Source organism: Schistocerca nitens, chromosome 2 (assembly GCF_023898315.1).
Source record: "Schistocerca nitens isolate TAMUIC-IGC-003100 chromosome 2, iqSchNite1.1, whole genome shotgun sequence".
NCBI lineage: Eukaryota > Metazoa > Arthropoda > Insecta > Orthoptera > Acrididae > Schistocerca > Schistocerca nitens.
This window is the reverse complement of record NC_064615.1, coordinates 372,947,712-373,019,800: the sequence shown is the minus strand read 5'-3', so window position 1 is coordinate 373,019,800 and position 72,089 is coordinate 372,947,712. Positions and strand designations below refer to the sequence as shown.

The following is a 72,089-nucleotide window of genomic DNA, read 5'->3' as shown; positions in this document are numbered from 1 at the left end:
CCCGAGGCCTTGTTTCAGCTTAGGTATTTCAGTGCTCTGTCAAACTATTCACGCAGTATCATATCTCCCATTTCATCTTCATCTACATCCTCTTCCATTTCCATAATATTGTCCTCAAGTACGAGGTGCATTCAAGTTCTAAGTCCTCCGATTTTTTTTTTCTCCGGACTGGAAAGAGATAGAAACATGCGCATTGTTTTAAAATGAGGCCGTGTTCATTGTCAGTATGTCCCAGAGATGGCAGCACCATACGGCAGATGGAATTTTACCGCCAGTAGTGAGAATGAGAACTGTTTTAAATACTTAAAATGGCGACGTTTTCCTTACTTGAACAGCGTGCAATCATTCGTTTTCTGAATTTGCGTGGTGTGAAACCAATTGAAATTCATCGACAGTTGAAGGAGACATGTGGTGATGGAGTTATGGATGTGTCGAAAGTGCGTTCATGGGTGCGACAGTTTAATGAAGGCAGAACATCGTGTGACAACAAACCGAAACAACCTTGGGCTCGCACAAGCCGGTCTGACGACATGATCGAGAAAGTGGAGAGAATTGTTTTGGGGGATCGCCGAATGACTGTTGAACAGATCGCCTCCAGAGTTGGCATTTCTGTGGGTTCTGTGCATACAGTCCTGCATGACGACCTGAAAATGCGAAAAGTGTCATCCAGGTGGGTGCCACAAATGCTGACGGACGACCACATGGCTGCCCGTGTGGCATGTTGCCAAGCAATGTTGACGCGCAACGACAGCATGAATGGGACTTTCTTTTCGTCGGTTGTGACAATGGATGAGACGTGGATGCCATTTTTCAATCCAGAAACAAAGCGCCAGTCAGCTCAATGGAAGCACACAGATTCACCACCACCAAAAAAATTTCGGGTAACCGCCAGTGCTGAAAAAATGTTGGTGTCCATGTTCTGGGACAGCGAGGGCGTAATCCTTACCCATTGCGTTCCAGAGGGCACTACGGTAACAGGTGCATCCTACGAAAATGTTTTGAAGAACAAATTCCTTCCTGCACTGCAACAAAAGTGTCCGGGAAGGGCTGCGCGTGTGCTGTTTCACCAAGACAACGCACCCGCACATCGAGCTAACGTTACGCAACAGTTTCTTCGTGATAACAACTTTGAAGTGATTCCTCATGCTCCCTACTCACCTGACCTGGCTCCTAGTGACTTTTGGCTTTTTCCAACAATGAAAGACACTCTCTGTGGCCGCACATTCACCAGCCGTGCTGCTATTGCCTCAGCGATTTTCCAGTGGTCAAAACATACTCCTAAAGAAGCCTTCGCCGCTGCCATGGAATCATGGCGTCAGCGTTGTGAAAAATGTGTACGTCTGCAGGGCGATTACGTCGAGAAGTAACGCCAGTTTCATCGATTTTGGGTGAGTAGTTAATTAGAAAAAAAATCTGAGGCCTTAGAACTTGAATGCACCTCGTACATCGGCCTTGTATAGACCCTCTATATACTCCTTCCACCTTTCTGCTTTCCCTTCTTTGCTTAGAATTGGGTTTCCTTCTGAGCTCTTGATATTCATACAAGTGGTTCTCTTTTCTCCAAAGGTCTCTTTAATTTTCCTGTAGACAGCATCTATCTTATCCCTAGTGACATAAGCCTCTACATCCTTACACTTGTCCTCTAGCCATCCCTGCTTAGCCATTTTGCACTTCCTGTCGATCTCATTTTTGAGACGTTTGTATTCCTTTTTGCCTGCTTCATTTACAGCATTTTTATATTTTCTTCTTTCATCAATTAAATTCAATATTTCTTCTGTTACCCAAGGATTTCTACTAGCCCTCGTCTTTTTACCTACTTGATCCTCTGCTGCCTTCACTACTTCATCCCTCAGAGCTACCCATTCTTCTTCTACTGTATTTCTTTCCCCCATTCCTGTTAATTGTTCCCTTATTCCCTCCCTGAAACTCTGTACAACCTCTTGTTTAGTCAGTTTATCCAGGTCTCATCTCGTTAAATTCCCACCACTTAGATGCAATCCAGACTGTCCGCCTCTGTACACCCAGCAGTGGACAAATACACATCTACATCTACATTATACCCCCAAGACAACTAATAGTGTGTGGCGGAGGGTACTTTTTGTGCCACTAGCTGAGCCCTCGAATCCTGTTGTCCTAGCGAATAGCGTGTAGCAAGAATGACTGTCGATAAGCCTCCGTATTAGCTCTAATTTCTCAAATTTTCTTCTCATGGTCATTAAGTGTGATGTTGGTGGGGGGAATGTTCTCCGACTCTTCTCGAAAAGCGCTATCTCGAAATTTCAATAGTAAATCTATCCATGATGCACGACATCTCTCATGTAACGTCCGCCAATGCAGACCGTTAACGTTCTCGCACTGGCTAAACGATCCCGAAACGAAACGTGCCGGTCTTAATTGGATCTTCTCTATCTCCTCTATATGTTCTACCTGTTATGGATCCCAGATAGATGAACAGTACTCAAGAATTGGTCGAACAAGCGCCTTATAAGCCACTCTTTTCGTGGATCAGCTACATTTCCTTAAGATTCTTACTGTGAAGCTGAGTCGGGAAACTGCTTTCCCATTATTTGTTTAATGTGGTCATTCCAATTAAAGTCGTTCTGGATAGTTATTCCTAGATATTTTACGTTAGGTACAGTTTCCAGCAGTTTGTCATAAATAGTGTACAGTAGTGTATTACTTTTCCTATGTATGCTCAATATGTTACATTTATTTACGTTCAAAGTCAACTGCCAGAGCCTGCACCATTATCAATTCTCTGGAGGTTATGCTGCAAATCGTTAGTATCTTCAGGTCTCGCTATTTTGTCATAGACAACCGCATCATCTGCGAACAGCCTTAAAGAGAATGGCAGCCCATCCTTAATGGAGTCCAGCACTGAGGACATGTATCGATGTCGGTCGGTGAGGCCGGGCACGAAGTCTGTGTTCCAAAACATCCCAAAGATGTTCTGTAGGATTCAGGTCAGGACTCTGTGCAGGCCAGTCCATTACAGGGATGTTATTGTCGTGTAACCACTCCACCACAGGCCGTGCATTGTGAACAGGTGCTCGATCGTGCTGATATATGCAATCGCCATCCCCGAATTGCTCTTCAACAGTGGGAATCAAGAAGGTGTTTAAAACATCAATTTAGGCCTGTGCTGTGATAGTGCCACGCAAAACAACAAGGGGTGCAAACCCCCTTCATGAAGGACACGACCACACCGTGACACCACCGCCTCCGAATTTTACTGTTGGCACTACACACGCTGGCAGATGACGTTCACCGGGCATTCGCCATACCCACACCCTGCCATCGGATCACCACATTGTGCACCGTGATTCGTCACTCCAGACAACGTTTACCCACTGTTCGATCGTCCAATGTTTACGCTCCTTACACCAAGCGAGGCGTCGTTTGCCATTTAACGGCGTGATGCGTTCATGAAATTCAAGTTTCCACACCTCCCGGCTAACTGTCATAGTACTTGCAGTGGATCCTTATGCAGTTGGGAATTCCTGTATGATGGTCTAGATAGTTGTCTGACAATTACAAATTACGACCCTCTTCAACTGTCGGCGATCTCCGTCAGTCAACAGATGACATCGGCCTGTACACTTTTGTGCTGTACATGTCCCTTCACGTGTCACATCACTATCACACTGGAAACAGAATTCCGTGTAGCGCCCCATTCTGCTCTCTCACGAATTCTAATGGCTACTGAAGTCGCTTGAGTCGTGGTAAAAATTGCTGTTTTGAAGAGCGCGCTGCAGCGCGTAGTGTGAAGCAGTCGCCCTCCGTTTCTGGCGGTGGCGCCACTGTGGCAATCGCAGCTTTGGTGTCTCCTTCTAATGGGAAAGGGGAAAGGTTGCCTGTTCACGTGCATTTAAGGGGCGCTATGAGCTCGCAAGTGGGTCAGTCTGGGTCAGTCTCTCGTCCCCAGCTTGCTAGTCTGTCTCTCGTCCGCATTTGTTAGGTAGTTAGTGTCTGCCTATCGTTCGGGTTGCTAGTATGTCTGTCGTTCGGATCAACCTTTAAAGCCGGCAAAATGAGAGTCTTTCCACTCCGCCAGTAAGAGAACTCAACGAGTGGTCGCCCGGTCGGAGCTTAGTTCCTGCATCTCAGTCTGCGCGTTAGGCCACCAGTCTGCTCGAGTTTGCTCAGGCAATGGTCATTGTCGGTTGGATCGATCGGTTGGTCGGTTGCGCACTGAGACACAAGATGACTTGTCGGTCTTGAGCGTCGGCGCATGTGATGTCGCCACGTGAGTCCAGTGGTCCGCGGCGTATAGCGAGTGGTAGTGACTTCGCGGGCGACACGAGAGCAACAGGAGTCAACCCATGACATCATCAGTCTGGCTGGTGCGAGCTGCGACGCCGTGAGACGGGAGATCGGCGCGCCTTCCTGCGTCCGTTGAAGAGGCTGGCAGCGGACGGTTCGGAATAGCGATTTGGAGGTACTGCGCCAGGTCTTCTCGAGAAATCGCAGTTTAATAAAAGTGATTGGTGACATGTTCTTTGATTTAGTCTTGTTAAATTCTACTTGTTTTCTTGGTGAGGTCACCAGCCGTTTTGCTTTGGGGTCGTCCCACCATTCTTCTCTGTTTGCCCACCCGCGGGAAGGTGGTTGTTTATAAATTGGGTGGTCCGTTTTTCCCTTGTGGAGTTGGGGCGGATTAGAGCAACCTGCAGTTCGGGTTGTTCGATAATCTCCCTATCAGTCTACCGTACATTAGTAGCTGCCTCTGTCATGTTTGTCGGATTTGGTGTGTTAACGAATTTATTGCTTGGAGTGTAACGGCCTAATACCTGAAATATGTTTTGATCTTTGGAAACTTTGATATTATTGCCTATGATCTTGAGAGGCGGGATCTGTGTACCGTAGAGCATCTTAACTATTGTTGGCCAACCTTGTAGAATTTTATGTAAGATTGCATTTCATGGGCTTTTATTTAAATGATCATTTTAGTATATAAAGTTGCCACCCTTTCACCGTAAGACTTTTCTTAGAAGTTAAAATCAAGTTGCACCTTCAGTGGCAAGGTTAATATTTTAATTGTTAGTGTTTTGTACTATTTCCACCCCTCCTACGTGGGGGTGCATAGTTTGTGTGCTTGAGTAAATTGTTAAAACTCTTAGTTTAAAGTTATCTGGTGTGTTGCAGATTTGCACCAGTGTAGTCTTTCAGAGGCTGTTGTGAGCGGTCATAACTACGGCCTTGTCAAAAGGGAGCAGCAAGGTTCTCTGCCCGAAAGCTCATACAGTCAAAACTTGTTTCTTTCTGCTTCTGAATAAATTGTAACTTTGATATTTAGAGGGTGGTTTCTGATTATAATTTTAAATCTGTTTCTTTTAAAAAATGCTTTTAGGCACTATTAAAGTGAATAAAATTCCCATTTGTTAAAAGGAATTTGGTTATGATTTTATCAGTTACTCCCTGGCAACTAATTCCATGCTTACATAGTGTGATTAAATGTGTTAAAGTTCTCGATGAATCCCTAGTAAATAAAATAAATTCTTAAGAATATTCTTTGAAAATAAATCACGGTTCATCGCTGATACGGAGTACCTGGCGGTAGGTGGCAGCACAATGTACCTAATACGAAAAACGTGTGTTTTTGGAGGTGTCCGGATACTTTTGATCACATAGTGTATTTGCCATAATACCTAGGTGTTTCTCTCGAGCAATTTTAATGATGATTACCTATTTCAGTATGGAATTATTCAGCATTATTATTTTACAACTGTTTTGAATGATGGTTTAATGCACAAATGCGTAGATCTAGAAAGTCTCTCGAGGTACATCATCCACGATTGCACCATCAACTAACTGATCCCTCTTAACGAAAATGTACTAACACAAATAGTGTTCCATATTAATCTTGCTCCCCCCCATGAACCATGGACCTTGCCGTTGGTGGGGAGGCTTGCGTGCCTCAGCGATACAGATGGCCGTACCGTAGGTGCAACCACAACGGAGGGGTATCTGTTGAGAGGCCAGACAAACATGTGGTTCCTGAAGAGGGGCAGCAGCCTTTTCAGTAGTTGCAGGGGCAACAGTCTGGATGATTGACTGATCTGGCCTTGTAACATTAACCAAAACGGCCTTGCTGTGCTGGTACTGCGAACAGCTGAAAGCAAGGGGAAACTACAGCCGTAATTTTTCCCGAGGACATGCAGCTCTACTGTATGATTAAATGATGATGGCGTCCTCTTGGGTAAAATATTCCGGAGGTAAAATAGTCCCCCATTCGGATCTCCGGGCGGGGACTACTCAAGAGGACGTCGTTATCAGGAGAAAGAAAACTGGCGTTCTACGGATCGGAGCGTGGAATGTCAGATCACTTAATCGGGCAGGTAGGTTAGAAAATTTGAAAAGGGAAATGGATAGGTTAAAGTTAGATATAGTGGGAATTAGTGAAGTTCGGTGGCAGGAGGAACAAGACTTTTGGTCTGGTGATTACAGGGTTATAAATACAAAATCAAATAGGGGTAATGCAGGAGTAGGTTTAATAATGAATAAAAAAATAGGAGTGCGGGTTAGCTACTACAAACAGCATAGTGAACGCATTATTGTGGCCAAGATAGACACAAAGCCCATGCCTACTACAGTAGTACAAGTTTATATGCCAACTAGCTCTGCAGATGATGAAGAAATTGATGAAATGTATGACGAGATAAAAGAAATTATTCAGGTAGTGAAGGGAGACGAAAATTTAATAGTCATGGGTGACTGGAATTCATCAGTAGGAAAAGGGAGAGAAGGAAACATAGTAGGTGAATATGGATTGGGGGGAAGGAATGAAAGAGGAAGCCGCCTTGTAGAATTTTGCACAGAGCATAGCTTAATCATAGCTAACACTTGGTTCAAGAATCATGAAAGGAGGCTGTATACATGGAAGAAGCCTGGAGATACTGACAGGTTTCAGATAGATTATATAGTGGTAAGACAGAGATTTAGGAACCAGGTTTTAAATTGTAAGACATTTCCAGGGGCAGATGTGGATTCTGACCACAATCTATTGGTTATGAACTGCAGATTGAAACTGAAGAAACTGCAAAAAGGTGGGAATTTAAGGAGATGGGACCTGGATAAACTGAAAGAACCAGAGGTTGTAGAGAGTTTCAGGGAGAGCATAAGGGAACAATTGACAGGAATGGGGGAAAGAAATACAGTAGAAGAAGAATGGGTAGCTCTGAGGGATGAAGTGGTGAAGGCAGCAGATGATCAAGTAGGTAAAAAGACGAGGGCTAATAGAAATCCTTGAGTAACAGAATAAATATTGAATTTAATTGATGAAAGGAGAAAATATAAAAATGCAGTAAATGAAGCAGGCAAAAAGGAATACAAACGTCTCAAAAATGAAATCGACAGGAAGTGTAAAATGGCTAAGCAGGGATGGCTAGAGGACAAATGTAAGGATGTAGAGGCTTGTCTCACTAGGGGTAAGATAGATACTGCCTACAGGAAAATTAAAGAGACCTTTGGAGAGAAGAGAACCACTTGTATGAATATCAAGAGCTCAGATGGCAACCCAGTTCTAAGCAAAGAAGGGAAGGCAGAAAGGTGGAAGGAGTATATAGAGGGTTTATACAAGGGCGATGTACTTGAGGACAATATTATGGAAATGGAAGATGTAGATGAAGACGAAATGGGAGATATGATACTGCGTGAAGAGTTTGACAGAGCACTGAAAGACCTGAGTCGAAACAAGGCCCCGGGAGTAGACAACATTCCATTAGAACTACTGATAGCCTCGGGAGAGCCAGTCATGACAAAACTCTACCATCTGGTGAGCACGATGCATGAGACAGGCGAAATACCCTCAGACTTCAAGAAGAATATAATAATTCCAATCCCAAAGAAAGCAGGTGTTGACAGATGTGAAAATTACCGAACTATCAGTTTAATAAGTCACAGCTGCAAAATACTAACGCGAATTCTTTACAGACGAATGGAAAAACTGGTAGAAGCTGACCTCGGGGAAGATCAGTTTGGATTCCGTAGAAATGTTGGAACACGTGAGGCAATACTGACCTTACGACTTATCTTGGAAGAAAGATTAAGAAAAGGCAAACCTACGTTTCTAGCATTTGTAGACTTAGAGAAAGCTTTTGACAATGTTGACTGGAATACTCTCTTTCAAATTCTGAAGGTGGCAGGGGTAAAATACAGGGAGCGAAAGGCTATTTACAATTTGTACAGAAACCAGATGGCAGTTATAAGAGTCGAGGGGCATGAAAGGGAAGCAGTGGTTGGGAAAGGAGTGAGACAGGGTTGTAGCCTCTCCCCGATGTTATTCAATCTGTATATTGAGCAAGCAGTAAAGGAAACAAAAGAAAAATTCGGAGTAGGTATTAAAATTCATGGAGAAGAAGTAAAAACTTTGAGGTTCGCCGATGACATTGTAATTCTGTCAGAGACAGCAAAGGACTTGGAAGAGCAGTTGAACGGAATGGACAGTGTCTTGAAAGGAGGATATAAGATGAACATCAACAAAAGCAAAACAAGGATAATGGAATGTGGTCGAATTAAGTCGGGTGATGCTGAGGGAATTAGATTAGGAAATGAGACACTTAAAGTAGTAAAGGAGTTTTGCTATTTAGGGAGTAAAATAACCGATGATGGTCGAAGTAGAGAGGATATAAAATGTAGACTGGCAATGGCAAGGAAAGCGTTTCTCAAGAAGAGAAATTTGTTAACATCGAGTATAGATTTAGGTGTCAGGAAGTCGTTTCTGAAAGCATTTGTATGGAGTGTAGCCATGTATGGAAGTGAGACATGGACGATAACTAGTTTGGACAAGAAGAGAATAGAAGCTTTCGAAATGTGGTGCTACAGAAGAATGCTGAAGATAAGATGGGTAGATCACGTAACTAATGAGGAGGTATTGAATAGGATTGGGGAGAAGAGAAGTTTGTGGCACAACTTGACTAGAAGAAGGGATCGGTTGGTAGGACATGTTTTGAGGCATCAAGGGATCACAAATTTAGCATTGGAGGGCAGCGTGGAGGGTAAAAATCGTAGAGGGAGACCAAGAGATGAATACACTAAGCAGATTCAGAAGGATGTAGATTGCAGTAGGTACTGGGAGATGAAGAAGCTTGCACAGGATAGAGTAGCATGGAGAGCTGCATCAAACCAGTCTCAGGACTGAAGACAACAACAACAACATTAATCTTGCTCCTGCAGGATACCTGTGAAGAATGTAACGATGCAGAAAGATTATCCTTATACAACACTGACAGTAATGCCCTTGACATTCCCCTTTTCGGTACAGATAGATAAGTGCAATTTTCAGTGATATGAGCGTGTTAAAGTAGCCTTCAACGAATCTTGCTAGCAGATAATTACGAGGATGCCTGGTAGCTAGAGCTTACCTGAAAAATGAGCATTGTCTTCGCCTAGTTTAACTTAAAGCTTCTATTGTCGATACAGTTAAATAGTAAACGCGAACCGGCCAAGATAAATGAGGCTCTTAACACAGAAAAAATGCGAATACAATAATGAAGGCTACCATGTAAGACAGTGGTGCGGGGAATCTGCGAACGAATCGTCAGTGAGAAGTGTCATATGTGTTCACAGTGACCATCAAACCGCAAAACACGTGTAACTACAATCTGTGAATCCTCATGTGGCAGGCGTAAGGAAACAATGAAGAAAAAGACGAATTCGCCTTAAGGTTTACTACTCGTGCGTTTCAGAGCACGCTCGCGTTTGTGTGTGTGTGTGTGTGTGTGTGTGTGTGTGTGTGTGTGAGTGAGTGAGTGAGTGTGGGTGCGTTGTTTACAAGCCTCTCTGCCCAGTCTGTGAGCTTTGAGATGAGCGAGATGTCCGGCTACGAAGTCCGTCAATCCACTGCAGCACTTCTAATAAAGACCGTCACCTTAAAGGAAAATCCTAGAAAATGAGATGTGTCCTGCCTTTAGTAGTGCCAATCAAGCATGGCATCTGCTAAAATGTTTTTCGTAATACATCAAAAAGTGTACACAGCTCAACAATCAATTTTCCCACTATTTCCAGAAATTTACTTTATGTGAAAATGTAATGAACACACCAGAACAGGATTCCACTCAGAGGGTTGATAAATTTAACAAGTGAACAAATACTGTGAAAACAATCACTCTCGACGAGCTATAAAAAATGTATTTCCTTCACATATTTTAGCTGCAATTAGGCCCACATCCAAAACATTTTTTTAATGATAAAAAATAGGTTGCACTGGCGGCTATTGTCTGGACTAAATATGCTTTTGTTTTGAGTTCGCTACTACTGTGCAATTTTGGCTGTGTAACCTATTTCAAGTGGATGTATACTATGTTGTATGAACCAGCAAACGTAAATGCTTGGGTTGCAGTCGAAATATTCGTGAAGTTATACATTTGTAAAGATGTAGATTATTAATCAGAATTTACAACTACAGACATGACACCAAGTCAATCAGCTGCGATGTAGCCATTTAGAAGTGCAAGAATAACATTATTTACGAGGGTTACACTGTACTACCACTTGAAAACGGATTTATATTCAACATTGCACAGTAATAGTGAATGCGAAATAACAGGATGTTTTAATACAATTAGCGGCGGCCGACAGGATGTTATCCAGATCGCTGGTCGATCATCAGCGATCGGCTTATCTTTGGCGCGTCCCCGGGCATGAGCTTCTTTGCGTTTTCGGCTGGGGCGCGCGGGACAGCTAGAGGAGTCGGTTTGGGGCGGCCGGTGAGACTGGCGGATATGTGGCTTGGGCGTAAGCACATATGTGATGTCTGTTAGCTGGGGCGGTTTGCCAATCGTGAAACTCCTGCGGCGGTTACTGGTTGCCTGGAAGGCATTTCGTATAAACTGTGCCAAGCCTCGCAGTGAGAGGGGAGTCCGGAGTTGGTGTTGGCCCAGATGTTTGTACAAATTGAGGTGCCTGTGTGAGAAGCATGGCGTGAGCCTATTGGTTGCTTCGTCCTTCTGGCAGCCACCGCAAGCGGATGTTCGGCCGGAATGTCTACAGTTTGTGGTGAGCATAGTGTGAACAAGTTCTCGTAGGATGTGCTCCCGGCCTCACTCTTAGCCTGTGTTAATTGTGGGTGCCGACCCCTTGTCTGTTATTGCTTCCGGGTGTCCTGTAAGATTTCACAGCAAAACTGTGTTTTTGTGGCATTCTGTGTTTCTGGCTCAGCCTCCGCCTAGAAAAGGGAAAGATTTGGAATTCCTTAATGCTGCAATTGAAACATATTAAAAAAATTGTTGTTGTTTTTTTATTCCTGTTTAATGCCAGACAGATTCAAATTTAGTTTACCTGGTTATTGGCTTAACTCGCGCTTCACGCACTAAATCAGCTGATATTGAAATTGCTTTTTTTTAAATTCCTGTTTAATGTCAGACAGATTCAAATGCAACTTAATTTATGTATTTGAAATAAATGTGTTGGATTGACCTTAATGAATTATGTGCAATCGAAGTAAGGGACCCAGTCCTTCATTAGTGCTTAACAGTGGCGTGTGGTTCGGGTTGTGAGCCCCATGCTCGGACCAGGATGGTTATCATCAATTAGAAGAAGAAAAAAACACTTCCTCCAGTGAGAAGGTAAACTGAGAAATTACACTTGGTAATGAAGGTCACTTTAATAATTAGTTCATTCTGCATGGGTAGCAGACAACATAGTGGTATGCCGAGTTTTGGCTCATGACAGTACTGAAGTCATAACTTCAGTTCTACTGTTGTACCACACTGTATAGTCAGTGTCACTCACAGGAGCCCCTTACTCTCGAAGCGACGTATGACGTACTGCATGTAGGGCCCGGAGTACTCGTTGTCATACATGCCGTAGCATGTGCCTGGCTGAAAATTAAGGTCCCGCACAGCTTGCGAGAACTTGTCCCCGACGCGATGTGAGGAGAGTGTGAAACCACTGCAGGAGGAGTTGTACAGGGCGAAGTGCTTCAGGTCCTCCACGTCCCTGAGCAGTTCGTCCAGCGGGTAGGCGTCCGCCGCAGCTGCCATCCCCAACGCACGCAGCGACGCCTGCAGCTGTGAGTGGTAGGTCTCCAGCAGCGAGGGCAGGCGCTCGTGCGCGTCCACACCAGCGTTCGCGTACAGGAAGTACACCAGGTCGCGTGCAGGGCTGGACACGTGCGTTAGCTGCGGACGTGGGAAGGTTGTCGAGTAAACAGAACAAATCAATTTCATTTCGTAGTGGAAGGGTGGTTTCAAATGTGTACCTGAATAAAGCGTGACACGAAGCTCACCAGACAGAATATTAAAGGGGTAGACCAGGGTGACGCTCGATTTTGAAACCGATATTCATGAACTTTTTCAGTAAACTAACAAACAGATTATAAAACTGACTTTATACTTTTATTTTACACTCTTAAGATTGTATTGTGTATTTTTTAAGTGAAAGACTTGCACCCGGAGGATACTACAGGACATCGACGAAAGGCCTTCGTGGAGTGCGAGGACGATTGGTGGGAACTCTGAACGCTACAATTTTCAACGTAGAACAAAATTTCAGAAACTGCTCTGTAGCTGAGAATATTGTCAAACATAGTGCATAGTGATGTTTCAAAAATGGTTTTTAACAAAATGGCGGGACTTCGAACTAAAAGTCAATGTCTTCGACAAAAAATCCGTTGTAAAAACGTGCAACCAAAAACACAGAACTAAATTATTGCAAATGTCCTACTCACTAAAGCAGAAAAAACGCTGACTCACAAATTGAAAAATTGTATGGTAGTGCGACCTCCAGACCAGATGTGAGGAAACGCAAATCAGCAAATCGTAAGTAATTACATTTTTTACAAAAAATCGCGAAGTGAACTCTTTCATAATCTATAACTAACAAAACTGTGCCGTTATAGATCCCACTGATGATGCCTTAAAACAGATGAAGGCGAAACGCGTATGGATTAAATAAAATAAATAGCAGCAGGAAAAGGCAGTTTGATTTGCAAAACAAGTATTGTATGATGTAATTGCGCGTATATTACATGAGCAATAGTTCCCGCCGACTTGAAAAATGTTGTTACGAAGGAACGAGAATTTGAGGTTTGAATTTGTGATTTTTAATATTGAAATCGAACAAACCTTTAATTTACAATGGCAGTACCGTACAGTTTGTCTTTTCTTCCCCGATGTCGAAACATTCTCGTTTCGACGAAATTATATCGATTAACTGGCTTTCGCTTATCAGTCGAAGCGTTTTTACGCACGATAGGGATTATCTTTTGAAACGTTTTTATCCGCATAAATACCTCTGTTTGCCATTTTCATGCACTAACGTTTTACTACATACAAATACACAAGCGCTATGGCAAGTTAAGCAGATGTGAGACAAGCCCGTGATTTTAGACTGTTTACCATAAACGAATGATGTTGTTACGAAGAGATATCTTGTTGAGAATAGTATTTTAATTCACACTAATGCCCCTCTGTGATATTCGAAACTAACAGGACCCGTATTCTGTCGTTAACTATTATAGCATTACATCGGTTGCATTTGAGCGCACGGATGCGCGATACATCGTGCAGTATATCGCGGTTGTAACATATTTTGACGTTTATAGCACACTTTATATGAATGAATCTTAAAAATACTCTCTCAAAGGAACATTTTAAGCCAATAAAAATTGGGCTAAAAAAATTTCCACTCTGGTCCACCCCCTTGATTCACTTATTTAAAAGAATACACTGGTCGTTTCTGATTACTGTAGATCGGTGTGGAACTGATACCGACTCCAGATGCGATTCACCACTGCTGACGCCTGTCATTGTAACGAAGTGATGTGTATGTGCTCGTCTATTGTATGGAATCACTGCAGTAAGGTATGATTTCTTCAAGATGTAATAGAATGACAGAAACGATCTTACATTTTTCGATGTGCCCACGACTACACTGTGGATCAAATTGCTCGATATACTGTTGTATCAAAGCGGAATGTTCGATTTGTATACAAGGAATGGTGTCCCACTTGTGGCGATGTCAAATGCCGCAATATCAGTTGTCTTACAAAGATCGCCGATAGGAACCGAAGACGATTGTAAAGCCTCGCCAACGACAGTCGGTTTCAAATATTGCAGGAATTGCTGCCGTGAATGACTGTAGGTCAGTTTCTGAGCGAAATTTCCGTTGGTAACTCCATGCAATGGACATTTGGAACCAGGAGGCTTGCAGGAGGCCCTTGATCACACCACCACAAACAGCTGCACGTGCTTAGTGGGCCAAACAACACAGAAACTGGACAGTTATCGAAGGCAGAAGTGTAATGTGACCGACGAGTCGCGATTTGTCTCATATAAAATGGTGTAAGGCGTCTAGTGAACTGAAGGTCCAATGAAGGGTTTAACCTGGAGTGTGTGGAACATGCTACTCATACTGGAGATAGTTCTGCTATGTTTGGAGGGTGCTTTTCGTTCCAGGACTTGGGCTCACTCATTCAGATTACTGTCAACATAAGCCAGGGTGTTCAAAGGGTGGTTATAATTAAACTGTCTCTGCTTGAGTGTGTTTAGACGAAAGACTGTTTAACATGTGGGTATTCAGCTTTACAGGAATAATGTTCATACTGTGATTTGCGTTGTTAGTAGTGTTAACATCATGACTTGCCATTAGGCGCCGCTACTGCTACGGCGACGTTGGGTTGAAACACAAACATCACTGCTCATTACAACTGCAAGTCGATGTGGGTCTGGGAAACAGAGTTTTACTGGTAAAGCTGTTTTATCAAAACGACAGCAACAGTGATACTGCTCTTCGCGAGTATCGACGCGTTAAAGGAATACGCAGAGGTACTCTTTCCGCACGGGGTTGGGAGAACATGAATCGGAAGTTGGAATTAGCCAATGGCTTGTGGATGGCTCGTCGGAGAAGTTGACTGTCAATTGCACCACCAATTGCTGGAAAAGCTAGTGTACCCATGGATGGGTCAAGCAGTGCACGAGCTGTGTCGCGATAGCTGAACATCCCAGGGTCCACCGTTCGAAAAGTGCTACGAATAATTGTGCAATCGTATCACTGGTACGGTTCCAGGCTGTCGTGGATGCAGATGGTTGTCACACAGAGCAACGTTTGTAACCTGGAACGTGAACATGGTACGCAGTTAATAAATGTTACCCTCTCATGTAGAAATTAAAATGTTTTTCTTTGAATGGTTTATTCATTGTTTCTCTTCCGCATGCCCTTACAATCTTCCCACGAAGTTTTACTGTCTTGCGATCACTGATATTTCATGGGAGCCCTCTCAAGTAGCGATAGTTCAATTGTAACCATTCTATGTTTTGACACTCTCGGTGACCAAGTACTGCTCTTCCTTAGACATCTTCATGAAGAATTTTCTTTGTACACTCCAGTCCTCCTAGATTAGAACACCCGTGTTCACTGGACTGCAAACACACGTTCCTGGCTCGGATGACTTTCCGGCATGTTATCAAATTTGGATTGGTTTGTTAAATCACCCATTCTTCATCTCATTCATATTTCTGGAATTATTTTGAGTTGTGAGTGAAAAGTAGTATTTTTTGTTTATTGTTTTTTCATCCCCCCATATGGGCGGGACCTAGCCTTCCAGTGCTATAAGCAACCCGCTCTTCGGCCAACTGACATTAGAAATTAAATGAGATGAAAAAGAAACAAATAGGGAAGACATGTACGTTGTATTTAAAACTATTTCGAAAGGAAAAATGGAAGTTTTTGGATGTACGAGAAATATGAGCTCCTCCACTAGTAGTTAGAATCAGTAATAATAAAAGGTAGAACGAAATGCAATAAGCGCACATTCAAAAACATTTAAAACTTGATACCGAAACATTGATACCTAAAAGAAGCACTCTTCTGTCACTAAGAACCGGGAGGCCCTGCCCTGGGATAGGAAGTCTGTTGATGAAGGGGGAAGATTGGCCTGTGGGGAAGGTAGGATTGTGGTGATATAAGGATGGAGGATGCTGCGATGGGGTAGGAGTGAGAAGGGGCGGAGAAGTGGCAGGAACTGGTGACACTAACAGTTGTTGGAAAAAGGGGAATGGCGAAAGAAGGGCAGATGGGGAAAAAGTGGGATAAGGAAATGAGGGAAAAGGAGGGAGGGGAAGCCCTCATGAGGTGCAATTGGTGACGTGGACTTACAGCTGGTGGGATAGGTAAATGTCGTGATGGAGTTCATAATCTATGAGGGGGAGATGGTTGAAATTTCTTTCGGAGAATATGTGGAGGGTGTGTAGGTGTACAGTTGGTAGAATGTGCTGCTAGAAGTGCAGCATATGAGGACTGGAAAGCAGAGGCGAAACGATGGGATTATTACAGTCGAGTTTGAGGATGGTAGAACGCAGCAATCAGTGTCCCCACAGTTTAGTACGTGTCTAGGATTAAATCACCAATGAGTGGCTACAGCTGGGTACGGCACACTTGAATAATATATGTGGTGTCTGTTCTTTTGGACAGGTCTGAAAGACCATGTCCGAAAGAACAGACATCACGCATTCATTAAACTGATTCACCATGATGGGCAATGAATCCACCACCTTAATTGCGGAAGCACAATTACGTTGGACCTCCATTGAGAATTTCAAAATTGCTAGCATGGAGGTCATGGACAGTGGATAAGTGGTGCTGGGTGGAAATGTCAGTTAGCCACGGAGCGTGCCGAGTCTGCACATGTGTGGTAAATACTGCGTCTGGATGGTGCAATGGTTAACGCAACTGGTTAGTAAGCAGAAGATCTTGGGTTCGCAGGCTAGCACACATTTTCATTCGTAGCCATTGACTCCACATAAAGACCTGATGCAGCTGACATCCATAGTTCCCTCCCTTTCCTTTCCTTTCGTCCTCTATCTCCCAATTTACATAACGTGAGATAGACTGAAAGTAGCAAAAAAGCCTCCTTGTACCTCAAAATACTTCCTCTACATATTGTAGTATGTAAGTTCCTATCTTCGGGACATGAGGAAAGCTGAATATTCCGAGCTTGTGTAAGCCCCGTGGTAAATATGTTATAACCTATGTCTCGCTCACTTTCCTACAAGCAACAAGTTATCTCAATAATTTTCGTTATGAATCTTTTGTGCCCAGTACTTTATGATCCAAAGGAAAGCCAAATTACAAGAAGAAAGAAGATGAAGCGTTTAACGTCCCGTCGACATCGGTGTTATTATAGATGGAGCACAAGCTCGGATTTTTTGAGGAATGGGGAAGCGGATCGGCGGCGCCCTTTCAAAGGAAACAGGTATTTGCCTGCATCGATTTAGAGAAATCACGGAAAACCTAAATCTACAGGGCTGAACGTGGGTTCAAACCGTCATACTTCCTGCTACGGTCGCAGGTTCGAATCCTGCCTCGGGCATGGATGTGTGTGATGTCCTTAGGTTAGTTAGGTTTAACTAGTTCTAAGTTCTAGGGGACTGATGACCTAAGATGTTAAGTCCCATAGTGCTCAGAGCCATTTGAGCCGTCATCCTTCCTTTGCAGATGACATGCTGTCAAGCTAAAAAGGCGCATAAAAGTAAACCGCCCTGTACAATTCCATCTTCACTACTACTGTACAGGTTGTAAGTGTACTGTCATATCGCTGGTTTAGTTGTGGAGTATCTTTGCGGACAGCCGCGTCTAGAGCGTCGAACATGGGACACGGAACTGTTATGTTGTGTAGTGTGTAGCTCTGCATGTGAGAGGCATTTTTAGTATGGAAGTTGAAATGTTGCTACAAGTGCTATTACAGTAAAGTGATGATATATGGAAATGGTTTAGAGGAAAGTGCGTCAAGAAGTAATTGAAAATGAGCAGTGCCTTCAATAACGTATTTATGTATCCTCTCGTTGCGTGTCGCACAGCATCAATCATCCGCGCCGTGTTCGGTCTCCCGAATGAACTAATGTGAATCAGTAAAAATTAGTTACCATCAAAGAGAGCAGTCAAGTGTCAGTGTCATGTAGCGAGCGTGAGGACGTGCGTTCGGTCATCGTGTTTCCGCATTTTAAACAATCAGCCGCGCTCGCTCGTACAACTGAGAACTGCAAACTGTAAATTTAACTTTGTGAACAGTGTTAAAATATCATTACTAGTTTCAAGGAGGACTGGTACCAAATATCTGTGTATGCGTCATGAGCGTAAGAACTTTCGTGCGACCATTCGGCTTCCGCATCATCAACCATCACCTGCGTCGTGTCGGTTACGCGTACGCTCGTCCGCACGATATTGTGGACTGTTAATCATCCATTAATTGTGATAATACTTCTGAATTAGCATGTAAACAGTGCAACCTGCGACTTTATTTTATCCTCTCAAAATATGGTTGTCCATAGCAGACGTCGAACAGTGTTGTGTCTTAACGTTGAGTGGCTCCCCCTAAACCCGTTTGCATAATTCGATAGATAACTTCAGGCAAGCCAGCAGCAGTGTTTAGCAGAACAGCACGACCGCCGCGGGATTACCAGGTACGTGGTGTGGACAGGGCGCACGGTCGAAACGACAAACAGTACCAGTTTAAGGGTCCCCTACCTCCATTAGTACTCCCGGGCGTGTTACAAGGTGAGCTATAAAAGAAGCAAGCATTACTGTTTTAGGCCTAAAATATGAAATCAGCTACTGCCTTAGTATAAAATTTTTATAGAAATAAATTCAAACCTGCTGAAGAGGACACAAAGGTGTTGAAACATGTTTGCGTAGAGAATAGAGAAAAGAAATAGTTTTTCGCAGAAGGCAGAGTTTTAAAAACTCAAAATCAAAAATAACGTTTGCCTGATAAATTTTCCATATTTCATCTCCTGTCTCGTAGTTCACAAATTGTGTAATATACCTGTGATCCTGCTACTGTCATGGTCTGCAAATACACAGCAGCACGTGGATTGCTGCTGAAGTTGGCATCCTGGTACTCTAAGAAATTATTATCAGTTCAATTCAGGCAATAAGTAAAGGGTATATGACTGTAGTTCCCGACAGATGGTGCGCAGTTGTCTTGGGTTGCATTCTAGACTTCTCTAGAAGACCAAGGTCATGAGGCACATCTGATTGTGAACACCTTGCCACACAAGGGCATAAGACGTGACCATCCCTCTGGTTTCACATAACAACGGAAGTACGCGCTATGCTACTGGGCGTCCTCTCTCTAGTCTCTCGCCAGCGATGGTAACACTATACTACGCTACAGATTCACTCTTTGCAAACATTTACACTGAACAGTTACCCTGCACATAACATTCATACCTCAAGGAAAAAAGATGAATCCTTTTTGCAGTGTGTGGCTAGGCCAAACTTTGGAATCTGTCAGCCAATTGCACCATACAATGTCACTTTCTAAGACAAGTATTTCCATGAGACATCATATGATGAAGAGTTATCTGGCGAGAGCCTAAAGTAAATTTCAAAACTGTCTGTTTCACACTGTAAGGCAGCCAGTAATGACTTGACAGACTGCAGATTTGCTTCAGATTGGGTGAGCTGTCTTCAAACAGCTCTGTTGGAAGTCGAAAGTATGCTACAACAAGAGAGACATAATATTTCAATGCTGGTTTAAAAATTGAAAAATTCTGCTAATAACCATTTTTTTGTTTTGCAGTTTTATGCTGCCTAAATTCGTATAAAATAAACAAAAAAATTTCTTCACCTTATTCTCTAAGAACACAATATACGCATTTATTTAATACACAACCTGCACAGTTTATCTGAGCGTTAAGGATTTCATCAGAGTTTACCAGGAAGTCGTTAAACCTAAATATGGACCAACTCGACAGTCACGCCACACAATTTATAGGATCTGTTTTGCGTAGCTAGACGTAAGTTTAAGCTAAGTGAATAAAGTTATATGTTAAGGAGTATGAAGACAGCTTTACATAATGACCAAAGCGTTTGTAATAATAATAATATAGGTATTTATTTGAAGGTTTAGTGTAATCAAAATGTTGTATTCATTCATAATATCTATTGCATGAGAATCATACTAATTTTGTAGCACAATTTAGCTTAACTGCATTAAAAATGAACTGTAAGTAGACCTAAATTACTGTAAAGTCATGTGTAAATTACAGAAATAAGAACTAGTAGTTGTTGCAAAGTGTTTGAAATATGTTACCCTAATCTATTACATGAAAAGAGAAAGGAAGAGTGTGGCTTAATGTGCCAGCAAAAATAGTGTTATTATAAAAGGAGCAAGAACCAGGGCATCTAATGGATATGAAATCAGCAGTATATTCTTCAAATGAATCATTCCAGCATTAACCTTAACCAGTTTAGAGAAATCACAGAAAACGTAAACCGTGACTTCCAGATGGATATGTAAAACCTCATTCTGCTAAAAGAGAGTCCAGTGTGCTCGGCGAGAGCCTGTTCAACTATTGTAATGTAGTGGACATAATTATGGGAAAAACCTTATGATTATTTAACGACTTAGTTGAACCTAGCATCTAAGAAAGATCCTCTCTGACGTTAATCATGTGTGACAAGTTCAACTGTGTCCCAGGCTTGGTTCGAATAAGAGTGTGTGCCTTAAGCATGTAGTACACTACCAATTACGAAACAAAGCTTTCGCAGCAGCAACCCGGATGTTGTTGATAAGACAGAGTTCCGCAGCGCATTCTTACTCTTAGGTTATAGTCCCACTGCGCCATGGGGAACCTCTGTAATGCGAATGTCTATTTAATAACAGGTAGCTTATAAAAATAGTTCGTTAATGTTAACACTAATTGTGTATACAGATCCTGTAAACTGACACGTTCTACACCACATCCTTTCGATAAAAGAATCATTCAAATGATCTATGGAACATTAGAACATATAACTGACTAATTAACTAATATTTGCGTTGTTGAACGTAATCGAGAAACAGATGCTGTATCTGTTATCAAGTGCGATATATACACGTCAAAAAAAGTTTTGCATAACCCCAGTTCCCAGAACTCCTGAAGATAGACATTGAGTGTGGATATTGTTTCACAGACACAGTCCCTCTGACTGTTCAGAGATGTCACTAAACCCACCCAAAGATATAAACAACCATGCATGAGCAGCGCCTTTTAGACAGAGGGGGTCCGGCAGCCAATCAGTTCCAGTCATACCACCAGAAAGGAGGTACACGGCTCGTGTTGTCTGTAGTTCAACCATGCCTAGACGCTCAATACCGCGGTTCCATCGGTTCCGTGCCAGGAAGGGCTCTCAACAAGGGAAGTGTCCAGGCGTCTCGGACTGAACCAAAGCGATGTTATTCGGACATGGAGGAGATAAAGAGAGACAGGAACTGCCTATACATGCCTCGCTCAGTCCGCCCAAGGGCTACTACTACAGTGGATGGCAGCTACCTACGGATTATGGCTCGGAGGAACCCTGACAGCAACGTGACAATGTTGAATGATGCTTTTCGTGCAGTCACAGGACGTCGTGTTACGACTCTAACTGTGCACAATAGGCTGTATGACGCACAACTTCACTCCCGACGTCCATGACGAGGTCCATCTTTGCAACTACGTCACCATGCAGCGCGGTACAGATGGGCCAAAAACATGCCGAATGGACCGCTCAGGATTGGCATCACTTTCTCTTCACCGATGAATATTGCATATGCCTTCAACCAGACAGTCGACGGAGGCAGGTTTGGAGGCAACCCGGTCAGGCTGAACGGCTTAGACACACTGTCCAGCGAGTGCAGCAATGTGGACGTTCCCTGCTGTTTTGGGGCGGCATTACGTAGGGCCGACATACGCCGCTGGTCGTCTTGGAAGGCGTCGTAAACGTTGCACGACATGTGAATACCATCCACCGACTGATAGTGCAACCATATCGGCAGCATATTGGCGAGGCATTCGTCTTCATGGACGACAATTCCCGCCCCCATCGTGCACATCTTATGAATGACTTCCTTCAGGATAACGACATCGCTCGACTAGAGTGGCCAGCATGTTCTCCAAATATGAACCCTATTGAACAAGCCTGGGATAGATGGAAAAAGGCAGTTTATGGTCGACGTGATCCACCAACCACTCTGAGGGATCTTCGCCGAATCGCCGTTGAGGAGTGGGACAATCTGGACCAACCGTGTCTTGATGAACTTGTGGATGGTATGCCACGACGAATACAGGCATTCATCAATGCAAGAGGACGTGCTACTGGGTATTAGAGGTACCGGGGTGTACAGCAGTCTGGACCACCACCTCTGAAGGTCTCGCTGTATGGTGGTACAACATGCAATTTGTGGTTTACATGAGCAATAAAACGAGCGGAAATGATGTTTATGTTGATCTCTATTCCAATTTTCTGTATAGGTTCCGGAACTCTCGGAACCAAGGTGATGCAAACTTTTTTATGTGTCTATATTGGCAGTGTAAAGCATTGTGTAACTACAGTAAGATACGCCCACAAATAGGAGAGAAGAACCAATAATGTTAAACTGGCAATCGCCGACAAATCAGTGGTCCCACTCAAAAGTGTAAAGTGACTATTGTTGTTCGTCTGCACAGATATCAAGCATGAAAATTATATATCAGTAAATATAGCTGTAGGAAGGGCAAGTCACAGACGGAGATAGATTGGAAAATTACTAAGGAAGTGTAATTCATTCATTAAGTATGTTTTCTATCAGAATTTCATTCAACCAGTTTGTGTCTAGAATCCTTACTACGTAAAAGCCGAACTAATAACAGGCATACAAACTGCAAAGAAGAGTTGTCTAATGTGGTATAGGTCTTTAGTCACCACAAAAACACCACAGATTTGTTCAGTAATCATCAATGAAATATGCTGGAATGAGTGTGTTGCACTTCATGTAAAGAATTTTCATGAAATTTCAGAAATGTGCTTTCCAAGTTGGGTTAAGAAACGTTTTACTTTTTACCATACTCATTTCTACAAGTTGATTTTTTTATGAGTATGGAAACGTCGCCTACAGAATGTACAGTTAATTTACAGAGGAAAAAATTCTGTTCCTTCTTGTTATTAAGTTCTGACAATGATTAACGTCAGAGTTTTTTCTTAGTAGGAATAATCTTCAGAGACCACCAGTACTGCAAGAGGCAACCATAGGCGGATTTTGGAACAAACAACTGTATGGAAGACATCCTGGTTCATTATTCACCTGACGTTACTTTCCCTGTAAGCTGCAGTCACTGTGTAACTGCTATGGATCTGAAGAAGTTCCAAATTTGAGTAAAACCGGGAACTATTACAAAAACAAATGCGAAATAGACTGCAATGGAAAATATAGAGAAATAATGAGCTGTCACAGATATATTCCCACTTGACATTATGTAAAGCTTCCTCTCCTGGTTCTTGTTGACAGTACGTAGCTAACATATACAGGCTGACAATTATTGAACTATATGAAATAAAATAGTCATAACTTCTGAAAGATTTGCGTTATAACGTTCGAACTGCACAGTTGGCTATACGGTCATGGTGGTAACTAGTATGGTTTGGTTTGGTTTAGCGACGAAGCCCATTTTCATTTGGATGGGTTAGACAATATGCTAAATTGGTGTTTTTGGGGGACTGAGAATCCACATTTCGCGATCGAGAAGTCTCTTCACCCTCAACGAGTGACTGTGTGGTGAGCAATGTCCAGTCACAGAATAATCGGTGCAATATTCCTTGATGGCACGGTGTCTACCGAACGGTAAGTGAAGGTTTTGGAAGATGATTTCATCCCCATGACCCCTATTTCGACAAGATGTAGTTCATACAAAACGGAGTTCGACCCCATCGAAGCAGGAGAGTGTTTGACGTCCTGGTGGAACACTTTGGGGACCACATTCTGGCTCTGGGGTACCGAGAGGGCACTGGCCTGGGCCTCGATTAGCTGCCATATTCTCTGGATCTGAACACACTCGACTCCTTTTTATGGGGATATATTAAAGACAAGATGTACAGCAATGCTCCAAAACCATTGCTGAGTTGAAAACAGCCATTCAGGAGGTCATCGACAGCATCAATGTCGGCAGGTCATGCAGAATTTAGCTATTCGTTGCGCCACATCATCGACAAGGATGGCACGCATATTGAACATGTCATAACCTAAATCCGAATATCTGTAGTGTCGTTTACATGTTGTGTGTACACGTCGTAGCTTTACGTTTCTTTTCATTTAGTACAATATTTGTCACCCTGTACAAGCAAAATTGTGCCACATTTGGACCAGTACCTGTACCAAGTATCGTTGCTGACCAAACTCTGAAGAAGTATAATTTTTCCAAAGTTATGACCATCCTCCATTTTGTTCTCTACTGGAAATTTTCATGCATTTTTGTGACCAATCTACTTCATTTAAACGGATAAATCCAATGAAATCTTTACAATATGATGACTTTGTGCATGAATCAGCTAGTTTTGTAACTGATACAGACATTTTTGGAAGTACTTTACTCCAAAATCTTAAGTTTTTAGAAACGAAGGAAAACATTCTTTGGGTGACTGTATGAAATGTAACAGGACTGACTTTCCAATGTTTAAAGATCAGAATAAAATGACGAGTTTGCCATTGCTGCAGTTGCTAGGTTTTGCAATCTCTTTGAAAAATAAGTCTACAAACTTGGAAGAAGGTTCTTTCCTCGAGAAAATAATTCACATACATGGCCAAGTTAAGCTTTTAGTTGTGTTTTAAGTTAGTGTTTTAAGTTGTTTCTTTCTTAACTCTAATCAAAATACGTACAAAATGGATTCATTGATCACCATCTGCAGCAGCAGCAGCAGCAGTGTTACATACAGACCATTTCATCAAATTATCATATAAATACTTATATCCGTGCTGAGTATAACCAAATAAACGTTGCAGATTTCGCATTTTGTTGCTATTAATAGCCACTGGTCCAGTGTAAGCCTTTCAACTTAAAAACAACGGGTCACTTCCAGAAATGAAAGGTCAAATTATGCCATAACACACGGCTGTAAATTAGTATCTTTCTGGCGTTTTGGAACATGCCTATGTTTTGATTCGTTGAACAACAGTCCTTTTTATAGTATGGTGACCACCACTTAGACAAGTTGTACGCATTTTTAGTTTCTGTTAGCTTTATGGAGAGCTTACAATGTTTGGATGCCCTTGCAGTGATTTCCCAATATTATTTCACCATGTTCATTTTATGAGCTCTTCTAGTTGCCCATTTCACCATGGAACATTTCCTATCACATACGTTATACGAATGTCGACGAATAGGAAAACACTATTCCACTTTATCGAAAAGTTTAGCTTTCGCCAAAGATGGACATATTAGAATCTTACAATGATTCTTATTTTTCCCAACGCAATCGTCGGAAAACAAACCTAGTTCTTCGACATTTTCTGGGGCACATTCTTTTATGTAATCAAATCAGAAGGAGTAAACTTCATTTGCTCCTTTCTTTGCAATGTCTTCATGGTATACATGCATTACAGGCTAAATTTTCATGTTATGCATACAATTTAGCGACATCGTACAACATATGACTTGAACTAAGAAAAGCGAAACGTACCGCATAGTGAATCAGGTATTCAATTAGACGGTACGCGAAGATGATCACCATTGAAAGAGTATTACTCCAGGAGAAAAGTCCTTTCAAAAATGACATCGCTGTAACGAAGTCACAAAAACACATTTACAATATCTGGAATAAATCCCTTTTCATGGAGAAAGGTTTATCTATGTGTATAGAATCTGGTAGAGTTCTTAACATATTTTCTTAATATTTGGATTAAGACTCATTCAAAAAAGACTATTAATTGCCTGGAAAAGGCAAAGTAGTGACAGCTTCATGAGTGTTGGTTTTCATTTGGTAATACATAATTTTTTCAATTCCTTTGAAGATTATCTGTACACTTTTAAATTTCAATGCACAGCCTGCATAATTATCATACCGGTAATATTAGATGAGTTTAGGATTTTGTATCAAGAACTATTTTCAATGCACAGCATCTGTGAATGGAGTAGAGAAGTCATAAGTCGTCAGATGTATGTTGTTGTGGTCTTCAGTCCAGAGACTGGTTTCATCAGCCCTCCATGCTACTCTATCCTGTGCAAGCTTCTTCATCTCCGAGTAACTTCTGCAACCTACATCCTTCTGAATCTGCTTAGTGTATTCATCTCTTGGTCTCCCTCTACGATTTTTACTCTCCACTCTTCAATCCAGTACTAAATTAGTGATACCTTGATGCCTTTAGAATGTGTCCTACCAACCGAACCCATTTTCTGGTCAAGTTTCGCCACAAATTCCTCTTCTCCCCAGTTCTGTTCAGTACCTCCTCATTAGTTATGTGATCTACCCATCTAATCCTCAGCATTCTTCTGTAGCACCAAATTTCGAAAACTTCTATTCTATTCTTGGCCAGCCGTTATGGCCGAGTGGTTCTAGACGCTTCAGTCTGGAACCGCGCTGCTGCTACAGTCGCAGGTTCGAATCCTGCCTCGGGCATGGATGTGTGTGATGTCCTTAGGTTAGTTAGGTTTAAGTAGTTCTAAAGCTACGGGACTGATAACCTCAGATGATAAGTCCCATAGTTCTCAGAGGCATTTGAACCATTTTTATTCTCTTCTTGTCTAAACTATTTATCGTCCATCTTTCACTTCCATACATGGCTACACTCGATACAAATACTTTCAGAAAGGACTTTCTGACAAATCTATACTCAATGTATTCCTTGTCATAGCCAGTCTACATTTTATATCCTCTCTTCCTTGATCATCATCAGTTATTTTGCTCTCCAAGTGGCAAAACTCATCTACTACTTTAAGTGTCTCATTTCCTAATCTAATTCCCTCAGAATCACCTGATTTAATCCGACTACATTCCAATTACCTACCTTGTTTTGCCTTTTTTGATATTCATCTTGCATCCTCCATTCAAGAAACTGTCTGTTCCATTCAACTGCTCTTCCAGGTCCCTTGCTGTCTCTGACAGAATTACAATGTCATCGGTGAACATCAAAGTTTTTATTTCTTCTCCATGGATTTTAATACCTACTCCAAATATTTCTTTTGTTTCCTTTACTGCTTGCTCAGTATATAGATTGAATAACATTGGGGACAGGCTACAACCCTGTTTCACTCCCTTCTCAACCACTGCTTCCCTTTCATGCCCCTCAACTCTTATAACTGCCATCTGGTTTCTGTATAAATTGTAAAAAGCCTCTATTTCCCTGTATCCTACCCCTGCCTCCCTCAGATTTTGAAAGAAAGTTTCCAATCAACATTGTCAAAAGCTTTCTCTAAGTCTACAAAAGCTAGAAACGTAGGTTTGCCTTTCCTTAATCTATCTTCTAAGATTTGTCATTGGGCCTGTGATGCCTCACGTGTTCCAACATTTCTATGGAATCCAAACCGATCTTCCCCAAGGTCGGCTTCTACCAGTTTTTCCATTCGTCTGTAAAGAATTCGTGTTAGTATTTTGCAGCCGTGATTTATTAAACTGATAGTTCGGTATTTTCACACCTGTCAACACCTGCTCTCTTTGGGATTGGAATTATTATATTCTTCTTGAAGTCTGACGGTATTTCGCCTGTCTCATACATCTTGCTCACCAGATGGTGGAGTTTTATCAGGGCCAGCTCTCACAAGGTTGTCTGTAGTCTTAATGGAATGTTGTCTACTCCCGGGGCCTTGTTTCAACTCAGGTCTTTCAGTGCTCTGTCAAACTCTTCACTCAGTAGGCCTATCATATCTTCCATTTCAACTTCATCCTCTTCCATTTCCATAATATTGCCGTCATGGACATACCTTTTGTATACACGCCCTATATATTCCTTCCAGCTTTCTGCTGCCCCTCTTTGCTTAGAACTGGTTTTCCTTCTGAGCTCTTGATATTAATACAGGTGGTTCTCTTTTCTCCAAAGGTCTCTTTAATTTTCCTGTAGGCTCTATCTATCTTACCCCTAGTGATATTTCTCCTTTACTTCCTTGCATTTGTCCTGTAGCCATCCCTGCTTACCCATTTTGCACTTCGTATCGATCTCATTTTTGAGACGTTTGTATTCCTTTTGGCCTGCTTCGTTTACTGCGTTTTTATATTTTCTCCTTTCATCAATTAAATTCAAGTTATATATGAAGATCTAAACGGAATAAATAATATATAGGTGTCACGTGAGTAATTGTTAACTTACGCAAAGAAAATGTTATGTGTGTCCCGCATCTGGCATAGGTGAACAAACATAAGGGAGACATCAAGACACACAGAATAGACATGTTACTGAATAGTCAACACACATACCTGAAAATCTACAAAGCGTTCATCAGCAACCTCCCGTGATGAGTACATGAACATTATGTTGTTCTTCCAGCAGTCACCGTGAACCAGCACCTTGAGTTTAGTATCTTGCACTTTTTTCTTCAATGCCTTTCTCATTAGTGGCAACAAGGTATCCGCAAGTCCCAAATACTTGGCGGCGTAGTGTTCATAGTTGGGAACTCTCTTCACGAAATCGGCGAGAGCAGAAAACATACACTGCGTAATCGACCGCAGCATAAACTCCGCGTTGTCGGCGGTGAAGTAATCCATATCGAGTTGGACGCCGTACTCGGGGCGCTTGCTGAGCGCGTAGGCCGTGCGGCGTGGAGGCGCGAGTACGCTCGCAACACCACCTCGCAGTGCTGGTAGTCGAGAGGTCGATCGGCGTCCGCCAATCGATAGCCGGCCACCACCAGGTCGTCCAGCACGAGGAAGACCCTGGGTGTGGCTCCGTGGTGCAGGCACGTGGCCGCCAGTGGACGGAAAGACGCGCCCTCCACCTGCTGCAGATCCTCGTGCGCTGTGGGCATCACCTCGGCCAGCACCAGCGCCTCCGTCTTGAATACGTCCCACTGTGGAACAATATTATGTTTGAAACTCTCGGCACTTTCTCAAGGACTGGTGCATTTTTATCTAATTTACAATCTTGATCCTTGACCCCAATAAGAAGTAAAACTTTTTAATAGTGTTCTTGTGTAATTGGGTTCTTATGTAATTGCTCTCTCTGTCTCAGCCCTTTCTGTCACTCCCTGTCTCACCTCCTCCCCACCACCTCAAATGCTCAGTGCTCATTATGCTCTTCGGCTTATGGGTGCTTGAGCTTAGTACTCCAAGGTCGCCAAGTGCAATACCTGATCCTACTATCAATTGGGTGATCAGTGCTAGCGCCATTTGTCCTCCAGCAACAGCAACACTAGCAGCTTAAAAGCAAAAAAGTACATTTTGAGTAGCAGCAGGCAGCCAGTATGTATTTGCAAATGTTACTGTTTGTCACATGTCAATGGCATTGCCGCAGTGGTAACACTGGTTCCCGTCAGATCACCAAAGTTAACCACTGTCAGGCTTTCGGTCACGAAAACTGACAGCGGCAGGGAGAGTGGTGTGTTGTTTGTCAAATACAGATATTCGCAAGCAGACAGTAAGTATTTGTTTCAAATATGTTTGTGATATTATTCCTATTATAATTGTTTCCAAGTAACCAAACACTGATAGTGTTGTCATTACACTTGTTTATAATTCCTTTTTAGCACCCAATGCAATGTTGCTTCCAGCAGCACAACATTAGAGTATGAAGCAGCGGCAAAATAACTGAGCCAGTAATGAGCAACATTGCCTGCTCACCAGAATATGTCGGATGTCTGTCAACTAACTTTTGTGCAAGCATACAGTGGTATGGATAGGGAACTGAAAGTCTTAATTAATACTTCCATATGCCAGTCTACATTTTGTGATGTGGTGTGAGCAGCATAACCGTCAATACAAAATGGTGTGCACCTGTCGTGATGCAACGTTAGCAGCAGCAGGGTCAATATGCATTGGCATGTGGTGTGGGTAGTTCAAAAAACAGTTCTAAGTCTGTGGTGAGATAAAGGATTAATAATGCAACGCAACTGCAGTGACAGCAGCATTATTACTCGTATTTGGTCGACTCCACTGGAACTGTGTCAGGTTGCATACTAGCCACGAATTATGGAGTGCTATTGTGTGGAGAGATATGGGCATTTCTTTAAGAACCTCAAATACCTCCTATAAAATAAATAAATAAAATATTAATTTTTGTTGTATATGTATGATAGTGATTGGATGTAATTAATATTTGCTTATCTGGAACGTGGACGTTTAATTATTTGGTATCAGACGCTTGACAATGGCTTTTTCGTATATGCAATGTTATTCGTAGTTGACCGTGAAATGTGATTCAGATAATCGGACTTCGTATTTAAATCGTTTCCAAAGACTGCTGCGGTAGGTGCGGACTCAAATCTAAATCTCAATATTAGAATAACTTGCCAGCCATGTCAATACGTCGTACAGAGGTGACTGTCTACTAAACATAAAAAAGTTTACACAGTTAGTTAAATCAGATATATTCAACGAATAAGCCTACAGTTAAATAATTCTACTTACTTTCATAAATATAAATTCTTTACAGAATCGAGTGCCTAGTGAGATTGCAACTCGCAGTGTTCTTATATAACATCAAATATGGCAGTGTGCCAGTTAATAAAATATACGTGCTTCCCGCCCCAGTTGTACTGCAAGACCTCTCCCTTCTTCATCAAACATAAGAGTGTCCTAATTGTATTTTGTTTTATCAGCGACATAGCGCTGCAGTTCTGTGCCATAGGCTTTATTTATTTGTCAGAGATTAATTATTTAATTAAGATTTCGCGTTTCCGAGGAAACTCACGCACGGCATGCAAATGTGCCTTTATATTGCCCCATGAATTGCGAGGCGAAAGGACACACCTGCAGGCGAGCAATTCACCTAAAGGCACAAGAAAATCTAAGTTATCTACAACTATTTACATGACATACATTATACAGTACATTATATACAAAATTTGAATGACGCGCGTGCGCCGTAAAAGTTCTTATGTTGGCAAAATAGAGTGCGCGCATGCGCAGAAGCATCTGTGTGACTCCGGCACTGCCGTTATATCGTAAATTTAGATCACGCGGCACAGTATTGCAGTTCATATTGTTCGTGTGCGCGCGCGTTTCTTAGTCGTTGCATAAAGGAAATATTCCACCAAGATTACATATGAAGAGTACATTCTATGACAGGTAACTTAGTTTTAAAATTACAATATTTGTTATAACACAATACAACCTTAGATTGTTGAATGTTCTTAGTTACATTGTATTGCATTGAAATGCTTCAAAGAAAAATGTCCTTTTGTTTCAGGTGAGTTGACCTATACACATCGTGTCGTTATTACAGTTCATATTCATCTGCTGTACAATAATTTTTCACAGGTTACTGTCGTCGTGGTAAAGTTTTTTGATCACAGTAACATCGCTGTATAACAACGTAATTGGTACATAAGCATGTTCATTTCCTATTTCCATTATAGTCGTTGTGATGCAGTTCGTTGTGACAAAAAGCATTGTTTATTACAGATCAGACGTGACCCGTCGAGTAACTGGTCCATATGCAGTTCGTTTTCGATATTCCGTGGAAGCTTGGTTGCAGAACCTCGGACGGCACATAGCTGGCGTCGATCCTTGGACAGTCCAGGTAAGTGTGTCCGTCACATTTCGAGAACATTCCATTCCCTGAAGTTCCAACCAAAATTCTTCCACTCGTCGTGTTGTTTTCTGGACAGGCACGTTGTGACCATTTAATCCAGTTAACATCTTGAAGTTAGGTACTGTAGTAATGTCACTAGACGATGCGCCAATTACGCACTTCACATTTTCAGTTTTTTGCTGAAAATAGCTCACCTAAATGTTGGTAGTTACTTATCAAAGAAATCGTTCATCGCGTTTACAAAGGTACGATGCATGATGAATGGCATTAACAGTTTCTTTCACATGGGTTTCTGCGTAGTTGCGGACTTAGTGATGTACGTTAATGTCCGTGAACAGTGGTTTACTACGCATTTTTTTTTTTTTTTTTAGTTTTTCACATTTTGGCACTCGTTATCGTTCAAATTTTCACGTAGTAACAGTTACATTATACATCATTTTTTAAAAAAACATAAGTAATCATACATATACACGTCACATATTTTCTTAGCATAAACATAATACAGTTACACATAAACATGTTTACATCATCATTACATAGCTATAAATTATTACATTGTGTCACATTTGATTACATTAATTGCAGATATTTACGTTCTCTTTAACGGTTTTGCTGGGATTTTATCGATGTTTTTTGTGATGTCATCTGAAATTAAGATAGGTTAGACACTACATTCATTACATCAGTAGGCAAGACCTGGCGTTTTCACTACTCAATAAATATTCAAAATAATAAGAGAAGGAAAACTGTTAGATTCCTCGCGTTTTGTGAGTGTGTTTATAGTGTCTGTGTGGCCTTGGCTACTGGTAGATGCTTTTCTTGCTGAGAGATGTGCGTCTAATCTATTTCTCGAAGTAAAAGATCGCTTCACAGATGACGTCTGTCGGTTTGTCAGGTGTCATACCAAGTCAGTGATACCTATAGTCACATATGTTCCGTGAAAAATTAATATGTCATTCACTGCTACGTAACCATAAATTTTACCTTAATATTCAGTCTTCTTGATAGTGCCGCGGCGTTGAAAGAAAAGTTCTTCTGTCTTCAACTGCGTCACTGGTACAGCTGAAATGAAAATTTCTATACTACTTATTATCTATGTTGTGATTTGTTTTAGTTCTTGCCACACAGCAGGTCGTTGAGATAACGGTACGTTACATGTCTTGTGGTAGAAGATCTTGTGAGGCTTAACTTCAATCTTGTACACATATGTGTTGATAACACCTAATCGTTTGGTAAAAGCTTGTAAATATTTGGATAACACTCCCTGTAGTTTCATACGTTCATGTACACTGAGAGCTGTAGCTTCATTTATCTTATGATCAAGCAATGTTTTCAAGTCCATTAGCTCTGTGTCAGATGTGTGTGCGTGTCTTGAATGTCATTTTCAAGTACTAACTGAACCTTGTACCATGTACAGCGTTTGTCATGCTTTAGAGTTCTCCTGTCCAAATCAATAATAATTACACTTTCTTTATCATTTAAAATACATTTACCTTTGGAGAAGTCTATAATGCAGTCCTTCTCGCTCATAATATCTAATCCTAATATGCAATTTGTCACAAGGTTTTGTACAACCAGGAATGGCCATTGTACGGTTCCATTACCTATTTTAATGTTTACAAAAACTTGCTTCTTAACCCTACATGACTTATTACCTAGAGCAGTAGTTATTTTACAGTTTTGGGCGGGAAACTCAGGCACAGGCTCCAATTCACACATCTTTTTATAGAAATTAAAAGACAAAACGCTCACAGCTGCACCTGTATCTAAGATAATAGTAGTTGGAATCCCACCTACTACACCAGTAGTAGAGGCTAAAACAATTTCATTTGTGTTTGAACGACATTGTGTACTGTCTTGCAAAAGTTCATCTGATATATTCTCATTGTGGTTGTATCTTATAAATAAAACAGGTAGTTTTTGTTTAGAATTATTAGGCAAATCAATATTTTGTTGTTCAATGGTGGTGTCAAATAACTGATTAACATTGAAGTCGCCCCCCAAGAATTCTTCAGCCACGACCCGGGGCATAGAAGTGACTGTTTCTAGTTTGTTGGATTAGCATTTGTATTAGGTACTGACAGAGATTGAGGTTGTGTATCAGGTGTCACTTCTATTATATTCACATTCGGATATTGCCTGTTGTGATCTCCAAACTTTTGCAGTTGTTGTTGCTGTTGCGCATTATGACTTGCCTGTCGGTCGTAAGGTATGCTCCAATTTTGTCCTGGTGGCTGCTGTGGTATAGCAGTGTTTGAATGAAAGTATTGATCGCTACGAGTCCAGCCTTGATGCTGTCTTGGCTCGTAGTTATTATTATTTCTATTTCTGTTTGTGTTTTTGTTGTTACATTTGTATCCGTTGTTACTGTTGTTGTTACTACCGCGGTGCCTTTTGTATGGATTGCCGCATGAAGTGTTATTACTGTTGTAACTGTTGTTTGTATGCGAATACGCGTGTTGATTTTGATTTCCGTATTGAGACGGCATGTGAATTTGCTTTTTTTGCTGTACCGCGTATCCAACTGTGGGCACGCCAGAATTGAGTTGGCAAGCCTGCATGTCTTGCATACCACTAGTATAAACATTGTGGCTGCTGTTTTGCCGCGCGAAGCGCTGATCTTCTAGTAACATGTCAACCGAATCTAAAGCCGTTAAAAAATAATCTGGATCGTCATCCGGAATATGTAAGAGTTTTTCTTTAATGTTGAAAGGCAATTTGGCCTTCAACGCACGGAGTATATCACGTGTTGCGACTGGTTCGTCCAAAAAATGTCCCATGTTCAAGTATTTTTCAAAATATCTGCGTAAGTTACCATTTTTACCGTTAAAAGTTTCAGGTTCTAAAATTTGTCTTCTGAGTCGCTCCTGGACGGATTGCGACCAGAATTTGTTCAGAAAGGCACGCTCAAACTCACTGTACGTGGTACATACGTCAGCTTGACTGTATGCCCAGACAGCTGCATCGCCTTGGATGTAACCGACAATATATGAAATCTTTTTCCGGTCACGCCAAGTGCGTGGAAATGCGTTACTAAAAGATTTAAGAAAAATCACCGGATGAATGGTTCGTTTTTCTGGGATAAAAGTCTGAAATTGCCTGTGTTTTATTAAGCTTTCTTCTTCCTTTGCATTATGATATGGATTTGTTCCACTGTAATTACTGTAATGTTCAGATGGCGAGTAATTAGATAATGTTGCTGTGGTTTACCATGATAATAGCTTGTGTTTGTGTTTGCACGTCGTGGTGTGTTTAGTTCTTGTGTGTTTGTCGTGTGCGGTATGTGTGCGTCATACTCGAACGTATATTGGTTTCTGAACTGTACATTTTGACTGATATTTTCGTTACATTCAGTCTGTGGTTGATCGGTGAATTGTCTCATGGGTGCAGTGACGGATTGTACTGCGTCACTAATCAGCTGTTTGTTATTAGTGATGTATTCCGCTACGGAGTCGTGCACAATTGTTGGTAAATTTTCACGTATGCATCTATCAAAATGTTTGTCTTTGCTCTCTACGCAATCATGAAATTCTTTATTAATATTTTGAAAATGAGCTGTGGCATCAGATTGTAATCTGTCAGTCAGTTGTTGTTCAACATCGCCAAATTTATTCTGCACGTAAGTAATTCGTTTTTCAAGGTTGTCATGTACTGAAGAATATGTTTGAATTTGTTCAGTAAGAGCTTCACACGTGACATTAAGGTTTTTTACTTGTGTCTGTAAAAGTGCCACGTCATTTGTAGTCTTTTCTTGTCTCGTATTAAGCTTGGAAAATTTCGTACTGAGTTCAGTCATCTGTTTGGTCAGTGTGGCGTCTATAAGTTCCACACGTTTACATAAAGTGTCATTACATGCCTTGATTGCTATGAGGTCAGATTTAATTTCGTCATTTTGTGTCTTTAACTGTTCATTTTGTGTCTTTAAGGTTGTCAGGTTTTCCGCGTTCTGCATCCTTAAGGTTGCCATATTTTCTGCGTTTTGTTTCATTAGCATTTGTAACATGTTGGCAATGTTTACTATTTGCAAGGTCTCTGCCCCTGCCGCGTCATTAGACGTGACGTCATGTATTAACATGGGCTCTGACTGAGACTTTGAAATTTTTGTGGTGGACGGCCTATTGTCAAAATTTCCGTTAACACTTGCGTCAATATTTGATGAATCGTCACTACCGGTTGCTGTCGTAAAGTCATTTTCTAACATTTGTCTCTCGTCCGAGTCGGATTGCGTCTGAATAGTATGTCTTTGCTGTTCCATCTTTGCGTATTGTTTTCTGGTTATGACCATGCCACACGTATGGTATGCTTCAAGAAAATAAAGTTTGACACTGGTTTTAAAATAAAATGCAGTTGAACATGAATCGCTCGTAGCAACAATGGCTGTTTGTTAATTTAAAAATGTAAACTGAATATCGGATTATTCTTAATGGCAGCTGGCCATGTTACAACGTATCGTACAGAAGTTGGCCATATTGTACACTCGTGTATTGGTATTGTTGCAGAAGTTATTGTTTAAGGAAAAGCACTGAGAATGAAATTTATCACTGAAAACTGCTACGCGCGAAAGAAATACTACAGAATCTACTGAAGAGCTAATACTCTGAATTATGCGTCTGGTCAAGCCTGCCAATGCAAAGATGCTGCGTCTTACCTTATTTTGCTGGAAGCTTCGTTGCGTCCTCCCGCAAAATTTTAGAATTGGAAAATATCTTCAGATTTTTGTTATTTCTCGTACATTCACGTCCAGGTCCAGAAAGTTGATTTTTTACATGAAACAAAGAGAACAGTGTAACAAATAACAAAATAACAAGTCCGACACGCAGTCGCCAATATAAAATAAATAAATAAAATATTAATTTTTGTTGTATATGTATGGTAGTGATTGGATGTAATTAATATTTGCCTATCTGGAACGTGGACGTTTAATTATTTGTTATCAGACGCTTGACAATGGCTTTTTCGTAAATGCAATGTTATTCGTAGTTGACCGTGAAATGTGATTCAGATAATCGGACTTCGTATTTAAATCGTTTCCAAAGACTGCTGCGGTAGGTGCGGACTCAAATCTAAATCTCAATATTAGAATAACTTGCCAGCCATGTCAATACGTCGTACAGAGGTGACTGTCTACTAAACATAAAAAAGTTTACACAATTAGTTAAATCAGATATATTCAACGAATAAGCCTACAGTTAAATAATTCTACTTACTTTCATAAATATAAATTCTTTACAGAATCGAGTGCCTAGTGAGATTGCAACTCGCAGTGTTCTTATATAACATCAAATATGGCGGTGTGCCAGTTAATAAAATATACGTGCTTCCCGCCCCAGTTGTACTGCAAGACCTCTCCCTTCTTCATCAAACATAAGAGAGTCCTAATTGTATTTTGTTTTATCAGCGACATAGCGCTGCAGTTCTGTGCCATAGGCTTTATTTATTTGTCAGAGATTAATTATTTAATTAAGATTTCGCGCTTCCGAGGAAACTCACGCACGGCATGCAAATGTGCCTTTATACTCCTCCTCCATTCTTAGAAAGATCGATTAACCAGTACTGCACCTCATTATTCTATCGAAATATGTCAATAAACAAGAGCCACAGCGTCACAAAACAGTATATAAGCAATCCACCACTTGCTCTGTTACCCCTGGACTATTAGTGAGTAACATCATGACAGCGGGTCACAGAATCATCTACGGATACTGGCTACCCCTAGCTGCCCCACACCACTGCTCTGGCTATCGCCACACCGGAGCATGGCTGCAAGCCCTGCTGTACTCGCCAGCGCACCGCTGCCCCTCCCCGCCATTCTATAGAGTAGGAAATGCACTTAACTTATCTAAAAAATGCATGTGTCACAGTCCACAGCGTCTGCACACGAGCGACTGGCAGGCTAGCTGGACAAAGACTGGCGCGCCAGAGATGCAGTGTTCGGTCGAGAATCCCCCACTCTCCGCAACCCCAAAAGTGGAATGATAAGCAGGCGGACAGTTTCATGAAGCAACGAGCATGCGTACTAATCTCTTTTTACAAAAAAAGTCCCCATTTATTAAGCATGTTTCCACAAAATGAAACAGTAATAACACTTTACTGTTGATATCATAGCCGTCCCATATTGTAAAGTGCTTGAAATTCGAAGGCATCCGCTGAAGCGTATCACAGAATATGCATCAACCTTCTTGATTTGGAAACGTAAATTGCTAATCATAATAAGCACACTTGTGTCAGGCCAGAAATTTGACCTGTGATTTCTAATTACAGACCACAGAAGCTTCTTGTTGACCGTCCCGTAATCCTTATGACGAATCAAGGACACCTCTCTCGTTAATATGCAAGGACCTCAGGATAGCGGATAAGTACTCGTAAAGAATGATCTATCTAATAAATGTTTCGTAAGCCACTTCTCTCCTCTATAACGAACTGCATTCCTCCAAGTGAATCTGAATCTGTAAGATGCATCATACAAACCACATCACAGTAGAAATAAAACATATAGAGGTAAGTGGACACAGCACATGTCAGAGAGTTATTATTATTACCCGTAAACCCCCATGTTCAGAAGTGGCAATGTAGCTAGCGACTGGTTGTCCACCTCTCTCGTTAATTTGCAAGGACCTCAGGATAGCGGATAAGTACTCGTAAAGAATGATCTATCTAATAAATGTTTCGTAAGCCACTTCTCTCCTCTATAACGAACTGCATTCCTCCAAGTGAATCAGAATCTGTAAGATGCATCACACAAACCACATCACACATTTATACCTGGGAACAGAATGCACTGTGAGTTCGATCCTGTCCGAGACTGTTCAAATGAATTAGACACTGAAAGTACTATTTACAACGTACGGAACAGCTGCTGTGCGTTGGGAACTAGTCAGAGTGCTGCTATATTAGTTGTTTAGACTATAAAAGGAGGCTAGGCAGCCACAACTGAACAGTCGTTTGCGGTAGTGGAAAGTGTCAACACGGATTCCTCAAAAATACTGAACATCCCTCAGCCACTAGGAGGAAGACAAGACCAATGGACGAACGCTTTGGTTTGTAATTATTACTGGAGAACCTCGACAATCTTGTTCCTAACATTAAGGACGTAAATTGTTGGGATTTTAATCAAAATGGAGATATGTGACTACGTTACATCAAACAACGGCTTCTGCGTGGAAGGAATTAGTCAGGGACATATCAGTGGGATTATGGACAATGATAAAATAGTTGAGCCTGATAGTTTAATGGGGTTAAGCCCCAACTATAGAGGTAAGATACAACAGATTCATACGTCTTTTTGGCAGTTGCATCCATGTCATGTCAGTTAACGAATATCTTACAGAAAAGCTGCTGCATGGTGTTTAACAACGTTCTGCAGTACAAGTGGGATAAAAAGAATGCACGAAAACTGACTGGCATACAAACAAGTCTACCAGACAATCAAGCCACAGAGAAGTTTATAAACTATGTTCTGTCTTCATACAGTTTTAATAATATATCTGTAAACTATTTGGAGATACTTCACACCTCCTCCAACAAAGACGATATATGTTTTACACGGAAGTGCTATATTAAAGTGGGGGGGGGGGGGGGCACATCTCTTTCAATCCAGGACATAATACCATAAATATAAACATTGCCAGATTAGGCCTGGTCCCCACAAACAGTGTTATTCTACAACTACTAAGAAAAAGAACCAGTATGGCGAACAGACTTAAGCCATTCCCCATTAAAGGTACTAGCATGAACTGTAGATAGCAATGGAAAGTGACTGTATGCTGGCGTCCGGGCCGTAAATGATGGATGGAGCATGTTTACAGTGTTAAAGCACACATTCTTTATAAAACTCCATTCCCAACCAGTGTCTGCTGAAAAAGGATATTATATTACACAGAAATGCGATGGAGTTAATGTCGTACATCTCACGAGAGAACAACCATTTGCAGAGCTTAAAAGCAGCGTAATAAGAACCTTTAATGGTAATTTCTATCCAAAAATTCTAAACTTAAAGTTGTATACGGAAATTGCACAAGAATTTGCAGTAGAATAGTTGTTAGCTTGCATCCAGGAAGAAAAATGGTTCAAATGGCTCTGAGCACTATGGGACTTAACATCTATGGTCATCAGTCCCCTAGAACTTAAAACTACTTAAACCTAACTAACCTAAGGACATCACACAACACCCAGTCATCACGAGGCAGAGAAAATCCCTGACCCCGCCGGGAATCGAACCCGGGAACCCGGGCGTGGGAAGCGAGTATGCTACCGCACGACCACGAGCTGCGGACATCCAGGAAGATGTGGAGTGTTACAACAATATCGCTATGCAGGAAATAAGGGGAAATATTAAACTCCCAGAATGCTCTTGACTAGAAGATTTGTGGGAAGGAACGGGACTAATTGTTAAAGCCATAACACAGGTAGTTTACATGGAAAAAATTACATACGTCTTGGATTCGAGAATACACCTTCTCTGTACTTTCAACTACTAGCTCAAGAAAGAATTGAAAGGTTCCAATGTGGATTTAAATTATAAGTTAAAAATTAAGCTGGATGTTATTAAAACTACACAGAGTACAAATAGAGAAAATGTGTACATTGAATTTAATAAACATCTTCTCCTAGCTTATATATCTTTCGTAATCTCCAGCCCTGCCAAAACTACTAAAAAGATATCCTATTCATGTTCATGACGATCTACATGTATGAGAAGGACGGAGCTACAGAATAAAACTGCACAGGCAAAGTTTAAATATTGCTTTGAACAGAGGGAGGTATTGCCATTTGTACTGTAAATAGCAATCGGTGGTTGGTAGCCATACGATGGAGCACTAGTGGTAAATGTTAGAACTGAGACTTTTTACCACATTAATGGAACTATAATGCCCCAGTCACATCTGGACGTGCTTAGATGTTGTACACCTAACAACAAACAAGTTTTTGTAGAGTTTAAAACCTATTCCGAATGCTGTGGTGATCTTTAGACAGATACTCTTTGCATTCCTCGAACTATTTATTTGTTCTCAGTCTTAACACTAGCCGCACGGTCTATGGCTTCTTGTCACGGTCCGCGCGGTTCCCCCCGTCGGAGGTTCGAGTCCTCCCTCGGGCATGTGTGTGTGTGTGTGTGTGTGTGTGTGTGTGTTGTCCCTAGCGTAAGTTTGTTTAAGTTAGATTAAGTAGTGCGTAAGCTTAGGGACCGATGACCTCAGCAGTTTGGTCCCATAAGACCTTACCACAAATTTCGAATTTTTCTTCTTAACACTAACGAAGAAATCTGCTGTTTAGGTGATGCCATTGTCAACCTTAGTAACCTCAAATAGCTGTACATCGGAGTACTGGTAAAAAATTTTGGAATCGACGTTGTTCACTGGATTAAGATAACACGAAAAAAAAGGTTTTATAAAGTTTCATTCACAAATTTATCTGCTTTAAAAAGTCATGGTCACATTGGGTCTAAGATGTGGCGCACTAGGTGTTGTCTTACACGCCTAGGCCTATGTATAGATGTAGTGGTTTTACCAAACGAATGGATCCATACCAGCTTACGCCAAAATAGAATCTTATAGCTGGGAAGAGAATGGATAGTGTGTTTGACCATGTAAAAAGATCAGCAACCAGTATTTAAATTGTACTCTAGATTTTGTCCCTATTCTTAACGCTGGTAAAGGAAACCCTCTGAGAAGATGGTGCTTTTGCGTCTTCTTAACAGCAAATAGCCATGCATTGGAGCCCTGTTCGGAAAAATATCGGAATAGAGATCGTTTACTGCATTAAGGGATACGCTGGGAAAAATGACTATGCATCTAAATGTGACGATAATCTTATAGCGGGGAGCAGAATCGATCGAGTGTTTGGCCCGTATGCAAAGACCAACAACCAGTATTTATAACTGTACTGTTTGGTAGTCACTTCCACGCCCGAGGAGCGTTCAGTAAATAGTGCAACATATTTTTTTTTTCTGAAATCAAGTTGGTTTTATTCTGGAATTCCAGTACACCATACTATTCCGCACTCTTTGGCTACATCCATCATCCATCCATCATCCATGTACTGCGTCCCGCAATATGCATCCTTCGTTGGGCCAAACAGATGGAAGTAAGAAGGAGCTTGATTCGGGCTGTACGGTGGTTGAGGAAGAAATGTGCAACGAAGCTTTGTGAGCTCCTCTCGGGTGCTCTGATTTGGGTGAGGCCCTGTGAGCTCGTGGAAAAGGAGAAGTTCGTTTGCGACAGCTTGCACAAGTCGTCTGCAAACTCCAACACTGCAGGAGTCACATTTCATTGCAGACGCCGCTTTGAAGGCTACGAATAGCGCCGCCACCTATCGGAACTCCATGAAACTATGGGGTCTGAACAGGGAATATTTCACGATATCCCTACATCAAATTCCGCATTTTTTTTTCAACGAAAATTAGCCGAAAACGTGTTGCATTTCTTATTGAACGCCCCTCGTCGTATTGATTAAAGAATGACTTGCGGAACTGCTACTACGTGGTGTTTAACAGTGTTCTGCAGTGTATCCACTGAGGTAATAAGCTCGTATTACGCCAAAACTATTACAGTTGAGAACACAGTGGATCTTGTGACCGACCCTGTGGTAAGACCAACAAAGGCCGTTTACTGCCTTAAGGGATACACGTGAAAAAAATTTGTGCATCTAAATGTGACGAAAATCTTATAGCTGGGAGCGGGTTGCTACCCCTGTTTAAAGACCAACAAACAGTAGTTATAACTGTACTCCGTGTCAGTCACTTCCACGCGGTATCAGTTATGGAATAAACAGCACAGCTATTGTGTGGTGTTTTAACAATGCTCTGCACTTTGTCTACTGAGGTAATAAGCCCCAAGCACGGTTAATGTGTCATATATACGAACAGAATGTTAAAGTAAACTGGCAAAGGAGGACATCGAAGTTAAGAAATTAATAAACTAGGGTCTATGATTTAGACAGCTGCCATAAAGGCAGAATATAAAAACTACAATTGGACGCAAAAGAAGAAGCTGCTGCAAAATATGTGCAAGCAAGGTTTACATACTGCTTTAAACACAGGGAGATTTAGAGTAAAATAGCAATAGCATGCAGACATACATCGGTATACTGGCAGAAAAAAATGAAGGAATCGAGCCGTCGCACACCTAGCAACGTAACGACTTAACTAAGTAGGCTCCCGCGGCCGGTGTCATGATGACGCACCGCATCATTGTATAAAATACTTTAATTGTAAATTTAGAAACAACGTTCCGACATTATTACAATGGCCAATTTGAGAGCAAAACTGGTTTTGCTGGAGGAAAGATGGCTCTATTTATTGTAGACGATATGTGTTAATATATCTTGTGTTTTTAAACTTTGTTCGCCCCAGTATACGCGGGTTGGGACTTAAATAGTGGAAACTACTTATTTACAACCGATACAAAAGAGTTACATGTTTGCACCTGTTACTGACCTTCAGAGTAGTCACCAGCGTTGTGTAGAACCCGTTGCCAGCGATGTGGAAGGCGTAGTATACCGTTAGCAGAGCATGTTCTGTTGATGGTGCAAATGGAGCGGTCTACTGCCTGTCGAATCTCTAGAACAGTTCTGAAGCGAATGCCACGAAGTGGTTCCTTCATCTTCGGAATCAAATCAAAGTCACAATGACCTAAGTCCAGGGAATATGGTGGATGGTACAGTACTTCCCAGTCCCATCGACCGAACAGAGCAGCCACAGCTTGCGCATTGTCGTGCAAAATGATGGGTGGGTTGCTCAGAAAGTGTCGCCGCTTCTTTCGCAAAGCTGGTCGCAGGTGGTGCTACAAAAACGAACAGTAATACGACGTAAGTCCTTGTGACTTTGATTTGAATCCGAAGATGACGGAACCACTTCGTGGCATTCGCTTCAGAACTGTTCCAGCGATTCGACAGGCAGTAGACCGCTCCATTCGCACCATCAACAGAACAGGCTCTGTTAAAGGTATACTACGCCTTCCACATCACTGACAACGGGTTCTATACAACGCTGGTGACTACTTTGAAGGACAGTAACAGGTGCAAACATTTAACTCTTTTGTTTCGGTTATGAATAAATAGTTGCCACTATTTAAGTTCCAACCCTCGTATAACAAGCTAGTAATGACGGACGGGGGAGAGTAGCAAAGAAGCTACGGACGCGACAGCGTAAACAAACCACTGTAGGGAAACTGCCATTGCATTTCCGCGCACACCAGGATGAAAACGTGTCCACCAGAAGCCAAGATCTCATTTACAGACTGTCGTCAGTAACTGACAATCCGGCTAGCCCACGAATAGCTTCCTTCGTATCCTCCCCCGTCCGTCATGAATAGTCTGTTACATTCTAGTGACAAAGTTTCAAAAATACGACGTATTGACACTGATCGTCTGCAATAAATAGAGCCAACTTTCCTCCAAGAAAACCAGTCTTGTCCTGAGGAAGGCCGTTATAATACGGTCGAAAAATTGGTTTGAAGTTTAAAATTGAAGTATTTTATACAATGAGGCACTACAACACCCAGAAGAATTTTAATTATCAAGACAACGTTCGTTTTGCAGAGTATAAAGCAGCTCTTAAAGGAAATGCGTTTGTAATAATTGTTAAAGTTCTACAAGCAGGCTCTTTACGACGTGAGTGAGCAGGGCAGTCAACTGTGTAGACTCATATTGATGTCTATATAGTTTTGAGCACAGCGCAGAATATATGAAATTTAATTATGCGCTCTGTACGGAAAGAGATTGTCGAATGACTGTCCGCGCTGGTGTTAAGCACTGCGGCAGCCCTGACCGACTGCCGGATGAGAGTTGCCGAGTCGTCTTCGTACATTAAGTAATGGAGACATTAATTGATACTTGAGAACTTTTAAAATTGCATCGCGTCAGCAATCGTTAATAATTTAATGATTATAAAGAATCCGCCTCGATTGCAAATAGAAACCGGATGTTGACCTAGGTTTCAGCGCGGATAACCACGCCTTCTTCGGAACACACTAAAACTACAAACTGCCTAAAGAGGCATGGTCCAGCATTAATACGGAACGCCCAAAAGGGCAAAAGACTCGCATAAAATGTAACATAAACGGTACGTGTGTACCATGTCAATAGTTGTACTTAGCTCAAACGTCAGAGGCGTGCTACCACACTCCAGCCAACGTTCGGTGGGCCGCGGGCTCTCAGGTAAACTTAGGGGCGCCAGCAGCTAAGTTGTGAGCATGTCGGAAAGGAAGGCGCAGAAATCGTCTCCTTCCATGTGGTTGGCATAAAATGTGTTACGGAATTGATCCGATGACCGGGTCGGAGGCTCAGGAAGTTAATGCGTGTATATGTATAATGTCCTAGCTCGAGGACGATTTTATAGAACTATAGAACGTGGATAGGCTGAACTATATATGTGGGATAGCAAATTCCACGGATGGTCAAAGCGCATGCACGCAGGCCATACAAAATACCATCAGCTAGAAGCAGGCTAAAAATATGGGGGATGAATAACCCATTTTTCAATTACTTGGGGTCGGCGACAGAATTTGATGACTACGCTTGGATAAGCGTGTAAAGTTACTATATTAAATTCTAAGCGCTATTGACCAGAAAAGGGTCAAATTAAGAAATGGAAATTTTTAAAATGGTTCAAATGGCTCTGAGCACTATGGGACTTAACTGCTGAGGTCATTAGTCCCCTAGAACTTAGAACTAGTTAAACCTAACTAACCTAAGGACATCACAAACATCCATGCCCGAGGCAGGATTCGAACCTGCGACCGTAGCGGTCTTGCGGTTCCAGACCGCAGCGCCTTTAACCGCACGGCCACTTCGGTCGGCGGGAAATTTTTAAACATCTATGGTATGACAAAGAGTGCTGAAGATTAGGTGGTTAGATCAAGTAACTAATAAAGAGGTACTGAACGTAGTTAGGGAGAAAAGAAATTTTTTGCACAGCCTGACTGGAAGAAGAGTCTAGGTGGTTAGATCAAGTAACTAATAAAGAGGTACTGAACGGAGTTAGGGAGAAAAGAAATTTTTTGCGCAACCGGACTGGAAGAAGAGTCTAGGTGGTTAGATCAAGTAACTAATAAAGAGGTACTGAACGGAGTTAGGGAGAAAAGAAATTTTTTGTGCAACCTGACTGGAAGAAGAGTCGGTTGCTAGGACACATTCTGAGACATCAAGGGATCACCGTTTATTATTGGAGGGAAGTATGAGGAGCAAATATTGTAGAGGGAGACCAAGAGATGAATACAGTAAGCAGATACAGAAGGATGTCGGTTGCAGTAGTTATTCGAAAGTCAAGAGGCTTGCACAGGATGGAGCAGCATTGAGAGCTGCATCAAAATAGTCTGCAGACTGAAGACTACAACAACAGCAAAAGCATTAGAGAAACATCTAACACAAATCGAAAACATCACGAAACAACCAAGCACGATGTACAGCTTTTTTAATCCATAGTGTCAATATGTATTCCAATTTCTTTTTAGGAGTCATAAGCTGAAGTGCCGTCATGATCACGTGACGAACTAATATATACATACCGGTTTGTAAGGCTACATATAGAGTTATAAGCACCAATTTATAATCTTCCAACTGAGTCGTCATCTTGTCCTTAAACTGTTTGAAGTCTCTCTCCCTGTTGATTTTTTCACCATACGAGAGACTCACGAAATCCTTCCCTTCCCTCCTTAGAGTAATTACACTTTTAATTGGTAAATGGTTATATGTTGCACGTTCTTGATCAAAGCACTTGAAAATTCTAATTATTTCTCGAACCGTTGCGTGCAAATGAAAAGTAATTAGGGATTAGATCGACAAAGATAGGTAACAAAAAAAAAATGGTTCAAATGGCTCTGAGCACTATGTGACTTAACTTCTGAGGTCATCAGTTGCCTAGAACTTAGAACTAATGAAACCTAACTAACCTAAGGACGTCACACACGTCCATGCCAGAGGCAGGATTCGAACCTGCGACCGTAGCGGTCGGTCGGCTCCAGACTGTAGATAGGTATCATATTCTTATGGTGGTTTATTGTCAATAGTAGTGTAGTGGGATTGGAGCACATACTGTTATGTGTTATCAGGTAAGAAATTTGTAACAATAAGTCAACTGTCTAGATATGTAGCATTGCTCGTCTTCGCATTCCACATCCTTTCCCTGTACTACAATAAAATTATCAGGTTTAAAGTGCCGGACAGCAACATTTACAGTGTATCCTCTTTTCCTGTTTCTCGTGTTTCTTGTTAGCATCGTTAGAGCAGTAACAATACTGACGTACGTTTTAAAGATGTCACCACGAACCAACCAGCCAATCATGTAACGTGTTTTCCTGTCGGTAGTGCAATATATATATTAATTTTAGGAGTCATGAAAGGAAGCGGTGTCATGATCAAGTGATCAACTTACAAGAATGTATTACTTCCCAATAGACAAATTGCGAACTACATACATATGATTTAACAGGCAGTAACGTAAGTCTGCTCGACAGATTGGTTCCCTTAGACATGAGGAAGACGAAATTTGTTCCATATTTTTGCCAGCATGACTGTCGGGGCTCCTCATTATTACAGATAACCTCCTATTTACTAGCATGAAGACAATGACTCTCACTAACATTTTTTCAAATTCTTAGCATTAGCAGAAACCGCTGGGAAGGTGGAGCTTTTGCAGACATATTTGTGAGTTCTTAACCGCAAATAATAAACATGTTTCCCAGTATCATCATCTTACCCGATCTTGATTCTATAGCAAATATCCGAACCCAGTAACTAGGCTGACGAATGGATTTCAATGGAGACAAATAGCCAGTTATCCACTCCCTCTAGCCATTAATGAATGTCCTATTAAATCTAAATTCTAGCAATGCCTAGGCATCCCTTACTGATTTTGAAATGGAATTTGATTACGATGAATAGACGCTAATCCACATGTACAACACAGAATTCCACCAACATACAGTCTACAACACAAGTGTCAGGATCGTTATTTGACAGTTTGTGTAATCGAGTTCTACGTTATAGCTAAGACTATAGACACACGGAGCATATTTTTATAACCCATCATCGCTGCTGATTACGTGGAGCTTTGTACTTCCACACAAATCATCTTCAACCTGTAAGTGTTTGCTTTAATTCTCCAAAAGGTACTGGTTCCCATGCCTCTCTTAGTGTAAGTGTATGTGTAGGACAAACACTGGAATGCGTTTTAGATACCAATATGATCAACCTTTGCTAACATCAAATGATTTTTGTTGATGATGATTCTTCATAACAGGAGCAAAAACCTGTGCATAAAGACTAAGATGACAACTCTTCATGTCACGTGACCTTCCGGTCATAACTTCTAAATCCACTTGTAAACTCCTAGCCCAATTACACTATTTTGTGTGGGCTGTAACGTGGATACCTCATGGGTAAGGTGCTGGAGTGGATTTATGGAAGAATACTTAGCCATAAGGGAGCAGGCCACTTACTAGGAAGGCTGACTACCAGGAATGACTAGAAAGAAGCACCAGTATAATTTTTTATCGAAAGTAACAGCAGCGAGAAACATAGAAAATAACTAAGGTACAATGTTTATCCAGGTAATGCAGATCTGTTGCTTAATGAAATACAAACAGCAATTTATGTTGTGTTAAGGGCTTGTAAATGGAATAAGAGGTACTGATGATGATCTCTACTCAACGTCAAAGACATATGGTAACTGTAGAATCACCCTATGGTAATAAGGAAAGTCATGTACAGCATAGTGTATCGTAAGTGGATTAAATTTCGAGGGGTAAGTAGCAAACTCTATGTAAAGGCGTGGTATATTTATGAGATTTAATTTTGGTAGCAAAGAATGTAAGGAAGGTTGGTTATTAAATATTGTTTACACTGAAGGACTGTTTAGGATAAAATGATTCATGGTCATAAGTGGCCGAGGTTAGGGAAAGTATTACCCGAGAAATATGTCTTCAGCAAGCATTTTTATCTATCATTTCTATCGACTGAGATGCATGCAAGGATGGCTAATGCCGACCGACCAACTTCAGAGTGTAGTACTTTTTAAAGGTGATGTAGCAGCACTGTTGTAATGTAAAAGGCACAAGAATATACTGCTTGCGAATAATTATGTATGTTAACTGTAAAAGAAACTTCAGTTCTAGGCTATAATCAGCACACATCAGAATTATAGCCGACGAAAGCAGATGGTCTCGAAATTTGTTTAACCGTGATTAGGTTTCTTCCTGGACGTTAGTAGAGGCTGTTTTAGTGCCGACCTACTTTAATGTGTAATGTACTATCTGTAACACTAGATCGCTTGTATAAGAAACAGAGGGAATGACCTCAATGTTACACTGGTTGAGCCCATGGGTCCTCTTCCTATGTAAGTAACAGTACGAGAATTATAAGGGAAAAATAATGATCTAATCGCAATGTTCGTTGAAAACATGAGTGCTGTTTCTACCCAAAGACTATAATATAAAACAAATGCAAAATTATGAGCTTTTGCTCATCAGTGTTGGTAATAAATCGAATACTGTTGCTGCTACTAATTAGTGGATAAGGTTGTTATGAAAATACATAGTAATTTTCAATTTAAAGAATGTGCCATAAAACAACTGACACACTTATGTTGAGTCGGTTAAGTTCAGAGACAGAACTTGATGAGTGAATATATTGGTGATACCACTTGGATGGTGTCCAGGGGCGATTTACTTAGAAGAAAGGTAGTGACTAATAGCAAGCATAAAATTGTGCCACAACCATATATCGAACCGCTGGAGGGGGAAGGAGGTTATGTGTTGATATTCATGAGGAAATATAGCACATTCTGGTTGTCATCACTATCGTCCTTCAGTGCCGCAGTTCCACGAACAGTTTGTAACTAGTAAACTACGTATATAGTACCTACATTAAAGATAGTATAGTTAAGTTATGTTGGTCATGAATAAACAAACGCCTGTTTGTAATGTGTATGGTATGTTAAAAATTGTTTATACTGTGCGCTGTTCATTGTGTTACACTGATTCAGGGACACTGGAGCAACGGTGACGGACTTGCTACAGTAAGGTATGTCGTCGTTAGAAGCTGGTTACCGTACTTGTCAAACTGATGGTCATGCCAAGTTGGAAGATGTCGTCGTTGATACACTGGCCTTTCATCATCATTAAAAAGATGTTGATGTGTACTGTAAAAAAAAAACGGAAACCTTTTGTACTATTTCAAATCTGTATCAGTTAATTGCCTGATTGTCGCCATTGCATTAATTTGAAACTAATACTGTAAGAGGTCCATGACTAAGGAATTTATTGCTAGTGCACTCGAGCAGATGTAATTTTGATGCATTGCTCACGCGCTGCCTGCGATATGTAAGCTATAAGAGAGTCTCAAACCAGAGAGCAGTAGTAGTTGTAGCTCCATCAGTAGGAGTAAGTAGTAGCTAGCAGTTGGGTGTATGGAGTTGGCGGGGCCGGTCGTGGGGAGAGATGGCGGTGCATAAGCAATGTATTGATAGGTTGTATGTGAGCCACAATTTTATTGAGAGATTAGTCACATTGTATTACTCGTAGGTTACGGAATTTATCTGTGGGGAGGTTACACGAAAATGTGAATGTTATAACTATTTTTACTGTTGGGAGCTTACACTTGGCGACCCTGCCAGGATTGTATTTGTTTTTCTGAATTTCTGAGAAGTAGTCAGTCATATATCTGCTCTTATTTACCTAATAATAAACGTAGTTTGTATCTGGCGCAATGCATTTACTAATTTGTCACTCCTTCGTTCACAGATCATCGGCAATTTATTGTGTTGTGTTTGGAATCTTATGGGACTTAACTGCTAAGGTCACCAGTCCCTAAGCTTACACACTACTTAACCTAAATTATCCTAAGGACAAACACACATACCCATGCCCGAGGGAGGTCTCGAACCTCTGCCAGGACCAGCCGCACAGTCCATGACTGTAGCGCTGTAGACCGCTCGGCTAATCCCGTGCAGCTAGCAATTTATTGCTCTTTGTTGTTATTGTGTTTGTTCCATTTTTGCTTTGTCTTTGACTTTGTGCCAGCCTTTAACTTGTGAAAATGCCGCGAAAAACTGCCAACAGTACATCGTGATGCATAATCAGTGAAAAGCCGACTTGAATAACTTGACTGATAATACTAGCGACACTCAGTTTCATAATGATAATTCTCCAATTACAGGTAATAAGTGTGGGTCGACCACCAGTAATGATTCTAATCTACATGATGAGCAAATAAATTTATTTATGTCCACAGTAAATTTAACAATTGATGACGTGGCACGTTCCGTTACAATGAACGCTGCCCAACTTGACACACCTGACTTGCAAAATTTACACAGTGAACAGATAAATGTTTCTAACGAAGATGAACAATGTAGTCAAAATATGTCAGATTTATTTGATTCCAATGTAGTGACCAGCAGTGCACATCCAATTAGCAAACCTTTTCGTGAATCAGGCAATGACCAAAGGATTACACAAAACGTGACAAATGCAGATACACCATCACACAGCATAGAAAATTAGATTCGCTCATTTTGGCATGGATTAAGTTGTGGCAGTATTGCTACAACTTAATGAAAATCTCAAACAGTAGAATGAAGAACAAGACCACAATTATAAACAACTTAATGAAAATCTCAAACAGCCGAATGAAAAACAATACAACAATTATAAACAACTTAATGAAAATCTCAAACAGTTGAATAAAAAATACGACAACCTTAATGAATCGAACAAACAACTTAATGAAAGTTTCAAACAGTTGAATGAAAAGCACGACAGGTCGTTCAAAGAAATTAATGAAAAACTTCACACCTCTATTGAACAGCTTACTGGACAGATTACAGCCGTTGCGGAGAAATGTAATGAAACTAAAAAACAATTGCGTGAGAAAATAAAGGCCAGTGCCAGAAATAGTAGTGAAGAGATACGCAATACACATGCAGCCACAACAAAATTACTTAGAGATGAAATTAGTGCAGTTGCTAAACTATGTTCAGAAAACCCAACAAAGTTACGCGACGTGTTTAAATTAATGTCAGGAGACCTTTCACGCAGTCTGGATGCGAACGTCGACAGGAAATTTGAACAACAAAACAGCCAAATTGACGAACGTTTTAATCACCACCTACAAAACAGTGAAATGCGTTACCGTAAATTCATACAGGAACAGAACAAAGTAAAGAAACAAGTCATGGAAACAATTACTGCACAGAGAGAGGAAGACAAGTGTAAGTTGTTTACGAAAGCAAAAACATACGTAGACAACAACATGGCTACAGTATCAGACGAAATCAATACTATCATACAGTTGAACACTGAATTGCACGATAAAATCTCCGATCTTAAAACAAAAATAGACTTTTAGACAGTGACCAGCAGACTTGAACAACTGGAATTAATACAGGATCCCGACGTCATTAAAGCAGACGTTAAGAAATTAAACAAAACCACACGTAGAATGCATAAACAAATTAATGCTTGTGACAGTAAAAATGACGATCAGATAAAAGCACTGACTGAAAAATATGATGAATTGGCCAGTCGTATTGACGTTATCGAAAATAACAATGACACCAAATCAGACGATACGTCACCAATTTCGTTCAATCAGACACCTTAATTCCAAAATTTACAGCAGACAATCAGTGAGATAGGTTCGTTCAACAATACACTGCGTAGAAAATTGTCATCTTTACAGCAAGAAGTGACAGAAATGAAAAATGTTTCAGCCTCTAACACGTCACAGCATATGCCACATACTGAACATTTGTCACACTCACACAGCCAGTATAATTTAGGTAATTTACAGAGAGTACGTGACTTAGATTCCAAACAGACACAGACAAATAGATTCTCATGCGATCATGAATCTGCTCAGACATTCAGAGACGATAATTTTGATTACAAGCACTTTCTATCACTTAGAAAATTTAAGGTATTTAAGAATGACAGAACACAGATTCACCCTTTGGATTGTATGCAACAATTTAGCTTTGCTTTTCCACCAACTTGGCCCGTAACACACAAACTTGAATTTATTTGCAGTTTTCTGGAAGGCTAACCGGCAACTCGAATGAGACCGATCGCGAGGCATTGTTATTCGGTAGAAGAATTTCAGAATGCTTTTCTGTAAGCGTATTGGTAGAAGATGACACAGCGCGGAATCATGGATCAGTTAATTAGCTTCCCGAATTACGAGAGCTCAAATTTTCCCATGGACCACAATTTCGATCTGCGATATGGACACGTATGTTACGAGCTAGAAACATGTCTCCGATCTATATATCCAGGTATCATGCTTCTTCGAACCCTTCTGAACGACTGATGAAAGAAATTGGTAAACTATGTAGAATATACTGCCGTAAAAGACATATTGATTGGGACACACACATACTCTCATTCCAGGATGTAATTAACTCCATACCAAATGAAACTACTATGCTATCTCCGACTGTTATGTTGAAAAATGTTGAACTACCCAACAAAATTAAAGCATTAGTATCTTTTCCTACATCTCGTCGACTACGCCACCATGAAATAATTGACATTGCGCTCAACAACATCAAACGTGCCGTAGAGCGCCGGAAAAGACAGCAAAAACAGGTTTGTACACGCCGTGACTTTCACATAGGACAGAAAATATTAGTACGCACACATTATTTATCCAACAGACGTAGAATTCGCAGCATTCAGCACCCCAGTGTAGTACATGTCGAAACTTTGAGAACCAGAAAGTGCATGGGAAATCACCATATTTCCAATATTAAACCCTTTATTGAATGAACATACTTTATGATTTATCACACTGTAATGCCATTTCCTGATATTTATATGACCACTTATGCAATTACATCTATGTGACTACTTACTGATGATGATCTCAGTTTTTCTTGGCAAGAGCCCGGCAAGGTAAGGTTAGCAGGTCGCTTTTCTTGTCGTTATATATCAGACCGTGCACTTTTTCCATTTTTTATGTATATATGATGGTTTTCCTAACGAAAGTAGAATTTTCTCTGTATGCACTATGAAATCTTTAAGATATAACAAACACCAGTCGACTTTGACATTTTGCCTTATGATATCCCAATATCTTGACTATTCTACATTTTTTACTACTACATTATGATATTGTGTGTACATTTTCGCACTTGAAAACTGTCTATGTTTTGGTCTAATACGTGTTCTGTCATGCTATGCTGTATGCTTAGCCATATCACTAGAAACAAGTTTTCATTTAATGGGTATATGATTTAAGTGCAAGATATTAATCCATATTCATCATTTTCAGAAAGCAATACCTTGTAAAAGAAATAAATTAAACAACCACAGTGGTTTACTATGAAATGGAAATTTTACCATCGGAATGTACGAAAGAAAACGCAATACCTTGTCATGAAAAGTAAATGGATCAGAATTAACAAGCATTAACAAGAATATACTATACACATTGTTTGATAGCAGTCTTGACTTATTATTTTTCTTTCAGAATACGAGGCGATTATTGCAGGATGTCAGACAGATCGACACATGTTAATTTTAGTGATGAAATATGCTAGAAGTAATAAACTCTATAATATATGAAATAATGTATTAATAATGAATAGTTGTATGAGGAAAATGGTAATATGAATATGAATAACGAATAATGAAGTGTGTATTTTTTGCAGATGATAATAAATGATGAACAGTTGTATGAAGAATATGGTAATATGCATAATGAAGTTTTTCTTAGCAGATGATGATAATGATGAAGTTTATATATTTTCTATTTGTTAAGAAATGCTATGTAGTTATTTAAGTATTTGTTGCAGTTCTTTTGACAGTATGTCATATGTCGCATAATATAATGACTGAATGTTTTGCAAAAGACAGTTAGAGTACATACATATTAAGTACACGTTTCTTACCTGTTAATTCGAAGTTTACTACTCTTCAGCATAATATGGATATATTTCTTCTTTCAGCTCAATAATCCACTTTGTATTTTTTCCAGGAGAATCTTTTCATGATATTAATATGCTACAAGCACTTAGTTATTAAACCTGTTCTAGAGTTGTATTTTCCTTTTACCAGCTGTGTGTATCATTCATGAATGCAATCACATATACTCTACTTGTTTCATAACCTTGCTACAGCTCACTCATGATGAATGACGTTATTAATCCTTATTTCCAGCAATAAGTCAAAAGCAAATATTTTCATGCCCCAGCAATTGACTATCGACCCCAACGCAATGCATTGTTAGCACCAAAAAAAAATTATTAGCATTCCCAACTATTACCAGTATACAACTAAATAATGCTACCAGTTTAGATATATTTCTAGTCCTAAATATAATGCAATTTTTTCTGATATATTGATTCCTTTATGTCAATGTATTATTGGACTACAGACCTTGAGTACTAGTTACAATGTCTTACATTTTAAATATGTCTTAAGTCACTTGCACGATATCATATATAAACACTAGCAGCTTGATGCTACACGCAATAACTCCTGTTTTGAATGATGACTTCTGAATAATGCATAATAAATGCTTTGTAACTGGCCAATGAGTGCCAATAATTACTGTAATGAGATGACTTATGATGCCAATGATTACTGCAATGAGATGACTTATGAATGATATTATGTAATACTTCATACATACTATATAAATGCTTTGTAAATAGCCAATGAGTGCCAATAATTACTGTAATAAGATGACTTATGAATAATGTTCTGTAATAATCCATACATACTATACAAATGCTTTGTAACTGGCCAATGAGTGCCAATAATTACTGCAATGACATGACTTCTTAATAATATTTTGTTATATTCTATAAATGCTATGCCAATGTTTATTGCAATGAGATGACTTATGAATGATGTTATGTAATACTCCATACATACGACATAAATGCTTTGTACCTAGCCAATGAGTGCTAATAATTATTCAAATCGGTTGCTACACTAGTGTAATTCTGAATGATGACTAACATAAGACTTAATGTATCCTTCACCTTCTGACCTAATTACCACCAATTACTGCAATGTCCGTATGTCCTGTCCATCCTCATGATCATGAAGCACTCTATTTGGTTTTTGCAATAATTCTACGTTGATGTAAGTGTATGGTTTCTACCAGAATGTGGTGTCCACCTCTCTGACCGAAGGAGATGTCATTATGGTTCTGCTGTTTGGTGTACCTAATGTATATCAAAATGATTACATACATTATTAATACAACATTTCTGTGTCTTGGCTACACTGATAAATACTTCAAGGAAGAGAACTTCAGATTGTCTCACTTGGTGTTGTGCTTCTGTAGAAAGATATGGACTTTTAGTGCAGCTATGTGCAACTCACTGTGCTACAACCATGATGCTATCCTTCCCATTCCTTTCACAGATTGTATGCACTTTATTTCATCTCTTAATGTGATCAGTTCATGTAAAGATGCTGAAGACTTCTACAGTGGGTATGCACTTTATTTCATTTCCCAATACGTTTAAATTCTTGGAAAATGATAAAGACTTATACAGTGCTTGTACACTTTGTCATTTCTTAATATGTTCTGTACTTATATTATTTATCAATAATGTTATATGTATGTATATACTCTGTGACTGAAGACTTAATAAACTAAATAGATTATAGAAAAATTTGTTGCTCATGACAAGTCCAATTGACTCACCATCTCTGCCAAATTTTAACCCCCCCCCTTCCCCCAAAGGAGGGTTGGAGGGTTATGTAAGAGGTTCATGACTAAGGAATTTATTGCTAGCGCACTCGAGCAGATGTAATTTCGATGGATTACTCAAGCGCTGCCTGCGATATGTAAGCTATAAGAGAATCTCAGACCAGAGAGCAGTGTTGGCTGCAGTAAGAGCAGTGTCAGTAGGAGTGAGTAGTAGCTAGCAGTCGGATGTATGGAATTGGGGGGGGGGGGGGGGCGGTCGTGGGGAGAGATGGAGTTGCCTGAGCGATGTAGTATAAGGTAAAAGCAGCCACGCGCGTATGTAGTTTGTTACAACTGAGTTTGTACTATTGTTATATCAAGTCCCATGTAAATATTTTTAAAAATCTTTTAATAATAATATATCTTATAAAATTAACTTTTGACAATCATTCATCTGAATTTAAAGATTTTACTAATTTCTCCTATCTATGGTCATCCCGATTATCGTAAAAACAAATCAGTTGTTTCTTTATATACATGACAAATCTAGCGGCCAGAATTACACTGGGCTGTGCCAGAAAAATTTCTTATAGGAGCAGATATATACGCGTTATCCGGCGACTTCATTGAGGTAAGAATTTTCAATTTATTCAGAATGATCTTTCAGGGCCATGACGCAGCACTGCTGACGTCCAAATTTACCAGTTTAGATTCACAGTCAGTTAATTATTGAAAGGTTATATGTGAGCCGCAGTTTTATTGAGAGATTAGTCACATTGATCGTATTATTGGTAGGTTACGGAATTTATCTGTGGGGAGGTTACACTAAAATGTGAATGTGATAACTATTTTTACTGTTGGGAGGCTACAATATGTTCGAGCAATCAGAGTTACTGTTACTAGGTTAATGATGTGAAAATGTAGTTATTATGAAGGCAAATAAAACTGCACAGAATATATTATTTGTGAAAATTTAAAATCTGTGTCGAGAAATTCTTTGCTTCAAGAGTGTTTGTGTTTGATATGTCATGACAAATGAGTGAAGATAATTGTACTGAAAAGGAGGAGAGCTGTTAGCTGAGTGAGTCTGAGTAATAGGAAGTGGAATATCTTTCTAAAAGGCAGTTAAATTCTCTCTAAGTGTTCTCGTGTTTTCAAAAGTAGAAAGATGGCTTTTTTTTACATTTTCTTGGCGCTAGTTCAGAGATGTGAGGTGTATAATTGCTCTTATGATTGATTATATGCGCTCATATCGCTGGTTGTCTTCGAAAAGGACGATAACAACAGCATATTGAGGTACGAAAAATCTAGTAATGCTTGAAATTCCGATGAGATTTATTTACTATGGTGACGTAATTAGTGCCCGCTAGTCGTGTTAAACAAGAACCTGCTGGGATAAATGATTTCTTCGGAAGTGGCGACGGTGATATCGACAAATTCAGTCCTAGCAGATGATCTCATGAGTCAGTTTAAAGATTAACTAGATCATAAGGACATTGGTACAGCACCAGAGCTGTGAAAATCGTCGCAAGCATACTCCTACTAACTAATTACAAGGTCGTGGCGATCGACGAACGCGGTGAATTGTATAGTAAGAACTCGCCTCACGTTGCAACCTCACGTCGAAATTGTTTAAATTCGATCTCCAGGTACATGAGGCAATAACAGCATGGAGATTCCGTCATTGCAGTGACAGGAGGGTGAAATGGGAAAAGAAACAGAGGTACCCATGGATGACCTCGGAGCCACTGGAGCAAAAATGATTTAATGGAATTACTGTTAGAATAGAAGGAGAGCACCAGTAGACGAATATTATATTCGGTAATTACCGTTTCGACAGGGAAAATAAAACTAGAAGTAATTCTGGACAGTGGTGGAATTAAATGGAGGAAGTGTTACGGTGTGCATCACCTCAGTAACATTAAACCTTTTATTGATTGGAGCTTTTGAGAGAGTGCCACAACGAATACGAAATTTTAAAATGAGTTATGTTTGTTTTTGTTATTTAGAGCTTCTTCCTTTTTCCGAAAATTTTTCTTTGTAATCAGTTTGTGACTGTAAGGATCTTTGTGACAAGTAATATGAAATAGTGTTAAGTGTGGTGTTTGATAACTGAAGGATGGATTTTTGTTTGGTGCATTTTCTGTCCTGTGCATCTTCGTGGTGTTCTCTAGTAAATTTATGTCGTCTGTTTACGTAAACTGGCACGGCACGATGTTTGAATGTTTTAATATTTTTCCTCTTATCTCGGTAAGGCTGGAAGGCGAAACAATCGTCAAGAGACGAGAAGTAGAGTGGACGACGTGCAACATGTTTATTTGTGGCGGATTTAGTGTCAAGTGGATAATTTATTGACGGACTTCACGAGGGAAGCAAATATCCGCTGTGATTTTGCAGAAACAGTCTGTTGGAGAGGAGGGATTGTTCGATCAAGTAACCGCGGACGTGGTGTAGGTTTCCTTCAATAGTTTAGAGAATACCAATATTTTTAATGATGTCCTTAGATGGAAACGACAGTCGCTGTTACTGCATCACTGTTGTGTTATACTAATATCCACACCTAATGCGCGTTTAGAATCTACAGTCGGATGTGTCAATTTTGGGAGAATTTTGATTTACACTGTGCAACACAATTAAACGATCACTTTTTCAAAACCCCATAATTGTCTGCCATTACAATGTAAAAGCTTGAAATTTGTCTCAAAGATGCATACAATTTCCCTCTGAACTGGAGCAAAAGCGTAGCGCCCTGAGACGTCACTTTCGACCTCGATAGCGCTTCAAACAGCGAGGTGTCGACACGTGCGAAGAAAAGGCCACAGCTCAGAAGTTGACTTCTAATGTGGCTAATGAAGTCACGTTGGTGCCAGATTTCACCACAATTCGACCGAAAGCCACCGTGGAAGTGCCACACGATGGGAAGGTTGTCACATCCCCTCTTTTGATGCCTCTGCGATGGGGGTCAGAACACCGACACACTGCGTTGAATTCAGGTCATTTTCTTGTGGATAGCCGAGGAAGACAGTTCACACACACCGACGCTCAGTATTGACACGCAAAGGCTTAGGGGTTCCCATAAAGTGCGTCAATGAAACCACCCCTTCCCTTGGTGCGTTGACTCCCACACACTTCGCAGTCGCAAACGACAGTTCGCAACGCGATCAGCAACAGGACGACGTTCTTGACAGCCTTTGACGCTGCTGACATCCCTGGACGTTTCAATTTCTCTCTGACGATACTGTGTGGCTGCATCCCCATTTAACGAATAGGTTGGAACTACTAGGGACTGCTCAAACCCATTCGACGAAATTTGAAGATGCACCGAAGCATCGAAGGGTGCTCATGATTTATCAGCTCTCCAGTGACGTGATCACGGGCGAGGGCGACTTTGAGACACGCGTGAATAAAACGGCAAAGGGTCCCTCTAAAACCCCCAGCTCGGCAACACCCACGGTTGCATCTGCCCACTTTAACTGAGAATTTTTTTAAAATGTATTTTTACAAACTCTGAAGTAGTACTAGGCGCGTGAAAGCAGAAATCTGGAACCAGAGTGGTGTCAAGGGGTTGCCTCCGGTTAATAATCCTTAATGTCTCGTAACATCCGACACCCAGAATTCAGTTACGAGGGCCTTTCCTTTCTTGTTATGCAGTTCGCTGCCCGATAATATTGACTACGTAAATGAGTTCATGGTAAGAAATCCGTCCCAGTCGGTCCAGCCGGAACAGATCACAAAAGCCGGCCGCGATGGCCGTGTGGTTCTAGGCGCTGCAGTCCGGAACCGAGGGACTGCTACGGTCGCAGGTTCGAATCCTGCCTCGGGCATGGATGTGTGTGATGTCCTTAGGTTAGTTAGGTTTAAGTAGTTCTAAGTTCTAGGGGACTGATGACCTAAGATGTTAAGTCCCATAGTGCTTAGAGCCATTTGAACCAAGATCACAAAAACGACCGAAACGTTCGTCAGGTCGCATCTTGCGAAGTAATCTGTTTATTGTTCCATATATTCCATGAAATTAAGAGATACAGATTTTCGTCTATATCATTATCACAAACATAACTCGGTTCACAACCCAGATATTTAAAATGGGACTCCCGTTCAAGTAATTTGTAGTTAATTGTTGTTTTCGACTTTATTAACTTATGTCTTACGTAATAAAACTTTAAGATTGTATTCTATGAATATTTAATTCAGTCGAGATACTCCTAACTGGAAGTCATCTTTTTTCTTGTATTATTACTCTACGCACTTACGTTAGTGTATTTGTCCACTTTAATTCCTGGATAATTATCTGATTTACTATTGTGGAGGACACTGTAAATGTAAATACTGAAAGAACCAGCTCAAAAAGACCACTCCTGTCTCTCTCCTTCATTGATTTTTATCTCATGTGTCATTTCTCCCTTGTATTTATTACTATTTTGTTTCACGATATATACTTTTGATGCCTTTTATGAGGTGTGGCGAGTAGCCATTGTCATTAATTATTTTCCATAATTGCTAGATGAATAGATAAATTTTTTGTAATTAGTTCTATTTGCCTTCATAACTCGCAGAATGTGCTAATTATTAACGGTTGTTAAAAGTTGATTGTCACAGCTTCAATGACGTGATACTGTCACAAAGTTTTCCATTGTACCCGTTAGCGGAACTTCTTGTCAAAATGCAAACCTGAAAGTTGATTCGGTTTACCTACCCCCAAATATTTAACAACTACGAGCGCAATAAGTCAATTTTTACGTTTTATAGATAGAATTAGTCGTTGACATGTTTGGCTACGTAACTTTCGGGACAATCGTTTCTAGACCATGTTTCCTTATCTCAAATTGATTCCTCCGTAATACCTGGTCGTTTATATTATCAACAACACGCTAACATCCCGTGTAGCATCTATACTTCTCCACTGATTTTATACAAGAGTAAAATGATCTTCGAACCTAAAAATAATACAAAATTTATAAACGTTTCTCTTTCTACAATAGTCAGAATGTGCATCAGGATAAATTAGGTGACCCTGCCCTTTGGCATCACCGCTATATTTCTGTTTTGTCCCTCCATGGAATCGACGCATCATTCACAACGAAATATGTGCACTAATCTAATATGCATACAGCACCGTCGGACTCTGGTTGGGCTTAATTCTTGCCACACAGTAAATGGGAGGATCCATTATTCGACTAAAATTCATCTTAATTTTACTATGTTAGAGTTACCTCCAACTGGTGCCGTAATATTTCTCTTAGCTAACCATTTAGTGATGAAATAAAAGTATGATCAGACTTATAAGTTTGTCTATAGTGTCATAAACTTTTAGTTATCACGTGAAAAAAATAAGTTACGCTATTAATTTTTTCTTTATTTGCAGGTGTGGTACATGACTGGAGTATGTACTGAAATCCCCACGCCACAGTGGCGTAGAACGCCGCTAGAAGAACCAAAACAAAATGGCGTTACACATTGTTAGATTGTAGTATCGTGCGGTAATTTGAGTTCTGCATTTGAATGGGACCCAGGCACAAATAATCCATGCCTAGTTGGATTAGGTGTGCAACAACACTGCACCATCATATGACACAGTGGTTAGCTGCCTCAGAGGCTTACAATGTGGTTAAAGAAAATCTGCATGACGAACAACAAAGTGGCAGGCCAACTCTCTGTGAAAAACGGGAATTGTAAAAGAAGTGCACCCAACGCCGACGTATTACAATCGGAGTGATAGTGGAAAAAGTTAAAGCAATCATAGATCAGTTTCCAATATCTTGCGCGGCAGTTTAAACACACAGTCGCTGCCGGCTAGCCGGCGCGACTGCTCACATCCCTTGAAAAAGCTCGCCGAACCGAGACAACAACAAAAATATTGCAGCTGTGTTTGGCCAGCCCAGATGACTGCTTTGGCCACCTGACCACCATGGATGAGGCCCCGAGATAAAGGAGCAAGGTAAACAGGGAAAACATGAACAGTCACCGCAGCCGAAAAAGGCGGAGGTGTTGGAAATGTGGTGTTCAGTTTGCTAGGAACTGCCATGATGTGGCGCTAACAGATTACGCTCGTAAGGAGCAAACCGTCACTAGAACATGCTACCATAATATGTTGGTGAGATTACTGAAGGCCGATGACAGAAAGCATTACAGGAAGCTGTCGAAGCGAGTGTCTATTCTGCAGGCTAACATCCTAGCTAATACTGTTTAGAACATTGACACACATGCTGCTTTTCACTCACCCCTCTCCCTCATGAGACGGCACGCAGTGACTTCTTCTTGTTTCCTCGTACGAAGAAACTCTTGCATAGCATGCACTTTCAGAAGGTAATGAGATGATTCCAAAGTAAAACTCTTTTCTGAGCTGACAAAACGCAGATTTCAACAGAAAGGTCTTTGCCAAGCCGTTCATTGCTCAGAAAAATACATTGAATTGAAGATTTAATTGTACAAACAAGACGAACGCCATCTCTTCTTACGTGGTTTGCTCCCTGACCATCACCAGCTTGACGCTGCTTCTCACCTGCCCCATATGCTCCCACGCCGCCGCGCTAAGTGTGGCCTTCACGATCAAAGGCAGCTGCTGAGCCGCCTCTCATTCACCCTTCCTGAAGGCGACCCTCACCCTGGACATCTGGCTGCCGTAGCCGGCTCCAGCCTTGTTCGCCGGTTCCACCACGATGGACTCCACCGTGATGGTGTCACACGACAAATACCTCTTCAGGGCCGCCTCCATCATGGAGTGGTCGATATAGTCAGTCACTTCCGGACCTTTGTTTCCATGTGCATCCATAATACTGTGAACACGCAGAGAAGCCACAAAGTAGCAGTATCGTTCTGCTCGTGCGAGGGTCACTACAAATGTGCTAAGAAACACGGAAAGGAAATAACTTTTACGGTTACAGTTTCTAAAAGTATTCAGCACAAAACTCAGTTTAAGTTTCCAGTCTTGTGAACTACTTTTAAACACAGTAGGTGTTAAGAGATTCATCAAACTTAGTGAATGTCTTCCGCAAAAGCTATTTTTACCTGTACCGTTTTTTTATTTATTGTTATTTCATCTCTCTTGCCCCATAAGGGCGCGAGATGGGTGGCCAGCGCGCCAATACCTCGCTCTTCAGCCTAGAGCATTTACAGAAAATAAACGAAGACATGAAAAATCTTGAAACTTCCTGGCAGATTAAAGCTGTGTGCTGGACCGAGACTCGAACTCGGGACCTTTGCCTTTCGCGGGCAAGTGCTCCACCACGCAGGAGAGCTTCTGTAAAGTTTGGAAGGTAGGAGACGAGGTACTGGGAGAAGTAAAACTGTGAGGACGGGGCGTGAGTCGTGCTTGGGTAGCTCAGTTGGTAGAGCACTTGCCCGCGAAAGGCAAAGGTGTCGAGTTCGCGTCTCGGTCCGGTACACAGTTTTAATCTGCCAGGAAGTTTCATATCAGCGCACACTCCGCTGCAGAGTGAAAATCTCATTACGAAAAATCTTATTTACGAATGCAAATCGATCGGTTTTATCTGTGGAAAGAGGGAAAGTGCAAGTGTGGACACTGGCAAAGACGAAAAGAAGAGGCTGTGGAATCAAGAGAGGAAGAAATGGAATGATATGGAGAGGGAGGACATAAGTGGAGCTCTAATGTGGAGTGTAAATAGGTGGGAAAGCGGTACCTGTTAGAAAGGATAAATATTGTAACAGATTTCATTGTCTGGGAGAGAGAATCTGTTGGAATTGCTTTTGGATAGGACATGGAGTGTGCGTAGATGTAGGGATTGTGGAATGTGTTTATAAAGGCGTGACAGCATATCTGCATTGGCGATCACAGGGAAAATAATGAAGTTACTGGACCAGCAACCTGTATCGCCTTAAGCCACTAGCTGCCGTTCGACTGCTGATTAGCAGAATCCTGGGAGTGGAGCATCCTGAGTCCCCTTTCTGGTGAGAGACGCAAGAGGATGTTGTTGCTTTCCATCTAGGGTTTGGGGATCGATGTGGGAATTCAGTGCTCCGAAGGGGAAGCAGTAGGAGGGGGGCCACAAACCTTCAGTGGAGCCAGTGTAGTCGAGGAGCCCTGAGGGCCTGACTTAGAAGGCACAAAGGGCGAGGGTACTTTTGCTAGAGAGGATGACATTGTTGTAACCTTCGAATCATGTATTCTTGGATTTTCTTTTCTCTTTGGAAGTGGTGCAGCCCAGTCAACAGGAGGAAAGGTGCTCTCTGCAGTTGACACAGATGGGGGAGAGGGACAATCCTTACAGATGGGGCTTGCATTACAGTCCGAAGACATACTTCAAATCTCATGCAGTTGAAGCACTGCAAGGGACGGGGAACATACAGCGTCAAATTGCATCGATACACCATCACGTTGACCTTTTTGCACAATGAGTCGCCTTCACAGGCCAAGATGAAGACCCCAGTATGAACCCTATTGACCTTTGTACTCTACTGGATATGACAGACAAAACGTGGATCCTGTCATTCCGAACTGGCATGTAACTCGTCGTTGGTCTGCGAAAGGAGGTCGCGATAGAAGATGATACCCTGACCATACTGAGAATGTTATGGAGGGTGATGATTACAGGAACGTCACCTAGCTCGTCACAAGCGACCGATCAGGGGATGTCGTTTTAATCAGAACTGAACTACTTTTCATTTTCGAAATGTGTTCAGTTAAGAATAATAGCTTTGTGGCTAAAAACGAATCCCTAAAGGTCCTAGAGCAGACTAAGTACTGTGGAGAATCTCTCCCCTTGCCTCTGAATCCTACGATCCTTCCATGGTACAACCAGGAAACAAAATATTTTGGAGTCATATCTCTCTGCATTGCAGTAATTCTTCCCTTCAGAAGAGACTGCAGGGGCTGTGCAAGCACCAGCGGAATAAAGTTTGTACCACTTTTTTTTATAGTCATCCGCCATGTTGGCGTCCATTCCGAACAGGGACTCTCCCTACAGCAGCCACCCAGCCACAGCAAAGGCAACCTGACAAGTTAACCCTTGTCTGGAGTCCCGATCCTGCAGCCATGACGAGCACATACTCCCTGGCATATATGGAGATTTTCCAGCTCAGGCGCCAGTAGTGTAATCCCTGCATGGTCAGGGGGCTATCACCGTGAAGTGGGGAAGGCGCAAAGATACAAACTCACAAAAGGTGGAATGTACTTCTGTAAACTTTGGAAGAGGAATGGTAGGTTACCCAACAATGTGAACAATGTAGTGAAGGATGAAAAGTTGCATGAAGTGCCAGAAAAGAAAAAAAAGGTGTCCAAAATCATAAACTAAATCCAACCATTATCGGTACGAAGAAGACCACCCAGTCGAAAGGCAGATAGGAAAAAAGAATTGTAGGATGGACTTGACTTCCAGCACGAAAAGGAAAGTGGCGGTGCGAGGGTCGGAGACCTGTTGTGGTCAAGCTGTTCTCTCAAAAGAGATGTGTTTGGGATTCATGATACAAAGTAAAAACCAGTTTGTCACAATTTTTTCGAGTTGTGGTTTCTTTTTGTACCATTGTGTGTAATGGAGAGCAAAAGTGTCGCAATGGCAGCGTCTGGGTCGCAAGGTTTGCTGGATTCGGAGGCAGTACAGACATTGTTAGAAAAGTCACCGCAGCTGTAAATGGATAATACGCAGTTGCATGAGCAGGATGTGGCCCGCCACAAATTACTCTTTTGCGCTAATCTCTTTATCTCAGTGAAACACGTATCCTCAGTTATCTGTTAGATGTATTCAAATCCCTGTCTTCCCCTTACAGTTTTTATCCTCTACAGTTCCCCCCAGTACATGCACGTTATTCCCTGATGCCTTAAAACATGCCCTATCGTTCTGTCCGTTCTCCTCGTCAGCATTTTCTTTATGTTCCTTCCTTTTCCGATTCTGGTAATTTTGCTTTCGAGGTAGTAGAATTCCTTAACTTTGTCTATTTCGTGATCCCCATTTTGATAAGTTTGTTACTATTTTCATTTCTGCTACATCTCATTACTTTTGTCTTTTTCCGGTTTACTCTATATCCATATTCTGCACTCATTAGACTGTTAATGCCATCCAGTAGATCCCGTAATTCTTCTTCACATTCATTGAGGATAGCAACGTCATCAGTGAATTTCATCATTGATGTCTTTTTCCCCTGAATTTTAATCCCACTCTTGAACCTTTTTTTTATTTCCGATGTTGCTTCTTTGTCGTACAGATTCAATAGTAGGGACGAAAGAGTGTATCCCTGTCTTAAACTATTTTTAATTCGAGTACTTCGTTCTTCGTCTTAGAGTCTTGTTGTTCCCTCTTGGATCGTGTAAATATTGTATACTACCCGACTTTCCCAATGCTTACTCCTACTTTTCTCAGACCTTCGAACATCTTGCACCATTTTAGATTGTCGAACGCTTTTCTAGGTCGACGAATGCTATGAGCGTCTCTTCGTTTTTCTTTAACCTTGCTTCCACTATCAACAGCAAAGTGAGAACTGCGTCTCTGCTGCCTTTACCTTACCTAAAGACAAACTGATAGTCGTTTAACAGATCCTCTTTTCCCTTTTCCATTCTTCTGTTCATTGTTCTTGGCAGCAACTTGCATGCATGAACTGTTAAGGTGACTGTGGTATAGTTTTCGCACTTATCTGCCCTTGCTTTTGTCCAGATTGTGTGGATGATATTTTTCAGAAAGTTGATAGTACGTCACCAGTCTCATAGGCTGTACAAAACCAACTTGAACAGTCGTTTGGTTGTCACTTCTTCCAGAGATCTTAGAAACTCTGAAGGAATGCTATCTATCCCTTCTGCCTTTTTTGATCCCGAGTCTTCCAGAGCTATTTTAAATTCTGACTCCAATACTGTATCCTCTATGTCATTCCTATCGACTCCAGTTCCTTTTAACACGTTACCAGGAATGTTCACTCCCTCATACAGGCCTTCGGGATTCAGAAGGCAATGAAAACCACGGAATTAAACACATATAATGTGTATCCAAAGGACATGTGGCCTGTAACTGAAAACTGTTGTTATGATCTCTCCATTGGAAAAAGATTTCGGAACAGTCCCCATTCGGATCTTCGGGACAGGACTGCGAAGGGGAAGGTGACTATGAGAAAGAGATGGAATACCCAACAAAAGAATACCATCCTACTAGTCGTAGCGTGGAATGTCAGAAGATTAAACTTGGTAGGAAAGCTAGGAAATCTGAAAACGAAAATTCTAAGATTCAGTCTAGATATCGCGGGGGTCAGTGAATTGAAATGGAAAGAAGACAAGGATTTCTGGTCAGATGACTATAGGGCAATATCAACAGCAGCAGAAAATGATAAAACGGGAATAGGATTCGTTATGAATAGGAAAGTATGGCAGAGAGTGAGTTGCTGTGAACATTTCAGTGGCAGGGTTGTTCTCATCAGAATCGACAGCAAATCAGCACCGACTAAAGAAAGTATATAAGGATATTGAACGGGTAGTTCAGTACGAAAAGGGAGATCTAATAGTCGTGGGGAGTGGAATGCTGTTGCAGGGGAACGGTTGGAAGAAATGGTTAGGGGAGAATACGGGCTTGGTCGTAGGTATGAGACAGGAGAAAGACTAATTGAGTTCTGCAATAAATTTCAGCTAGTAATAACGAATACTCTGTTCAAGAATCACAAGAGGAGGAGCTACTTGGAAAAGGCCGGGAGATATGGGAATATTTCAGTTGGGTTACATCACGGTTAGGCAGAGATTCCGGAAACAGACACTGGATTGGACAGGAGTAGATATACGTTCAGATCACAAGTTAGCAGTGTTAAAGAGTAGGCTGAAATTTAATAGACTAGTCAGGACGAATCAATACGCAAAGAAGTGGAATACAGAAGTACTAAGGAATCAAGAGATACTATTGGAGTTATCTAAGATTATAGATACTGCGATATGGAATAGACCATATCTGAAGAGGAATGGATATCTCTAAAAAAAGGTAACCACAGAAGTTGGTAAGAAAAACATAGGTACAAAAGCTGACCGACGAGAGAAGGAAGTACAAAAACATTGAGGGAAATTCAGGAATACAGAAGTACAAGTCGTTTAACAATGAAATAAATGGAAAGTGCAGGGAAGACAAGGCGAAATGGCTACATGAAAAATGTGAAGAAATGGAAAACGAAATGATTGTCGGAAGGACTGACTCAGCATATAGAAAAGTCAAGAGAGTCTTCGCTGAAATTCAAAGCAAATGTGATAACTTTAAGAATGCAGTGGGAATTCCACTGATAGATGCAGATGAGAGAGCGGATAGGTTAAAAGACTACCTTGAAGGCCTTAATAAGGGGAAAGACTTGTCTGATCTAATAGAAGGAGAAACATCTCACGCATCCAAGCTGCTGACAAGAATAACGTACAGAAGAATGGAAAACGGAATTGAGGATCTGTTAGATGACGATCACTTTGGATTTAGTAAAGATAAAGGCATGAGAGAGGCAGTTCTCACGTTGCTTCTGACTAAAGAAAAATCGAGACACCTGCATAGGATTTTTGACCTCGAAAAAGCGTTAGACAATGTCAGTTGGTGCAAGATATTCGAAATTCTGAGGAAAGTAGGGGTAAGCAATTGGGAGAGACGGGTAGTACACAACATGTACAAGAGCGAAGAGAGAAAAACAAGAGTGCTCGGATTAAAAAGGGTGTAAGACAGGGATGTAGTCCTTCTCCCCTATTGTTCGGCCTATCCATCGAAGAACCAATGACGGAAATAAAAGAAAAGGTTCAAGGCTGGAAATAAAACTCAAGGTGAAAGGATGTTAATAATATTATTTGCTGATGACATTACTATCCTCAGTGAAAGTGAAGAAGGACCACAGGATCTGCTGAGTGGAATGAGCACAGAATATGGACTGAGAGTAAATGGAAGAACGACGAAAGTAATGAGAAGTAGCAGGAATGAGAACTGCGAGAAACGTAACATCAGGACTGAAGGCCATAAAGTAAATGAAGTAGAGAAATTGTGCTAGCTAGGTAGCAAAACAACCCATGACGGACACAACAAGGAGGATTTCAAAAGCGACTAGTATTGGCAAAAATGGCATTCCTGGCCAAGAGAAGTCTACTAGTATCGAACGCAGGTCTTAATTTGAGGAAGAAATTTCTGAGATTTTATGATAGTGGAACACGGACTGTGCGAAAACCAGAACAGAAGAGAATCAAAGCATGCTACAGGCGAATGTAAAAAATCTGGTGGGCTGATAAGGTTAGGAATACATGGCAAACACTGACAAGAAGAAAGGACAGGAAGCTTTAGACGGTAAAAACTATAGAGGAAGACAGAGATTGGAATACATCCTGCTAAAAATAAAGGACATAGGTCGCGAGCGAGGTGGCGCAGTGGTTAGCACTTGCATTCGGGAGGACGACGGTTGAAGCCAGCATCCGGGCACTCTGATTTGGGTTTTCCGTGAGTTCGCTGAATCACTACAGGCAAATGCCGAGATGGTTCCTTTGAAAGGACAAGGCCGATTCCCTTCCTCATCCTTCTCTAATCCGATGGGACAGAAGATCTCTCTGTTTGGTCCCCTTCCTGAAACCAACCAACTCAAATCAATGTTTTCCACTCGTGGTAGATGGCGCGGTAATCGACAAATATCACGTGAGCCTGTTTTTGAATTTAAAACCAACGCATTTGATTCCTTACTTCATTTATGATGTACATGTAAATCATTATGTTCTAACTGTTGATATTTATGTTTCAGATTTACTCAGTGTTGCAAATTTGACTGTACGGTACAACATGGTAAGCCATTTCAGTGCCTGGCTAGGAGCTATGTTTCGCGTGATCCAGGAACAACGACGTTAATGTGATAGTTTTCCCATCGGGACGCTTGATATGGGTAAGTCCCATCGCCTTTCACCATTAGGGTGTTCGATTTCGATGAGTGCCCTTTCATGTCACCATGAGGGTGTTTGATTTCGGTGAGTTACCATGGGCAGATGATCCTATCACTATCACTTCGCGGACATTTTACCTTCTTACAATGGGTAGGGTTCGCATTCCACCGGTAGTAGCGTAGCGGCTAGCGCGAGAGTTACGGAGGCTGGATACAAACGTACATCGAAATCAGCGTCCATGATGGCGACGTTCGAGGGCGGCCACCAAAATCAAGAATTTCGATGGTCTAGGGATTCATCACAATCAACCTCGTGTCGAACAGAAAACTACATTGCTATACAAGTAGCTTATTTGGCGGAAATGTCAATGTCCAGCCATCTTATTTGTACTGTACAATTACTTGCAGTATTCAAGTAACATTTGAACATCGATATCAACTGTTAGAACACAAATGTTTACATTACATCGTAAATGAAATGTAGAATCAAATGCGTCGGTTCTTAATTTAAAAAACAGCCACACTTGGTATTTGTCAATTACACCGCCACTTACAACGAATGGGTAACAATGGTTTGAGTAACCCGCACGTGTTTTTTGAATACGCAGCAAAACTAGGGGTGGTTCCAGTTTGAAACTACTAAGTTGGCCCCGCCCACGCAAGTGGGGTGATTAGGAGGTGAACAAATGTAGCACACACAGATGTGCCCTTTACTAAGACTAACGTTTCACCTAGAATACGTTTTTCGTACGATGCGTTGTTATAGAGACAAATGTGTCAAGTCAAAATAAACATCCATTATTTACATATATACGCAAATATATATGTTGCCGACAGACCGCGCGCGAAAATGCTGTTTCCATGGAGTCATATTTCGGGTTCTACTTATCACAAAGATAAGGATTGAAGTACAATATTGCATTGCCTGCGTTATTCTGAATTACGATGCAAAGTTCCTTTGGACATGCATGTATGTATATACATATACACTATTAGCCATTAAAAATGCTACACCACGAAGATGACGTGCTACAGACGCGAAATTTAACCGACAGGAAGGAGATGCTGTGATATGAAAATGATTAGCTTTTCAGAGCATTCACACAAGGATGGCGCCGGTGGCGACCCCTACAACGTGCTGACTTGAGGAAAATTTCTCATACACAAAAAGCAGTTGACCGGCGTTGCCTGGTGAAACGTTGTTCTGATGCCTCGTGTAAGGAGGACAAATGCGTACCATCACGTTTCCGACTTTGATAAAGGACGGATTGTAGCCTATCGCGATTGCGGTTTATCGTATCGCGACATTGCTACTCGCATTGGTCGAGATCCAATGACTGTTTGCAGAATATGGAATGGGCGGGTTCAGGAGGGTAATACGGAACGCCGTGCAGGATCCCAACGGCCTCGTATCACTAGCAGTCGAGATGACAGGCATCTTATCCGCATGGCTGTAACGGATCGTGCAGACACGTCTCGATCCCTGAGTCAACAGATGGGGACGTTTGCTAGACAATAACCATCTGCACGAACAGCTCGACGACGTTTGCAGCAGCATGGGCTATCATCTCGGAGACCATGGCTGCGGTTACCCTTGACGCTGCATCACAGACAGGAGCACCTGCGATGATGTACTCAAGGACGAACCTGTGTGCACGAATGGCAAAAGGTCATTTTTTAGGATGAATCCAGGTTCTGTTTACAGCATCATGATGATCGCACCCGCGTTTGGCGACATCGCGGTGAACGCACATTGGAAGCGTGTATTAGTCATCGCCATACTGGCGTATCACCCGGCGTGATGGTATGGGGTGCCATTGGTTACACGTCTCGGTCACCTCTTGTTCGCATTGACGGCACTTTGAACAGTGGACGTTACATTTCAGATGTGTTACGACCTGTGGCTCTACCCTTCATTCGATCCCTGCGAAACCCTACATTTCAGCAGTATAATGCACGACCGCATGTTGCAGGTCCTGTACGGGCCTTTCTGGATACAGAAAATGTTCGACTGCTTCCCTGGCCAGCACATTCACCAGATCTCTCACCAATCGAAAACGTCTCGTCAATGGTGGCCGAGCAACTGGCTCGTCACAAGACGCCAGTCATTATTCTTGATGAACAGTGGTATCGTGTTGAAGCTGCATGGGCAGCTGTACCTATACACGCCATCCAAGCTCTGTCTGATTCAACGCCCAGGTGTATCAAGGCCGTTATTACGGCCAGAGGTGGTTGTTCTGGGTACTGATTTCTCAGG

At 41.2% G+C, this 72,089-nt stretch overlaps 1 protein-coding gene across 1 annotated transcript; it reads right to left on the bottom strand.

Annotated features, from left to right (window-relative positions):
* Positions 1-11,726: 11,726 nt before the first annotated feature.
* LOC126235029 (uncharacterized) lies at positions 11,727-62,744 on the bottom strand. Its single transcript, XM_049943764.1, has 4 exons — positions 62,634-62,744; positions 28,440-28,709; positions 28,120-28,353; positions 11,727-12,119 (listed from the first exon to the last, which is right to left on the bottom strand). The coding sequence occupies exons 1-4, from the start codon at positions 62,742-62,744 to the stop codon at positions 11,727-11,729; spliced, it is 1,008 nt and encodes a 335-aa protein (XP_049799721.1).
* Positions 62,745-72,089: the final 9,345 nt, after the last annotated feature.

Bases quoted from the DNA above. Each gene is read 5' to 3' on its own strand.
- LOC126235029 (XM_049943764.1), bottom strand. From the start codon at position 62,744: ATGGAGGCGGCCCTGAAGAGGTATTTGTCGTGTGACACCATCACGGTG. The intron at 28,710-62,633 runs GTGAGGGTCGCC...ATTGTTCCACAG, and splicing joins ACGGCAGCCAGATGTCCAGG to TGGGACGTATTCAAGACGGA. The intron at 12,120-28,119 runs GTATGTGTGTTG...CCACGTCCGCAG, and splicing joins AACGCTTTGTAGATTTTCAG to CTAACGCACGTGTCCAGCCC.